Source organism: Pongo pygmaeus, chromosome 11 (genome assembly GCF_028885625.2).
Source record: "Pongo pygmaeus isolate AG05252 chromosome 11, NHGRI_mPonPyg2-v2.0_pri, whole genome shotgun sequence".
Classification (NCBI taxonomy): Eukaryota; Metazoa; Chordata; class Mammalia; order Primates; family Hominidae; genus Pongo; species Pongo pygmaeus.
In genome coordinates, this window is record NC_072384.2 from 122,479,487 (window position 1) to 122,551,575 (window position 72,089).

Consider the following 72,089-nt stretch of genomic DNA (forward strand, 5'->3'; position numbering starts at 1 on the left):
AAGAAATAAGATAAAGGGCACGAAATAATTCTTGTTAAAAGGTTATCAGTTGTTTTAAGAGAAATGCAAAAGTGCAAACTTTACCCAAAAAATCATCATTAGTAAATCACTGATGAATAAGTTTTATTATCCTCTCTTTGCAGTTTTGCTTGGTCAGCCTGTTATACACCAACCAGTTTGAGCTGCATCAGACTTTATGGGTTTCCCTCTCCTTTTAATTAACTTTAAAATCTTATTAGCCCAATTATTAGCAATATGTTACAAGGCACCAAGACTGCAGCTGTGAATGTGTCTTTATTAAAAAGGCACTACCATGAGTTAAGAAACTTTCAGCATTATTATAAACTCTATAAAGGCTAGAAAGATAATTCAGTTTGCAAATTGGTCCCAATTCAAACTTGGCAAGGGAACGCAAATTAGGTTTGAATTAATTTGCTTCCTCCTCCCATTCTTCCCTCAAAACATGTAATTCCTATTAGCAATTAGCATCAGTAGACTTTACACTGGCACTTGGAAAGGTGTACCAACTCATAAAATAAGAACTAAAAGTGTGATGTTATTTTAACTTTAGAATTGATATGTGAAGAAGGAAGAGAAATGTGCTTTTAGATATATCGTTCTTCCTAAGGGACACATAAATTACCCTAAATTTTACCCAGCTTGAAGAGCTAGTATATTGTAAACCGCTCTCTCCTTTACAAACCAGGGCCATTCTAAAAGGAACAAGAATGAATGTGTCATAGACTCAGCCCCACAAAACCTTCTAAATATAGAATCTGCTTGCCTTTATTCACAGCTGTTCCATTCTAATAGTTTTACCAAGGGCGCAAACAGTAGGTTCCTTTATTGAAAGTGGAACTATATCTTCGGGTGCAGAGTATTTTGAAGACCTTTTCAAGGCAAAATAAAAGAAAATGCGAAACCAAACAGCTATGGGGATCTATCCATTCTAATCCAGGTTCACAGACAATCTGATCCAAAATATAAAACCCCAGGACCACAGCTTTGCCTGCTACCCTTTGACACTTATATATTGTACTCCACTGCTTCTCAAACCTTAGAATGCTTTGAATCACTTTGAAACACTTGGAAAATACAGATTCCGATTCCCTGTCCTTATCCCTGAAGATTCTGACTCATTATATCTCAAGTGGAACACAGGAATTCTCTTGGCACTGGAATTTTTGGTAATTCCGAGCAAGGAGCCTTTGCCTCACACTTTAAGAAACCTGATTCTACTTTTTATGTGACTTGGGCCTGCTTTAAAACAAATAGGCATAAACAAATAATTTTCTCTCTTCTTTGATTGCCTGGAAATGGGCAATTTGGTAATTATCAAAATTTCACAACAAATATGAATAATATCAAATAAAGTAAATTTTCTAGGCCTAGCAACTTTATTTAAAAATATTGCTCCATATGGCTGAGTCCACCAGAATGGCTGAGAAACACATTGTATACCCAGAAAGCAATAGGACAAAATGAGTCTTTGGTACAGAGACATCTAGAAATATACAGTGCCTACTAGCAGAAATATCTATATACATAATATGCAGTATATGTATATGCAGTATATATGTATATATCTATACATATATGCATATATGTAGTATATACATATATACATATTTGCAGTAATAATCTGTTAACCTTTATTACTAATCAAGAACAACAAAACACCTTACTTTTAGATACATTTGTATATTTCAGGACTCCTATATGCCTCCTATAAGTGATCCCATACCTTCACTACCGCATTTCTCACTATCTACATTTGGGCAGGACAATGCTTTGTTATTGGTCACTATGCTGTATATTGCAAGCTATTTAATAGGATCCTTGGCCTCTAATCTACTAGATGTGAGTAGCAGCTCTCTAGCCTCCTAGTTGTGACAATCAAAATTCCTCCACATTGACAAATGTCCCCCTGTGGGGAAAATCAACCCCGGTTGAGAATTGCTATTTTACTTCTATTTCATCCTAATCATACAATACCTAGCAAGTGCTTATATGTACATTAGTATAACAGGTTGACCTAATGCTGCTATTCAAACACGCCTAACATTTACTATATGTTGGTACTATAATTTTTTAAGATGAAAAAAGCACCTCACATATTTGATCTTAGTCACCCTTACTAACATTTTTATAGATAAAAAAGAATCAAGCTTGGAAAGATTAAAAGACTTGCCCAAGGTAGTCAGGGATGGAGTGGAGTTTCACACCCAGTGAAACTCCCAAACCCATGTGTTTGACCACTGCTGTCAATCACCTCCCATGGCAGTGTATAAAGTTAAAACAATGATCTTCGTGACTCCTAGGAATTTTCACTCTAAAACAAGAAACACTAGCACAGGCATTTATGAAGAAAATAAGCAACAAGTACAGAGATTTGTTCAACAAATCAAAAGGAGATGAAATTCTATAAATAAATGATACATAATAAACCTCATTAATTCTATTTAGAATTTGCTGTAATTCAAGAAGGAGCTGGACCATTGTTGACTTTTCTACTATTTATACACACACACACACACACACACACTCACAAATCTGTGAAGTGACAGTACACATAGGGTTTCCAAAGGAGTGCCTAAGCACTCCAGAAAACATGCAGACACCCACTTCTACACAGTCCAGTTACCATCCATGTAAAGACCAACACTACTTGGATACCCAGCACAAATGGTTCATCTAGCTATTGAAGGAGATCCTCTACTGGGCCACACTTCGCCTATGTACAGGGAGAGTGTCCACCTGGAAATAATAAAATGGCTTTTTTTTTTTTTTGAGACAGAGTCTTGCTCTGTTGCCCAGACTGAAGTGCAGTGGTGTGATCTTGGCTCACTGCAATCTCCGGCTCCCAGGCTCAAGTGATTCTCCTGCCTCAGCCTCCTGAGTAGCCAGGATTACAGGCGTGCACTACCACGCCTGGCTAATTTTTGTATTTTTAGTAGAGATGGGGTTTCACCATGTTGGCCAGACTGGTGTCAAACTCCTGACCTCAAGTGATCTGCCCGCCCTGGCCTCCCAAAGTGCTGGGATTACAGGAGTTAGCCACTGCATGGGTCAAAATGGCATATTTTTAAGAATAGTATTAAGTTCTACTTTGCTGCTATTTGAGATCTCCCAACCCTCTGAATTCAGACTGCTAATCACTCTCAAAGACTGGCACCAGTGCCTCTCAACACAGCTGTCTCGTGAAGGCATCACAAAATGATGACTATTTATACTTCCTTCCCTACTATATCAGAATGAACACAATTTTTAATTGCAAATAAAATTATTAAAATTGAATGTTTTTATTAAATTAGCACATTTATTTTATTAAATAATAAATACATCAGCATATCTTTAACATTTTGAAAATTTAAGCATTTGTTGTGTTTCAGGCACTGTGCTAAATGAGGGGGATACAAAGATGAGTTAAACATAGTTTTTTCCCCAAACAAGTTTGTAAACAGGTGAGGGAAGTAGATAGAGAACTAGGTGAGGTCGGTATGTGTACAGGTCAATGTGTGCTGGATCAAGCCAGAGACCAGAAGGAATGGTTCAAAGACAGACTTCCTGGAGAGGGTGAATCTTGGAAGGTGACCCCAAAAAAGACTAGCAGGAAATATTTCAAAATGGTAAAAAGTGATGATCTATGATGCTGGAATTCTGGGAAATTTTTATTTTTCTTTATGCTTTTCTGTATTTCTCAAAACTTCTCAATGAAAGTATATTTTATATAGCTGAAAATATATTAAAGAATAAAACATAATATATTAAACAATACAGTTTTTTAAAGCAAGTGAGAAGTAAGTGAAGGCAGAAAATACTGACTATTGTTATTTCTAGGAACTCTGCTTTGAAGGGAAGAAATAAAATAAAAAGCAGGTAGAAGGAGATGCAGAGTCAAGAAAGGGACTTTCTCTCTCTCTCTTTCCTTCTTAAGCTGAAAGTGACTTGAGTATACTATAAGCTGTAGGAAAGATGGAAGTTGAAAATACAAGAGGAAGGACTAACAGACGGAACAAGACCTCACTCTAGTTCTGAAATATTTAGGAATCCACCCGCTCAAAAGAGCAATTTGGAAAGATTAACATTAGATCAGAGAAACGGCATCTCTACAGAAAGGAGTGGGAGTGGGTACATCTACACACAGTGTGAGACATTGATTCAGACCTTTATCTGTTCCTCTGAGGTTACTAAACATGGTAGGGCTATAGTGGGGATGCTTCCCATCATGAATGAAGTTATTAAATTCTGCAGAATCTAATTCAAAAAAGATCCCCATTCTCTGCCTGAGATTCCCACATGCCTTGGTGTGAGGCACGCAATTTGACAGCTTTACCATGAGAGATATAAGACAATGACCACAATATGTCAAAACACAATGGCTCTTGCAATGAGACTTCTCTCTCCCAGGAGGGTGAGGACACTTCTTTACCCAGTGCCAGGAGAGAGGGCCCCCACACTCATCTTTTCTAAAATCTGTTTGTACCTGCAAGAAAAGGACTTGACCTTTTGTTTCTTGAGAAGTTTACTCAATACCAGGCTTACATCTCCTGCACTGGCTCTATGGAAGAAAACGGAAGATCACAGGCCAAGATGGCGCTAGGGTACAGTCTGTTACAGAGGGATCCAGGGCCATCTTCTCACTTCAGAGACATCTTTAGCTTCCATAATTGGACCAAATGGGGTAAATTTGATAAGGACCACCACAACCTGGAATCAAAGAATTTAGGGCAGCTCAGGGCTGTGGTGGGAGGCCAACTTGAGTGTCAAAAGAAAGATATGACTGAGTTCAACAAGCAACCCAGGGAAAATTCTTGGAGCTGCATCCCTCTTCTGTGAAGTCTTTGGTCCTGCACTCATCCACAATGAGCCTATAGACCATGAGGTATATCAGTGGTGATCCCCATCCCTTTCGCTCTCTTGTCTCCAGCACCAGAAAAGCCAAAGGAGTTGTGAAATGAGGACTGAAGGGCCACTTACCAACTCTGGCTCCTTAGCCGCCAGCTCTGGCTCCTTAGCTGCCATCTGTAACCACATATACAGCCTGTGTTGGAAAAACAGAGCACAGGGTTGGAAATTTACCAGAACCAAGTGTTAATATCTGAGAGTAGACTGTTTTAATAATTGAAACGATTAAAAGTATGGAATTATATTAATTTGACCTTAGAAGTACTTTCTACCCAGTGGGAAAGGTGGATTAAACAAAGACTATTGCAGGCAATTATTAAGGGGGACAAACATTTCATGCTTTACCTTATGATTTGAGACTTTTCAAAATAATTATTATATACATATATTAATGGATTCATATATACAGGTATGAATGAACACAGATTAATTATATACATATATGAATTAGATTATCATTGTAATGACCACCAGCAAGGTGACTTGTGAAAAAACCTTTGCATAGATTTAATAGATTAATTCCATCACCTTGTCTTACAGTGTTCTTGGACAGAAAGATAAAATGATAAAGAAAATTGAACTGTATAATTTAATCTTTATCTGCAAGTACTATACTGTTTTTGCATTGTAAAAATCAAGATAGACATTTCCCAAAACCTAACAATAGAAGGAGACATTTTCCTTCTTTTTTCATAGGATAGCTAAAAGGCATTTGGACATTCACCCACAGGTCTGACTGCACTCTGAAGGTGAATTCACTTTGTTCTTGCACAGCCAGGCCCTGATCGTTCCTGCCTCCCACGGCTACCAGCAGTCCTAGCTGGGGTCTTTTGGTTCCCAATTGTTCCCCTGTTGGAACCAGTCACCCCACTTTGGGGCTTTTTTTCTTTTATCTATCCCCTACCCTTCTTCCACAGTCATCCTACAAGCACAAAGGCCTATTCAAATCACTTTCTTCTTAGAAATACTCAGTGACTTTCTATTGTCCATAAGACCTTTTGGTCTAATGTGGGCTTAACCTCAGATTCCAACTGCTGCTCTGCCCTGTCTCTCACCTCACCAAGCGCTCACCCATTGCCCTGGTGTCCAGGTGGCAGCCATGATGAATTCTGGCTTTTCCCTAAACACACTTGTTTTCTGTACTGGTGCCCGTTGGCCCAGGTTCTCTCACCCCATTCCCCGGTTAGCAAAACCCACCCTCCAGAATGCTGCCAACATGTCCTCTCCCCTAAGGAACCTTCCCATTCTCCACAACCCAAGTCAGTCACTACCCACTCTGCCATCTCCTGTTGTTTAGGGCATACTTGGATGTGCTGAGGAGGTAGTGTAGTGCGATGGGTGGGGTGTAGTCTCTGTCTTGGACTGCCAGCTACTCGTTCAGTAATGAATGTGTAATTACAAATCATGATACGGACTATGGAAGAAAGGAACACAGGGCCAAGAAACCGAAATGAGATGGCACTGAGACCTGACACACGGCAGGAGAAGTGGAGGGAGGAACAGGACCCCCGGGGCAGGGAGTGCCATGCACAGCAGCTTCATGGCAGGGTGTGTGTTTTCTGAGAACAGAAAGAGGCCCATGTGGCTGGAGTGGATGAGCAGGGAGGAAAATGGTGTGAGATGTGGCTGGAAAGGTAGGTAGGACACCAGCGTGCAGAGCCTGTGGGCCCCCAGAAGACTTTAGTCTTTGTGTTAAGAACAATCAAGAGGCATTGAAGAGCTTTCTCACTGGGGATGACATACTATTTACATTTTGAAAAAATTCTAGCGTCAGTGTGGAAAAGTGATTGGAAGGAGGCCAGAGAGGATGTGGGGGTCTATTAGGAGGCTATTACATGCAGGAAAAAGATAATGCAAGCTAGAATAGGGAGTGGCGGAGCAGATGGGGAGAATTTGGATGGCTTCAAATTGAAATTCTTACCAGAACTTCTACAAACCAAACAGAATAAGCACTCACATTAAATACTCAGGTGGCATTTAAAAAGGTGTCATCTTAGAGTTATGATTACTTTATGGAGCTTATCGTAAAATAAAGTAGTTAAAATGGAATCAATTATATTTTGCTATTTAGAAGAAAGAAAAGGGTAAAAAATATAAACATATACTACAGTAGAAACAGTAAAACTATGTTAAGCTGTCTAGTTAAAAGAGCATCTGTTACCTTAGAAAGCTCCAAGGAGGCTCTGAATCACAGAAATCAAGATTACAAAATTTAAACAGCAGATCATTGTCTTATTTTGTAATGGCTTTTGGGGATATACTTTATGTATTATACAACTTACACAATTAAATATGAAATTTGATAGTTCTTAGTTATTCACAGAGTTGTGTAATCATTGCCATATCTAATTCTACAACATTTTCATTACTCCAAAAGGAAACCCCATCCCCATTATTAATTACTGCCTTTTTCTCCCCAACTGCTCTAGGCCTGGGCAACCACTAATCTACTTCATATTTCTATGAATATGCCTACTCTGGACATTTTATTTAAGTAGAATCATACAGCCAGGTGTGGTGGCTCACACCTGTAATCCCAACACTTCGGGGGGCCGAGGTGGGTGCGTCACTTGAGGTCAGGAGTTTGAGACCAGCCTGGCCAGCATGGAGAAACCCCATCTCTACTAAAAATACAAAAATTAACTGGGCATGGTGGCACATATCTGTAATCCCAGCTACTTAGGAGGCTGAAGCACAAGAATCACTTGAACCAGGGAGATGGAGGTTGCAGTGAGTCGAGATCCTACCACTGCACTCCAGCCTGGGTGACACAGGGAAACTCTGTCTCAATAAATAAATAATACATAAATAAATATAATCATATGATTTTTGACCATCTGTTACTGGCATCTTTCACTTAGCATAATGTTTTCAAGGTTGATCCATGTTGTTACATATATCAGAACTTCATTGCTTTCTATTACGAAACACCCCATTGTATGGATATACCACATCTACTTATCCATTCAGCAGCTGATAGACATTTAGGTTGTTTTCAGGTTTTGGCCATTATGAATAATGCTACTATAAATAGTTATGTAGAACTTAACGTGGACATCTGTTTTCATTTCTATTGGTTATATACTCCCAGGAGTGGAATTGCTGGGTCACGTGCTAACTACATGTTTAATCATTTGTCTTACTTTGTAATTTGAGGAACTGCCAGACTATTTCCCAAAGCAGCTTCTCCATTTCACATTTCCATCAGCAGTGTATGAGGTTTCCAATCTCTCCACATTCTCATCAACACCTGTTATTACCTGGGGTCTTTTTGTTTTTTTGTTTTAATTCTAGCCAGCCTAGTGGGTGTGAACTGGTGTCTCATTTTGGTTTTTGATTTGCATTTCCCTGGTGGCTAATGGTGATGAGTATCTTTCCATGCACTAACAAGCCATTTGTACATTTCCTTCAGAGGAAGATGTCTGTCCAGATCCACTGCCCATTTTAAAATGTGATTATTGGCCTTTTATTTTTGTTATAAGTGTTCTTTTTACATTCTAGATGAAAGTATGTTATCAGAAAAATGATTTACAAATTTTTTCTTCCATTCTGTGTGTTGTCTTTTCACGTTTTTGATGGTGTACTTCAAAGTACAAAAGACTTTTTTTCATTTTGATTATATCTGATTATCTATTTTTTATTTTATGGCTGTGTTTTATTATCTTTTAGAAAAGAATAACCTCTTATGAAACTATGGAGTCATATCACTGAGTTGTATCTAAGATTCTTTTACATTTTTTTCCTACCAACAAAAAGAGAATTCAACCACCATTTTCCCCGAGGATGTGTAGTCATTTTCTTTAATATATGTATTGCTTCTTCAAAGTTAAAAGACTATAACTAATGTCAGCCAACTCTATCTTTAGCAAAAGCAATTAAGTAGCATTATTCAAGCTTATCAGTCCTATGCCATTTTATTAGCTAAAGCAATTAGAAGAACTTATCATTTTTTAAAATCACATAATTATTGACTGTCACAGACCCTGTTACTGAGAAAGGTGATGGCTTGTAACACTGTGATGAGGTAAAATGAAAATAAAGGGTGAAAAGAAAGCCTAAAAGATAAAGGTTAAAGAAGGAAAGAAACATAAATTACAATTAGAGTGAAACGTTGTGGAACCTTAATGCATTTTTTAAGACCCTTTAAGTCAAATTAATAAAAATGAAAGAGACTCAATATTTGCATTGGTAGGACTTTTATTTAAAAAGTTAAATTATTTCATTGCGCTAAACTTCCACCTATTCTTTGATATCTAAAAGCTTTTAGGAGGTAAAGAAAAATGTTTTTAAAATTTTATTTATAAAATAATAAGTAGCAAAGGATGCAGGCATACATCTAGAAGGGCATGCAGCACATCTGTTTTGGTTTTGGGACAGAGTCTTACTCTGTCACTCAGGCTGGAATTCAGTGGCGCAATCTCAGCTCACCGCAACCTCAGCCTCCTTGGCCTCCTGGTTTCAAGCAATTCTCCTGCCTCAGCCTCCTGAGTAGCTGGGATCACAGGCATGTGCCACCATGCCCAGCTAATTTTTTTAATTCTTAGTAGAGACGGGGTTTTCACTATGTTGCCCAGGCTGGTCTCTAACTCCTGGACTCAAGCAATCCACTCGCCTTGGCCTCCCAAAGTGCTGGGATTATAGGCTTGAGACACTGCGCCCGGCCAGCAAATCTTAATTTAGATCATCTTAATATTCCTTCTTTAAAAGCTAGATTCCCCAGTTGTTCCTCTTTGGCCTTCCAATGCCCAGCATGTGATGACACTTAGAAGATGAAAAAAAAAAAAAAACTGTGGACTTAAATTAAGATACTGAATTAGCTTTGTGTAAAGTCTTCTCATTAAAACTCTTAAGTAGAATGGGCCTGCAAAAGTGCACTACGAATATTTGTTTTCAGTTTTACATTCAATCGCATAGCTCATTTTTTACATGAGCTTTCTTCCCTCAAGTGTTCACTAAACATCATATAATACAGAGTTCTTTTTAACATCCATTTCTTTTTAGTGAGAAATAAACTGAGGAGATTCACCAGCATTACTCACCTCTCTGGAATGACTTGAATAATGTTAATGGAATGATGCTCCTGAACCAGCCAATCACCTTTCAGCTCACAACCTGTCATCTTGCCTCTTTCTGCTCTCGGTGATTACGTTCCCTCACATTTGTCTTCCAGCCGTAGACAGGAATCATAAACACACGGAGATGGGCATAGCAGCCTAGGTAGCCACACATCCATCCTAGACAGCCTCTCCTCTTTCTTCCCTCCCTTCCATTCTCTGTACCTGCTGAAATTTAGATCAGTGTATCCTCTACTCTCACGTACATTGCTGCCCAATGATCAAAGCCAGGAGTTTTAGGCAGTCTTGCTCTGTCCTTCCAGCTATGCCCCTCTGCCCAGCTGGAGAGTCCATAGAGTGAAGAGATTTTGCCAACCCAGAGCCTGGAACTACTACCTGTAGACCATGCTCCGGGTGTCCAGGAATCTAGAGTTTACTGCTCAAACATAGTCCTAAGTCTAGTTCCAGGATCTGTGCAGGGATTCTTCTCTGCATCCATGCTTCTGTTGGCAAAACTTCAGGCCTGAGGAATATCCAAAAGGCAACGATTTGCAGGAAGGATAGACACAGAGCTCAAACATATAGGCTAAAATGTGCAAACGTGTGCTTATTTAAGCTCCGTGAGGTGTGAGATGGAGCAGGGGGTGGAGAGTGTGGGCTACAAGCATGGATGGCAGGCTAGGCCAACACTGCCCCGGCCACTGCATTCTAGCACATAACTTTGGAACTCTGAGGAGTCCCAAAATCCAAAATTCAGCTTTTCTAGATTATTACAAAAGATTATCATTCAAGATAGGAGAATAAACCATACTTTATTTAATATGTTAGCTTGATTTATAAATATTTAGATGTATGATACATAGGTATCCATTTGTACTTTTACCATGGACCCCAATAATGTGAACTGTAAGCCTGCTAGGTTTTGGAGTCCAAGCTTAATTGATTTATTAAAAATATTTATTACATTTCTACCTTGTGGTAGGCATTGTTTTAGGCTTTCAGGGATAGCAGTGAACTGGACAGATAAGGTCCTGCTGCCAAGGAGCTTACATTCAAGTGAGAGAAAATAAGTTGAGTAGAGTCTAGGTAAACCAACGCATTCATCCATCCATTCATTCATTTACACAACAATTATCAATTGCCAAACACTGCCCCCTGGCATTTGGGGTGGTTTACAAAACAGATATGAATCCCTGGCTTCATGAAGATAATTTCAGATATTAACAAAGGTAAAGAAAGAAATTTAAAAGGGGTGAAATGTTAGAGAATAATAAATGAGGGGCACTGGCCCCATAATTGAGGTTCTTAGGAAGACATCTCTAATGGGATTTATAGGATAGAAGGATTTGAGAGTGCAAACAGCCAAGAAAAGAGTGTTCACATGGAAGGAAGAGTGAAAGTAAATATCAGGAGGGAAAAACCTGGGGTGTTCAAGGAATGGGAAAAAAACATGTGGCTGGAGCATTATAAACAAGATGGTGAGTGTTGCTGTGTAGACAGAGAGGGAGGCAACTGAGGTTTTATCCACTATGCCTTACATCTGAGTCCCTAATTCCTGTGTTTTGTGAAGGTCTCAGGCAGTCAACAAAGAAAGATAACAGCAGGAAAGCAGTGAAAGTCACTGAAGTGTCCAGGGCTCTGTCTTATCCTGGTTCAGTTCAGCAGGCTGTGCCATGGGCTCTTCCAATAAACACAGCCATTGAAATGAGATGTCTTGAGAAAGTGCCCTCTCAGCGTTGGGGTCCCTGTGGCAAAGTGAATGGCTTGTCACAGTACACACAGCTGGTCTCCAAGGGTCTGCTGTTACTAGCAAATGAGCAAAAGCCCTTAATCCACATCTCCATCCAACAAGTTGCTGGATGACGCCGGGGTCGTGATGCACCGTCTGTAACTACTGACTGCCATGCTTCCTGCTGACAAGATTTGCTCTCAGCAGCAACTCACCTATAGATTTGCTAGTGTGCCAGACACAGACTGGAGGCTTTCTGTGCATTTCTTCACACTAGTAAATTCTCACAAGTCAATGACTGAGGTATCATTATCTCCATTTAAAAGGAAAAACCACCTATGAGTGAGAACATGCAGTGTTTGGTTTTTTGTCCTTGCGATAGTTTACTGAGATGTTGATTTCCAGTTTCATCCATGTCCCTACAAAGGACATGAACTCATCATTTTTTATGGCTGCATAGTATTCCACGGTGTATATGTGCCACATTTTCTTAATCCAGTCTATCAGTTTACTCACTCATAGGTGGGAATTGAACAATGAGAACACATGGACACAGGAAGGGGAACATCACACTCTGGGGCCTGTTGTGGGGTGGGAGGAGGGGGAAGGGATAGCATTAGGAGATATACCTAATGCTAAATGACGAGTTAATGGGTGCAGCACACCAACATGGCACACGTATACATATGTAACAAACCTGCACGTTGTGCACATGTACCCTAAAACTTAAAGTATAATAAAAAAAAGAAAAAAAAGTTATTTTTAACTTACAAGTAGAATTCATGATGTTTACACACTGCTCTTTGTTTTATAAACTCTTTTTTCTCAACAAGAGAAGGCGTTTTTATTTTTAATTATTATGGATACATAATAGATGTACATAAGAGAAGGTTTTTAAATAAAATCAGCTTAATAGTTTTGTTTTTAATTAATACATTTTATTTGTAGAGCAGTTTTGTTTTTTGTTTTTTGTTTTTTTTGAGATGGAGTCTTGCTCTGTCCCCCAGGCTGGAGTGCAGTGGCGCGATCTCGGCTCACTGCAAGCTCTGCCTTCCGGGTTCACGCCATTCTCCTGCCTCAGCTTCCCGAGTAGCTGGGACTACAGGCGCCCGCCAACACGGCTGGCTAATTTTTGTATTTTTAGTAGAGATGGGGTTTCACGATGTTAGCCAGGATGGTCTAGATTCACAGTAAAACTGAGAAGAAAGTACAGGAAGTTCCCACATACCCTATTCCTGTCCGCATACACATACAACCTCCCCCACTATTGACGTTCCACACCAGAGTGGTACATTTGTCACCACTGATGAGCCTACATTAACACATCATCATCCAAAGCCTGTAGTTTATATTAGGGTTTACTCTTGGTGTTCTGTCTGTAGACTTGGACAAATGTATAGTGATGTATCCACTATAGTCATGTCATACAAAACAGTTTGACTGCCCTAAAATTAATGTTTTGGGGGCACTAAACCTCTGTGCTCTGCCTATTCATTTCTTCCTCTAACTCAAACCTAGCAAACACTGATCTTTTTACTATCTGCACAGGTTTGCCTTCTTTAGAATGTCATATGGTTGGAATCATACAGTACAGAGCCTTTTTAGATTGGCTTCTGTCATCTAGTAATATGCATTTAAGTCTCCTTCATGTCTTTTCATTACTTGATAGCTCATTTCTTTTTAGCACTAAATCATATTCCATTATCTGGATGTACCACAGTTTCTATATTCACCTATGGAAGGACATCTTGGTTGCTTCTAAGTTTAGCAATTATGAATTAAGCTGCTATAAATACCATAAACATGCATGTACAGGTTTTTGTGTAGACATAAGTTTTCAATTCATTTGAGTAAATACCAGAGAGCATGATTGCTAGACAGTATAATAAGATTATGTTTAGTTTTGTAAGAAACTGCCAAAGTGTCTTCCAAAGTGCTGCACCATTCCGGGTTCCCATCAGCAATATGAGAATTCCTATTGCTCTACTTACTTGACAGCATTTGGTATTTGTATTAGTCAGGGTTCTCTAGAGGGACAGAGCTAATGGAATAGATAGATAGATAGATAGATAGATAGATAGATAGTTAGATAGATAGATTTAATATATATAGATAGATTTATGTATCTATATATATTAAACTCATATATATATATATGAATTTATTAAGTATTAACTCACACAATCACAAGGTCCAACAATAGGCCATCTGCAGATTGAGGAGCAAGGAGAGCAAGTCCAACTTCCAAAACTAAAGAAACTGGAGTCCAGTGTTCGAGGGCAGGAAGCATCCAGCATGGGAGAAAGATGTAGGCTGGGAGGCTAGACCAGTTTCTCATTTCACATTTTTCTGCCTACTTATATCCTGGCCTCTCTGACAGCTGATTAGATTGTGCCCACTCAGATTAAGGATTAGTCTGCCTTTCGCATTGCCCATTGACACAAATGTTAATCTCCCTTGGCAACACCCTCACAGACACACCCAGGATCAATACTTTGTATCCTTCAATCCAATCAAGTTGACACTCGGTATTAACCATCACAGTATTGTCAATGTTTTGGATTTTGACCATTCTAATAGATATGTGGTTATATCATATTATTGTCTTAATTTGCAATTCCCTAATGACATATGATATTGAAAATGTTTTCATATGCTCACTTTGCCATTTGTATATTTTCTTTAGCGAGGTGCCTGCTCAGGTCTTTTGCACATTTTCTAAATAAGTTGTTCGTTTTCTTATTGTTGAGTTTTAAATGTTCTTTGCATATTTTGGATAACAGGTTTTTTTTTTTATCAGATGTGTCTTTCGCAAATATTTTCTCCCACTCTATGGTTTGTCTTCTCATTCTCTTGATGCTTAGTAGTATTTAGTATTCCCAAACATGTTGAGCTATGCAGAGTCCTAATGAAAAAGGAAAAATTTATTTGATTTCCAGATTTAAGTGTCAGGTGAATTAATCTCTAGTGTTTTATTTTTATCAAAATTGATTATGGAGCTTTTGATAAAATCATGTTCCTTTTAGAAATGAAATGTAGTCTCAGAAAATACATTTTGTTATCTTCTCCAGTTTGCTTTTTAATAGAACTTTAGCTTCCCATAGCAAGTGAAATTTCATTACACACAAAGTGTTTGCCTTTTTGAGGAAGAAGGGGTATGCAAACTAAATATGTTTTCAAAAAAATAAAAAGAGATCAGCAAACTATTGTGTAAGGCAAACCTGCTAGGCTGACTTTATCAGAAAGTAATTAAGAATAGTATATAAATACTTCTATTTGGATATAGATATATTTCTCACATGAAAAACAGTCTCACTCTTCATATAACTTTATATAATTAAAATTTATACAAACTTATTTCTGATATTATTATGTACAAGCTAAGGAAGGCTTTAACAGATTCCTCTGTATCTCCATGTTTATCTGGGATGTCATAAATTCTGACTTTAGGCATGCATGAATAGTCAGGTTGATTTTTAACACAGCAGAGGAAACGATCCTGATGGTTGAATTAGGTTTACTATTTAAAAAGAATTTTTATGGCTCCAAAATACTTTATCTACATTAAACACTGAATAGCATGAATTAATGGGTAACCTCATCTAATCTTATGCAAGGATCCTTAGATAGCTATTGTGCTACAAAGCAAAGAAAAAAAAAGTATTCAGTAGAGGTCATTGTTTAGATAGATTTCCTTTCTAATGTTATCTTAAGTTTATTTTTTCCAAAAGGTGTGTGCCTGCTGTCCCTAGAGGTCATATCCACCAATGTTGACATGAGGTCTCACGAAAGGTCTAGCTTGAGTTTTCATTGTTGATTGTGTGTGATTTACTCACCAGTATTTGGGCTCTGAACAGCAGGCATCCTGGAACTGTCTAGTGATAATTTAGCCATTGTACAAAAGTAGTTTGAGGTAGGATATAAAGACACTTAGGATTCTTATATGATCTCAAGATATTCTGAGCTTAAATCAAAGAGCGCCCCCCCCCCCTTAAATTACTCAAATGGATAGGCACCAATACACAGGTGTGGGGTTTGGGTAATTGAAGCTGTCAGGTTTACCTGGAAGCACTCCTGAATGAATAACCTAGAAGTGAGACAACCTGAAGCTGAATAAATCAAGTGGGTTTTCTAACAGAAAGATCTGTATACTTCAATTATTCATGAAGCCTTGAATGTGGAAGCTTGACCTGTGAAATCTTTCAGGTCAAATGACTGCTTCTATGCCAGACTCCAATAAGCACCCAAAATTACTTCTTTTTCCTGCCCTATATGTTAGCTAAGGATGATTTTCCTGAACTTTTTTTTTCACCTCCTCTCCTCAAATGCAGAAAGAAAGAATCAAGTAGTTAGAAGCAACCACCCCTGAGACTAAGCCTTGGGAATCCTGAAGTGAAAATGGGGCCTCTAAAAATAATCAACCTTGGTCTGCATGGGGGAAAAAGACTTTGTCAGGACCCTGCTGAGACAAGGAGAGACAATATCTCCAGCATAGACAAGGATTATATTACACAGGACTTTTAAGGTTTTTGCAACACCAGGTCTAGATTTTAATCCAAAACTGAGAGCTAGTTAAAAACAGGGAAGTGGCTGGGCACAGTGGCTCACGTTAGTAATCCCAGAACTTTCAGAGGCTGAGGCGGAAGGGTTGATAGAGCTTAAGAGTTTGAGAGCAGTCTGGGCTACATGGAAAAACCCCTTCTCCACAAAAAATAGACAAAATTAGCTGGGTGTGGTGGCAAACACCTGTAGTTCCAGCTCCTCAGGAGGCTGTGAGGTGGGAAGATCACTTGAGCCCAGGAGGTTGAGGCTGCAGTGAGCTGTCATCGCACCAAGGCACTCCAGCTTGGGCAACAGAGTTGGACCTTGTCTTGAAAAAGACCGAACCAAAAAAAAAAAAAAGGAAGTGTAAAGTATGCGAGAAAGCCTCAAGCATAAAGGAGGTAAAAGGAAATTAGTGCTCATTGGGAACAGGCTATTCTAATAATAATATCATAATAACTAACATTTACAGGGTACTTAAAATGTGTCAGGCATTGTTCTATGAGTTTCTATAGACATCATGTCACATAAAACACATAAGGTCATTTAATCCTAACCACAAGCCTATGAGGTAGGTACTGTTATCATTCAGAAGGCAGCTTCTCTTCTTACCCTGTGCCTTTATTGATGCTGAACTGTTCATCACCACACCCTAAAATAAGCTGTAGCTGCAAATTCATAGTACAGTCATGTATATTTTTTAGAAAGAATTTCACAGGGACATAGAAGAATATATCACATATGACAGAAAGCTTCATCCTTTTCTATAATCAACATTTTGCTTCTCATCATACCACTCCCTTTACACACAGAGCTTCTAGAAGTTATTCTCTTATCTAGGTCCTCAGCTTTGTGTCCATTCAGCAAGACAAAATCAGCCAGCTGCCACACCTAATCCTCCTTAGAAGCAGTTTAGGGGCCACATACTGTCTCTCATCCATATCCCCAGGCCATTACCTCTAACTGCTTACCTAAGTATTCACCTAACCAATAAGTCTTTTTTATTGTGGCAGGTGGGGGAACGAAATCTGTTGTCAAGGAAATAAAGTGTCCTCCACATTGTTACATCATGTTTCTTGTACTTTGTATGAACCAAGTTATTAATTTTTTTACAATGACACTATTAGGTACCTATTATATTATCACTTCCCATTTTAAAGATGAGAGGCCTGAGTTTCAGGATTTAAATTTCCCCAGAATTATAACTAGGGTAACTAGGGTAACCAACCATCTCAGATTGCCTGAGACTGTCCCCATTTTAAATATGGCAAGTTTCGGGTCCTGGGAAAAACCTCTTTCCTAAACCAGTAAAATAAACCATATCCCAGGCTAGTAAAATAGTAATGGTTGATTCTCAACCCAGGTTTTCTAACAGATTAAGTGGCCACTCAGTGAACACTTGCTGAATAAGGGGAGTGGGTATGGGGGAGGAGAGAGAAAGAAAGATTGGTGGAAAGAAAAAGGAAGGAAGGAAGGAAAGAAGGAAGGAAGGGAGGGAGGGAAATGAAACATGAGGGAAATGGAAAGGAAATGAAACATGAGGGAAATGGAAGCTGCATGGAGATTTAATATCTCATGAATCATATTATCTATAATTTACTTTATACACAGTAGGGTGTATATATATTTGGTTAATATTTGAGGGTACCTCTGTAATCATGAATAACCCATGATAGTTGCCTAGCATTTGAAGCACAAACACTTGAACTATCTTCATCTAGATCAGCACTATAGAATTTGCTTATTTGCATAAGGAATATTAGAAATGATATTTCATAGATGAAATGAATAATATTTAAGTACAGTGGATAGAATATAGTAATCTAGTAAGCCCAGCAGCCTGACCCATGTGGTATCCTTAGCCTCCAATTCAGTCCTGAGTCCCACAACTTAACGGATGATTCTGTCACCTTATTCCCACTAGAGATTTAGCTGAATCCTGCTATTGCAATAGCATTGAAACTGCCTCCAAAGAACCTTTCATGCAGAGAACTTACTACCAGGTGGTGATATAATGAAAGGCAGGGACTAAAGAACAGAGAATGGGACCTCACTGACTTTACAGAAGCAAGCTGGATGGTTATTTTGTGGCCGCTTGCTGATAATTGCTCACATGAGTGGAAAATTTCAGCATGAGATACGTTTTTGTTATAATATGTCACCTGGGAGCAAGACAGTAGGGAAGGAAACCTATAGCCTTTACCTACCTCAAACTATAGAACGCTTCTAATATCTACCAAAATAAACCATCTCCTTGTGACTGGCCAGGTTAGTGTAGGTCTCTTCCCACTAATCATCTATTCAGATTCATTCATATCAAAATTTTAAAAAATAAATGTCTCATCCAATGAATAATATAGAAAAGCTACATGCTTTAGCCAGAAAAAAACTTTAAACAATTGGCTTCTACTTCCACAAAAGCTATAATATACAAGCTCTTGAAGAAAGAATAGAATGAGCTATTAGGGTAGCTATCCAGCATCTAATTAAAATGAAAGAGCCTGAAAATGGCTTTCTTATTATTAGTGGTACTATTAAAGATGACAGATTGTCCTAGATGCATTGCTCCAACAGAGGACATCCTCTCGCTTCTGGGAAAAGGAGAGTTAATCAGAACAAAATATGGCTGTTAAAAATCCTTCCAAAGCCCACACTTGCAGATTTGTGTTTCATTCATTGATTCTTTTACCATCTCTCCTGCTTTTGCCAACCCACTAAAACCTTTGTCAGGCCAGAAATTCAACTTCTATAAAATGGTAGTTCTTTCTTCACTATAAAACATTTAATCGAGTTAATATTTCAAGGTTTTCATTATGATCATAAGGAAGCATTAATGGTGAGAAGAAAAAAAACAGTCAGCGAAAATTCTATTGCTTTTCCTTTAGTGAATGTGGTCATTACATCCCTTCTTAAGAAGATCTCATTTCCTGAAGGACCTGAACAATGATGAGGTGAGAGGGACAATTAAAACAGATAAAGACATAACCTTAACCAAATATAAGGAGAGTCAATCCAGAGTAGACTCACCAACATCTCTTCCTTGAGGATTTTCCCTACCGCATTTAACATATTTTACCTAAAAGAAATAGATAAAACATATAACCACCTCATGGTGCATCATCTGCATTCTTTTGAAAGTTAAACTTCAAATTTCCATTGCTCGTTTAATTTTTTCCTATTTAATTTTTTACATTAGTGTGACTCCTTCTGGTTGTAATTGAGTTTGCAAATGCTCTGAGGCATGGCAAATCTATTCTTTTAACAGAACTAGCCACTTTGCAAATATTCCTCAAGTGATGCTTAGGTCTGAATCACTCCTTTTCAAAGCAGGGAATTTTTAATACAGCAACAAAAATGCTTCTGAGTTTTTATGCCTAAGACAATGGAAAAGACAGTGTTTTCTTTTTTTTCTGCCCTAAATTTTAAGACCTGTAGAGACTCAACCCTAAACAGCTCACTGATCTATTGTTTTGAAGGATTTGATCTCAGCTTAGCTTAACCATAAATTCTGCATACAAATAATAACTTGGTATAAAACCCAGCTTAAATGGACAAATGGTCCACATTTGAAATTTGGGGAATTAACCTATCTGGTTTGTATAAGATTCTAAAGTTTCCAAGCTGAGAGTTTTAGACAGGAAAGGAGAATGGTGGGGTTTAAAGGAAATAGAGTATCCAAAGGAGAGAGAACAGAGGCTGGGAGGGTGGGGAGCAGAAGGAAGGGGAGGAAGAAAATAGTTGGCTATAGGTTGACTGTTCAGATCACACAGGGAGTGTTGTATTCAGTTCTGAACACTACACATCAAGAAGGGTCTGACCAGCATCACCTGAAAAGCAATGAAAGGGAGAGTGCATATTAAACATTGAGGGAACGGAGAGGAAAACAATCATGGACTCCAAAGCCACTATTGCAGGAAAAATAAACACTCAAGGAAAAATGAAGACCATTGCAGGGAAAAGACAGGAAGGCATATTTCAGCATAACCTGAGGAAGAGCTTTCTAACTTTTGGAGTTGTCTAAAAATAAGAAGATTCCATCAAGGAATTATACTTCCCATTACCAAAGCTGTTCAGACAGAGACTAGACAACCTCTTGCCTGAGATGCTGTTAAGGGAATTTTTATGCTAAGCTTGGGCGTGGAGCTAGGTGTTTCTGGATTTTCTTCAGTCCTACCTCTAAAATTTTAAAATGCTTAAGGTGGTCTGTTATGATATTCTGGACCTCAGAGATTAATAGCTCATATCTGAAAATTAAAGAATATCCAGAAAGAGTCAGCATAATAAAAACTCAATTTACAGTGGCTTCAATAAACTGAGTCTTATTGTTTTCTTTCCTAACAGGAAGTCTAGAGATAGGCTGACATTGTCAATGGAATGGCTGGGATCCTGGCAGCAACCAACTTCTGGATACAAAATGAATCCCTCAGGCCCTCAAGAGCAGGCTTTGTGTCCAGAAAAGACCATCTCTGAGGTGTGTTTTGGTTAACAAACAAATTAATATTCAATGCATTAAATTTACATATTGTTTCTTAAGCTTTCAGCTCAGTTTACTATTCTTATTTATAAATTTCACAAAATTTAAAGGTTGTAAATACTTTCAGTTCAATTTGCAAACTTAATTATATACCTTCAAACATGTTTAACTACATTACAAATGCACTATATTTGATTTTCTTTTTTGAAGACTTCAGTTTTACAACACACCTTCTTAAGTACCTAAAATTTTGAAAAAGCCTGGTAAATTACATTTATAAATACAGTAAATCTTAAGTTACCTTAATTGTCAGGATAATTGTTAGATAGATAGATAGATAGATAGATAGATAGATAGCTTCAAGATATATCTGTATATATCTATACATATATATATCTTCAAGACCCTGGTTTCCTTTGGATATATATCAAGAAGGGAGATTGGGCATCTTTATTATGGAAATAGGAAAACAATGCTAATTCAAATGGAACTACAAAAGACCCAGAATAGCCAAAGTGATCTTGAGAAAGAACAAAGCTAGAATCATAAAATTTCCTGATTTTAAAATATGTTGAAAAGCTACAGTAATTAAAGCAGTATGGTACTGGCATAAAGACAAGAATATAGACCAATAGAACAGAATAAAATCCAGAAATAAGCCTACTCGTATAGGTCAACTGATTTTTAACTAACAGTACACAATATGAAAAGGATGGTTTATTCAACAAACAGTGCTGAGAAAACTGGATACCTTCAGGCAAAAAAAAGAAAAAAGAAATTGGACCCTTACCTTATACCATTCACAAAATCAACTTAAAATAAGTTGAAGACTCACACATAAGAACTGAAACTGTAAATTTCCTGTAATAGATACCTTTAACGTTCTCTTTCCTGGTCCCCACTTGAAACCATAAATCAACACCTTTGGGAGAGCAGCTTTTTTTTTTAATTTTTAAATTCCTCATTAGATTCTAATGTGCAGCCAAATTTAAGAAACACCTTTCCTTAATTCCATATAATCCCGCTCATTTGGTGTGGTTCAGCTGAGGCTGATCCCATCTTCACCCTTGACCTGGCTGAGTATTGGCACCTGATTTTTATCTGGAAAATTAGAATCATCTCTCCCCTGAGCCACAATAATTAGTTCAAGGTTATGGAGTGACCCAAACCAGGTCAATTGCATTTCTTCTTGAGCATTTTGATAGAACAAACTGGAAAGATATATTTTCATCTGCAGAGAAAATACATTGTAAGGATAATTTAGTCTTTTCTCTCCCAGTGGCAACTTGCTCCCATGTGGAGACAGCATATCTGATAATTAAGTCAAATATAACTGAGAAATAGAGGTAATCCTATTTAATAAACCCCCAGATCTTATCCTGAGACTTCCCAGTTAGGTAACCCTAGAAATTACTTGTTTTGGTTGTGCTAGGTTGAGTTAGGTTTCTGTTGCCTGCAACTGAGAGAGTTCTTCTATGGGGCATGTGATATCATTTCTTTCCTCCTCCTTCAGGGTGGGAACAGATTTTCTCTTAAGATAATTCCCTGCTTATCCTGTATTTTACTCTCTCCCTCTCTACTGGCTTACTTCTTGTTATGCTTAAACATACATCTTTCCAAACACAGAGACAGAAAGCTCCCGAAAGACCTGGTGTTCTCTCCTACCTATCCTTTGTCTCACTCATTTTCTTCAAAGTCAAGCCCCTCAAAATAGTGATTTACAAACAATGTATCCCTCTCTTCAACTTCATAAATTTCACCCTTCCCTTCAAAAGGTGAATACAGACCACCTACAAGGACAACGGACTTCCCCCAACCCGAGTTCACTCTCCGTGATCTTCTGCTCGTATTTGACGTTGTTCAGTCTTTAAATCCTCCCTTAGCTTCTATCATGCTATTCTGTTCTGGTTATCCTCAGCCCCTCTGTTAGCTTTTTTTCAGCCTTTTCTTTCTTTGACTTCTCTTTATATTATCGCAACCTACAAATACTGGAGCCCGCCTTCATTTTTCTCTCAATCCTCCTTCCCTGGGAGTTCTCATTCATCTCCTCGGCTTTACTCACTTCTCTTTATATGTTATTAATTCCAAATCTCTATTTCTAGCCTTTCATGTGTCTTTCTTAGACTCTTGCCCTCCAACCACCTCCCATCACTCAACTAACTCCTACTCATCCCTCAGGATTCACTTCAGGCATCACCTCTTCCAGGAAACCTTTCCTAATTTCCCTGTTTGGTACTTCTCTGTGTTGCAGTAAATTATAATCACCTCGATCAAAGCAGTTATCACACTGTATAGAAACTATCTGTTTATACAGCTCTTTCTCAAGACTGTAAAAGCTTTGAGGCAGTAACTATGCTACATTTGTCGTTGTCACTGGCATATAAAAGTTATTCAATAAAGGTTTGCTAAAGTAATAAACAAATGGTGGCTGCTGATCATTGCAGACTCCCTGTACACTGGACTATTTGGTGAGGTAACACAGCAGTACACCATTCTAGAATTTCTTTCTCATAAATGTATAGGCTGGGAGGGCATTTGAGAGCCTCATTTTTAATAAATGTCTCTTCCTGTGATAATGCATACCTCGATTACATTTACTGTTCAACTCAAATTATAAATATTTTATATGTATTATTGATATATATGTCTTTATATTTTTCTGTATAATAATAACACATTTGTGTCCAATTTTTTTTTGAGAGAGGGTCTTGCTCATTACCCAGTATGGAGTGCAGTGGCATGCTCATGGCTCACTGCAGCCTTGGCCTCCCAGGCTCAAGTGATCCTCTCACCTCAGCCTCCTGAGTAGCTGGGACTATAGATGTGCACCACCACACCCAGCTAATTTGTATAGAGATGTGGCCTCATCATGTTGCCCAGGCTGGTATTTTTTCTTAAGTTAATGTGCATTTTCCCAGATACTTCTCATGAAACTCCTGTGAGGTGAGTCAGAAGAGAAAGATAAGGAGAAAAGAAGAAGTGAGGAAGTGGGGAGTTGTATTTATTAGCTTGTTATATTATGTAGTGAAAGGTATACAGGTGTGGACCTAGGATGTTGAGACCCCCAAGAGCTATCAACAGTAGGGAGAGAATGCCTGCTGGAGCAAGAAGAGGAGGAAATGGTGGAACAGGCAACAGGAGCATGAGTGAGAGTTGAAGCCACTGCTCAACAGAAGCTGTGGTCATGAAAAGATGTAGCTATTATCTGAACTGCAATAAGGCAAGAGGAATACCTTCTCCAGCCTTCCCACTTCCTTCCCTTCAGACACCCATGGGCCGGAACAGGGAAGGGAGAACAGAAAATGGGAAGCCAAATGGGTGATACCAAGTCAACCCTTTGACTCTGACTGCGTCTGTCGTGGAGTAGAGATTGGAAGAAGCAGTCCCATGAAGGAGTTGACTATGGCTTCTCTTTCTTTACCAATTTACTTCAATAAAGTAAAAACCTTCTTCAATAATTGACTCTTAACTAAGTCTTCCTTAACACAACATCCTGACATACCCAGTGACCTCTTTCTAGTAGACCCACTCAGTTCTGCTCTGCCAGTTGAGTTGGCAACTTCCCAAAAATCATATTTCCTTCCAAACCTGCTTATGCCAGTTGTACTTGCTATTGTTTTACACTACCTATTCACCTAGTCATTAGGTCAACTATAAAGTATAAGTGCAAAAGAAAATAAGTCCTTAAACTTCCTCTCCTCTTAATAGGTATTCACTCTGTAGGTGATCCCAACCAGTCTCATGACTTTAATCACTTTTACATATTTACAATTCTTGTTTTTTGCTTTTTTTTTGAGATGGAGTTTTGCTCTTGTTGCCCAAGCTGGAGTGCAATGGTGCGATCTCAGCTCATTGCAACCCCTGCCTCCCAGATTCAACCAATTCTCCTGCCTCAGCCTCCCGAGTAGCTGGGATTACAGATGCGTGCCACCATGCCCAGCTAATTTTTTGTATTTTTAGTAGAAACGGAGTTTCACCATGTTAGCCAGGCTGGTCAAGAACTCCTGACCTCAGGTTATCCGCCCACCTCGGCCTCCCAAAGAGCTGGGATTACAGGTGTGAGCCACCGCATCTGGCCCATATTTACAATTCTTAAAGATATATCTCCAGTCTAGATCACTCCTTGACATCCTCTCTTGAATGTCTAATATGTATCATTATTTTAATGGGCTCTCAAGTGAGCTCCTGACTTGTGCCACTTCCACCACCATCCTATACAAACTCCACCTGTGGTCTCACCCATCTTAGGCAATGGTAACTCCATCCTGCTACTTGCTCAGGCAAAAAGCCCTGGATTTGTCTTTGATTTCTTCCTCTCTTTCACACTTCACACCCAATCTGTCAGAAAATCTATTGTCTTTACCTTCAAACCATTTTCAAAATTTAACCCCTTCTAATCACCTCACCATTATTACTTTGGTCTGAGCCACCATCATCTCTTACCTGAATTACTGCCATAGTTTCCTACCTGGTCCTCCCTACGCTGACCCATGCAGTATGTTCTCAGCCTTGCTGTGTGATCATCATGAGGGATCATGTCATTCTTCTGCTTAAATGCATTGGCTCCCCATTTCTTTCAGAGGAAAATCCAAAGTTCTTATAGTGCCACAAACCCCTAGCTGTTTCTTGGTTCTACAGTCCCTCCCTGAATTCATTTCCTATATCCCTCACCCCACAATGGCCTTCTGGCTGTTCCTTGAACATTCCAGACATAGACCCAAGCCAGCGCCTTGGATCTAGCTGCTCCTTACACCTCAAATGCGTCTCCTCCAGACCCCTTCAAGGTCTACTCCATCCCCTTTTGGTCTTTGCTCAAGTCTCATCATCTCATTAAGAACGACAACACCACATAAAATTGCAGACCTTCCCCAACACTCTTCAGACCTTCTCCAACACTTCTCACTTATTCTGTCTTTCCCAAAGGATTTAGTCCTTTCGAACACACATCATAATGGGAATATGTATTGTGCTTATTGTTCAATATCCACTCCTAATAGAAGGTAAGCTCTCCCTAGGCACATAATTGTAGCTGTTTTCTTCATCCAAGACACTAACAACAGTGACAGGCACATGGTAGAGGCTAAAATATTTGTTGAAATAATTGAAGAAAAGTGTTTTAAGAAACGCAACATTTTGAAAGTACTGTTTTTGGTCGTGTAGATTTGATTTGATTTGTGTTTCTAAATTATGATTACATTATTATTATCATGACTATTAGTATTAGTATTATTTTACCTATTTGGCTCTTACAAAAATCCAAAAAGAAAAAAAAAATGAAAAAGAAAGTGTTGTGAAATTTCTAGAAGGCAGAAGTTTTACTGGCTCAGAATATAACTGCGCTTAGAACTACTGAATGAAATTTAAAAATTGAGTTTGCTCATCAGAACATAAAAATAAAATAGGAGCCATCTTTTTAATGTAGGTGAGTCCTTATAACTCTTTTTTAATACTCTATAAAATTATCATCCTTTCAGTTCCAGGTCTAGGAGATTTTTCCCTTTTAAAATTCTTCCGTAAAAAAAGTCACAAATCTAATAGGACAGGAACTCTTAAAACCACAGATATGATTAAGGCTCAGTTCCCTAATAAATGTGCAACGAAACACTTGTCAGCCCTTGAAATAATGAGCTGTGATCTATGATAAATGTGCCAATAACACATTTTCCAGGGCAGCATATTTCAGATGGGTAGGAAATAGTTGAATCACAGCAGGATCTTATTTTTACACAAATTACTTCTAAACTCCAAACACATCTAAAATTAATTTCTTTCATCACATTAACACTGGGCTGTTAATCACTGGAATGTGTGCTGGTATTTGACAGACATAAAAACTGATTTACATTTGGAAGAGGAGGAGGACATGCATAAAAGAAGCATGTTCCTCATGTGAAATAAAGTTTTGCATATCCTGTTTCATAAAATATATTGCTTGTTTACTAGTCACAGGTGATTATGACGGTGAATGCAGTAATGGCTTATGAACTTCAAATTAAAAGATCTGGCCTTTCTTCAACAGTGTACATGAATTAAGAACAATGTATAATGCAATATGCGTTAACAGAAAGGGAAATTACAAAATGCTTAAGCCTCTCTGGTTAATTTCTGGGAATTAATTTATTCACTCATTCAGTTATGGATACACACAAAAGTATATTGAATTTCTATGATTCCCTACTCAAGTGCAGTTCTAATTCTAAGGTAGAAAATAATTCAAGGTATACAATACATTAATTACTATGACAATAGAATGTATAGGATGCTATGGGGACCTAGGTGAAGGACAGACTGCCTCATCTGCAAGACAGGAACTAATGATAGTTCCTATCCCAGAGAATTAATGTGAAGATTAAACAAGTGAGTGTGTATGGAAGATCTTAAAGTGACCTGGCCCATGGTGAACACTCAGTGCATGTTGGCCTTTATTACAAGGCCACATGTATTCAAGCCACATGTGATTAAATATTTATGTCAGGCATGGTACTAGGCAAGGAGAATACTTACCCATCTCATGGCGCTTATAGTCTAGTGGGGAAGACTGTATAATATAACAAGTATTCCAGGAGAGGACCCAAAAGTTCCTATGGAAAGGGAGAGCCAGGCCCCTAACAAGTCTGGGAATTAAAGAAAGTCCTACACAGAGTGTATTACAAGCAGAACCAGTGAGTGCCCCCTTAGGATTCTCCTGGCCACTAGTTTTATAAAAAGGATTAAGCCATAGCATAACCCAGCTATGGATAAAGAAGGAAAGGACTATATCCCAAGGGAGTCTTAAGGCTAGACCAGCATGCACTAACTGGGAAAGTACATGGGGGGCTGAATACTGAGAATGTTTGATTAAGGGAGGCAAAACATAAAACTGGATACGGAAGAGTTTGTTGACTCAGTTGAGGGCACCATCCCAAGAGATAGGATTTAACACTCCAGCAATGACCCTAGGCAAGGGTGCTAACTAAATCATTGCTAACGTGGCTCCTAGAGGCATCAAAAAAGCAATAGCTCATGCTGAAAAGACAGAATTGAGGTGGGAGAATGGTGGAGCAAGGGATTAAAAGTCTCTGGAAAGTGGAACTTGCTGGAATGGATATACTGCATACAGCCAGAAGACATCCAGATTAGATTCCACCAGAGGGTCCAGGTGACATGACACACACCAAGGCTACTGGAATGTGCCGGTGAGCAGGCACCGGCATCACTGAGAAGGTGAGTGGTGGCTGTCCCCTGCAGGCCTGGGCTGACAGTGGGAGAAACTGCTACAGAATCTGGTTCACCAATAGCAATCAGATGATAGGCTAGGATGCCTGAACAACAGAGGTCAGGCAGTAAGACTTAACCATTGGAAGCCTGGGGTCTCAATGAGTTAGAGTGGCAGCTTGGGGGGGCCACATACACAAGTTATGGAGATGGTTCAGAGAATGTAGCAGCTCTGGGGACAAAATAGATGGACAATTGACATGGATATTACTCAGTTCATACTAGTGGAAGATATCAAGAATGGATGGCCAGGAGGCTGAGGGGAAGTCACCCCTTGCCCAGATTCCAGACCTGAGCCAGTTTTCAGACCTGGAGCCCACTGGCTGCTGAGGTGACCAGCTCTCTAGGAGAAAGGATCCTGCACCATCATGCCCATCACACTGTGGCAATTTCCTGATTCTTCCACAAAGGAACCTACAGCCATTTGCATGAGTAACTGAACACTGGAGAAAATGCACCACCAGACATCTCAATGATTGGACACAGGATCTGATTGACATTAATACCGTAGTACCTGGAGCATCATCAGGCCTCTCTTCATATTAGAATGTGGGCATATAGAGTCTATGTAATTCATGTAATCCTGAACACATTTGGCATACAGTGGGTCATACTGGGTCACCAGACCCACTCAGTGCCATTTGTTCAGTCTCAAAATATATAATTGAGATCAATATACTTCGCAGTTGATGCCTTATTCTGCAAGGTAAGAATTATCAGAGCGGAGAAGGCAACATGGAAGTCTCTGAAACTGACCCTTTCTGGCCAAGATAATAAATCAAAAGCAATATTGCATCTCCTGGGGGAGATCCACATGAGTGATCTCCTTAAGAATCTAAAGGATGCAAAGGCCATAGATAGTCCCTATCATACCTTCATTAAATTCACCAGTCTGGCCCCTGGAAACTGGAGGATGAATCCTGCAGTATGCCTGGGACGCAAGTTCAACCCGGATTGCAGTCACCATGCTCACTGTGGTATCTTAGCCTCAGACACATGGTGTGTGGCCAGTGATGTGGTGAAGGTGTTCATTTCTATCATTATCAGAAAAGAGAATAAAAAACAGTTTGCATTAACATGGAATAAAGAACAGGAAACATTTGAAGCTTTGCCCCAGGGCTACATTAATTCTCCTACCCTTTAACATAGACAGGTTAGAGAGATCTGAACCATCTGAACATCCTAGAAAACAGCACATTGATCTGTTACATGAATAGTATTATGTTGGTGGGGCTGGATGAGCTAGAGGTGGCTTGCATGCTGTGGGCCACACATGTGCTACAGAGGGTGGGAAGTAAAACTCACAAAGAATCATAACCTGCCACATCTGTAAAATGTTTAGAAATCCAGTGGTCAGGACATCCATTCCAAAGTAGAAGCAGTTCATTGCATTGTGCCCTGTTATAACAAAGAAGGCACAGAAAGGAAAGGCCTCTTTGGGTTCTGGGGGCGGCATATTCCACACCTGGAATTACTGCTTTAAATATATACTGGGAAATATGAAGAGCTTGGATGCTTGACTGGGACCTGGAGCAGGAAAGGGCTCTGAAGCAGCCTAAGGCAGTGCAAGCAGCCTGCCTCTGGGGAAAACAACCCAACAAATGCAATGGTTCTGGAAATAGTAGTAGAGAGAAAAGATGCTTTGTGCAGTCTGGAACATCCCAGTGGGAGAATCCCAATATAGGCCCTTTGGGGACTAGAGCATGCCATGTCTTCTGCAGCGGAGAATTATATACCTTTTGAAAGACAATCTTGTCACGTTGTTTGGCCCTGGTAGAGCTGAGATGACAAATGACCATTCGACTAGAATTGCTAGTCCCCTCAGCCTCATCAAGTCATAACAGAGGCCCATCAGGAATTCGTTATCAGATGAAAATGTTGCATCAAACATTAAGCATAGCAGAACCAGAAGGGACAGCCTATTCTGTGAGCGTAGCCCAGACCCTCATGGCCCCCACCTATATCCCACCAGCACCCTTCCTCGGCTTACAGCTCTTGCCATATGGAGACTCCTGCATGCAAGCTGGAAGTGAAAGTCAGAGTGTGATTTCCAATGGTAGCTCTGTTTTGTGATTACTAGATGAAAATGCAGTTTTTCTTGGGGTGGCCTTCAAAGACAAGGGTGGGCCAGGCACAGTGGCTCACACCTGTAATCTCAGTAATTTGAGAGGCTGAGGCAGGCGGATCACCCAAGGTCAGAAGTTTAAGACCAGCCTGGCCAACATGGTGAAACCCCATCTCTACTAAAAACACAAAAAAATTAGCCAGACATGGTGGCATGCACCTGTAATTCCAGCTGCTTGGGAGGCTGAGGCGTGAGAATTGCTTGAACCTAAGAAGTGGAGGTGACAGTGAGCCAAGATCATGCCACTGCACTCCAGCCTGTGCAACAGAGTGAGACTCAGTCTCAAAAAAAAAAAAAAAAAAAAAAGGTGGGAGAAAATCCTCCTTGTAGGCAGTGGGTTAGGTATGACAGTTGATCATCCACTTTGTGAGGAAAGAGAAAGGGCCTGACTCATAGGCGGTGGTGAATGGCCTGGCGTGCTGGAGGGAGACCTGGAAGGACCAAGACTAAAAGTTCAGAGCCAAAAAGGGAAATGTGGGCCTGGACCTATGGGAATGGGCAGGGAGTACAAAGACCTTGGTATTACATTACAGTGCCCACCAAAACCAATTAGGAAAGATGAGTCTTATAATCCTTAATTTTACCATACCTTATTTAGCTGTAAGTTTATACAGTTTAATTTTTAATAATGAATTCTTAACAACTGGCATCCATATAAAAATAAATAAATAAAATATATAGGAATGCCTCTAACCAAGGAGGTGAAAGATCTTTATAAGGAAAACTACAAAACATTGCCGAAAAAAATTATAGATGACACAAACAAATGGAAAAACACTCCATGCTCATAGATTAGAAGAATTAATATTGTTAAAATGGCCATACTACCCAAAGTAATCTACAGACTCAATGTTATACCTATCAAAGTACCAACATCATTCTTCACAGAATTACAGAAAACTATTCTAAAATTTATATGGAAGCACAAAAGAGCCTGAAGATCCAAAGCAACCAAGCCAAAAAAATAGAGCCTGAGGCATCACATTACCCAACTTCAAACTATGCTATAAGGCTACAGTAGCCAAAACATCATGGTACTGGTACAAGAACAGGCACATAGATCAATGGTGTAGAATAGAGAAGTCAAAAACAAAGCCACACACCTACAACCATCTGATCTGAGACAAAGTTGACAAAAATAAACAATGGGAAAAGGACTCCTTACTAAAATAATTGTGCTGGAATAACTGGCTAGCCATATGTGGAAGAGTGAACTGGACCTCTACTTTTCATCACATATAAATTAAGTCAAGATGAATTAAAGATTTAAGTATAAGACCTCAAGCTATAAAAATCCTAGAAGAAAATTTAGGAAATACCCTTCTCAACACTGGCCTTGGCAAATAATTTATGGCTAAGTCCTCAAAAGCAATGGCAACAAAAACAAAAAATTGACAAATGGGGCCTAATTAAACAAAAGAGTTTCTGCACAACAGAAGATACTATCAGCAGAGTAAACAAGCAACCTACCGAATAGAAGAAAATATTCACAAACTATGCATCCAACAAAGACCTAATATTCAGAACCTATAGGGAACTTAAACAAATCAACAAGCAAAAGCAAATAACCCCATTAAAACATGGGCAAAGGATATGAATAGACACTTCTCAAAAGAAGACATGCAAGTGTCCAAGAAACATGAAAAAATGCTCATCATCACTAATCATCAGAGAAATGCAAATCAAAACCACAGTGAGACACTATCTCACACCAGACAGAATGGCTTATCATTAAAAAGTCAAATGATGGCCAGGTGCAGTGGCTCACGCCTGTAATCCCACAGCACTTTGGGAGGCCAAGGCGGGTGGATCACCTGAGGTCAGGAGTTCGAGACTAGCCCAGCCAACATGGGGAAACCTTGTCTCTACTAAAAATACAACAAATTAATGGGTGTGGTGGCAGACGCCTATAATCCCAGCTACTTGGGAGGCTGAGGCAGGAGAATCGCTTGAACCTGGGAGACAGAGGTTACAGTGAGCCGAGATCGTGCCATTGAACTCCAGCCTAGGCAACAAGAGCAAGACTTTGTCTCAAAAAAAAAAAAAAAGTCAAAAGATAACAGATGCTGGCACGTCTATGAAGACAAGATAATGCATTCATACTGTTGGTGAAAATGTAAATTAGTTCAGACACTCTGGAAAGCAGTGTGGAGATTTCTCAAAGAACTTAATATGACTAGTGTTCCATTATTGGAACACTAAGCATGTGGGAGTTATTTATATCCTACTGCTCAAGGTCATCTCCAAGGTCTGATTGCAAAAATTCAAAAAATTGCAACCTCAGGCCTAAATGGGTTGAAACAGAACTATGACCCAGCAATCTCATTCCTGGGTATATATTCAAAGGAAAATAAATCATTCTACCAAAAGGACACATGAACTCACGTTCACAACAGTATTCACAATAGCAAAGACAGGGAATCAACTGAGATGCCCATGAACAGTGGATTAGATAAAGAAAATGTGGTACATAAACACCATAGGATACTATCCAGCCATGAAAAAGAATGAAATTATGTCTTTTGCAGCAATGTGGATGCAGCTGGGGTCCATTATCCCAAGCGAATTAACACAGGAACAGAAAAATAAATACTGCCATGTTCTTACCTATAAATGGGAGCTAAACATTGAGCACACATCAGCATAAAGACGGAACAATAGGTACTGGAGACCACCAGAGGGGAAAGAAGGGAGTGGGGACAAGGGCTGAAAAACTCTTATTAGTTACTGTGCTTGCTGCCTGGGTGATGGGTTCATCCAAACCTCAAACCTCAGCATCACACAATATTTCCATGTAACAAACCTGCACATGTACCTCCTGAATCTAAAAGAAAAGTTGAAATAATTAAAAAAAAAAAACCCTCTCATTATGAAAGGCTATTTAATGACAGAGAAAAGCTCACTGCAAAATAGAAAAAAAAAATACATTTTGGAAAGAAAACTATATATAGTACACAAAAAAATAGAGAAAAATGCACAATAAAATATTAACTGTAGTTGCCTCTGAGTGGTGGAGATGTGAATAATTTTGTTTTCTTTAACACTTTTCTACATTTTCCAAATGTCTCTGAGAATTATATATTATTTCACAAAGTAATAATAACTGGCATGAAAATTCTTTGAAAATTTAACGATTAGCTCTTGCATGCTGATACGAGCTGGCTCCAGTACACCAGTAGGCCTGAAAATAACTCAGTTAAGTTTTTTGCAAATAGGCAGAGATAAGAATCAAGATATGTGTTACATCACATAATAGGAAAATAAAGATCGTGAATTATTGGAACCTATAACTGAGTGGCTTGTGGAAGTTACACTTGCTACATTTCTTTATTGAGGTGTCCCAAAATAGAATAAAAATTGCTGGCTTAAAGTTCAAAGCTTGGTAAGATATGCCCTTGTCAATTTAAAACAATATAAACAACCAGTAATTCCATGAGGAAAAAAAAAAAAATCTTGTGCATTAGTGTAGTGTTTGCTGGTGTGATGAAATGCCTATCATTTTGAAATTATTAGATGGTATTCATTTCTCTGTCCATTCTCTACTCGCCAGGAGCAGAGTCTACAATTTACAGCACCAGCTGCTTAGTTTATAATCTTGATTGAGGTCATTTAATTTGAGTTAAATCAAGCAAAATAAATAAAGGCAAGATTCTACTGAGCATGTACATTACAACTATGACTATAAAAATACCACCTGGTAAGAATAAATGGAACTAATTCTGAAAATTTTACTTATCTTCAATGGCTTTCAAAGTGTCAGAGGAATATATAGTATTATAAACATAAACAGTTCCTTTGAAGATCTATAGAGTACATATCTAGTAGTCAAGCTAAATTGCTAAAGAAATGGGGGGTTCCATCCAAACTTTGTGAGGAAGATAATAAAGTAATAGCAGCTTATTTTGAAAGCACATTTTTGACCTACTTTATAAATTCTTATACTATGTTTCCCCTGGGCCACACTAGAGGGCGAACTTTCCCTTCTCTAGAAATCTTCCTAACCTGTGTCCTTTCAAAGGGATGCATTTTTCTAAGGAACGTTGTTAATCTCCAGGAAATCTTAAAAACAATCAAGTAGGCTCAATTAAAACAATCAGAATCAGAGGACTCCAGGAGAGAGCTTACTTACAAAGCAGAGGCCAGTTTAAAGCAAAACGAAAGGAAAACAGAAAACAAAAACCCGTGTCCTCTATCAATTACTAATATGTTTTATACCTTGCACTTTATAAAGTGTGTTGTGAATATTGCCCCTCCGCATTCTCAGAGACCCTGTGTAGTATTTTAGTCCATTCTCAAGCTGAGAAGCTGAGAAAATTGAAGCTCAGTGGTTTCAAAGACTCGCTCAAGGTCAAACCGGTTTAAGGCAAGCAACCGAATCTAGTTATGATTTGAACTAATTTCTTCTTTCTTAAAGTTTGGCTCATTGCAGACCCAAAGTCTGTGGCATATACAATGAGCCAGACTTGAAGAACTGTAGCCTTTCATGAAAGAACTCAGGACATCCCAGGGCAACAGCCCAGCTCAACATTCTCAGATGAACAAACTAGACTCTGGCTATCCCCACTTTGTAAGAGCTAATGAGCAGAAACTTTCCATGACATCTGTACTCTCCTAAGGCTATGATTAAATCATTGACTTAAAATATTACAAGTATGACACATTTGATTATTTTGCCCCTGGGAAAAATATTATAGATATGCACTAATTTATTTACTTACATTAAGTACAGATTTATAAAGAAGCTCTTTAAGTTACAATCCAAATTAAGAGAAAATATAAATTAGAATGTGATTACTTAAGTCACAGAAGGTCCCTTGCTTTCAAAAAGGATTCACTCCAGGGTTCCTTTGAACTGAGAGCTACCCAGCTGTATGTTAAATGACTCCATTTACAGTACAAGGGCTCAATTTACATAGAAATGCCCAGAAACAGAGCTGTCACACAAAATGAAAGGCATCTGCACTGTACTTTGTGTTAGCAGGAAGATTTAAATATGTGGAAAATACCAGGCAGAACATCTATCTATGGTTGAGCTTGAATCCACCTCCAGCCCTCTGTTAGCCCACAAATCAGGAGGCGGAAATGATACTCCAGGTTCATCTGTTTCCTTCTCTTGCTCCCAGTTGCCAAGGTATTGATCCTGCTATTAAAGTTGTCAGAAATTTCCACAGCTTCCCACAGAAGCCCCCATTCTCCTCCTCATCAGCACATTCCACATGTGACCCAAAGTGTAGCAGGTGCCTGAAGCTGATTAAAGAAAAGAGAGTCTCCCCCTTCAAGGACTTTAAATTCCCTGATGAAAAGGGAATGCACATGTGCCTTCTCAAGCCACCAATACCAGCTGAAAAACGACAGGTGAGATTGAATCATTTAGTAACGTGTTCCTCTGTTTCTCTTCTGCAAATACTCAGGGGCATATTAGGCATTGTGTTTTGTTTCCCCTCTTTGTAGAGGGTTTGTGGACAGGTATGTGGGAGAGGAAGCGAGGGAAAAAAAGAACAGACAAGCGGCTCAGTGCAGTGGCTTACTCCTGCAATCCTAGCACTTTTGAAGGCTGAGGGGGGAGGACCACTTGAGCCCAGGAGTTTGAGAACAGCCTGGGCAATATAATGAGACCCTGTCTCTAGAAAACATCAACAAATTAGCCAGGTATGGTGGCATACCTGTGGTCCCACCTACTCAGGAGGCTGAAGTGGGAGGATTGCTTGAGCCCAGGAGTTTGAGGCTGCAGTGAGCCATGATTGTATCACTGCACTCTATCCTGGGTGACAGAGTGATACCCTGTCTTAAAAAAAAAAAAGAAAAACAGAGGTTTCTGAGGACAGGTTAGAAATTTATTTACTTCCTACTTATTTGATCATGTATTTGTGTATGTATTTATCACCTCATTCTAAAAAGAAATTTGCAGCAGCAAATGATATTAGAATTGTCAGGCCTCTGAGCCCAAGCCAAGTCATCGCATCCCCTGTGACTTGCATGTATACACCCAGATGGCCTAAAGTAACTGAAGAATCACAAAAGAAGTGAATATGCCCTGCCCCGCCTTAACTGATGACATTCCACCACAAAAGAAGTGAAAATGGCCAGTCCTTGCCTTAAGTGATGACATTATCTTGTGAAAGTCCTTTTCGTGGCTCATCCTGGCTCAAAAAGCTCCCCCACTCCTGCCTGCCAGAGAACAAACCCCCTTTGACTGTAATTTTCCTTTACCTACCCAAATCCTATAAAACGGCCCCACCCTTATCTCCCTTCACTGACTCTCTTTTCGGACTCAGCCCACCTGCACCCAGGTGAAATGAACAGCCGTGTTGCTCACACAAAGCCTGTTTGGTGGTCTCTTCACATGGATGCGCATGAAATTTGGTGCCGTGACTCGGATCGAGGGACCTCCCTTGGGAGATCAATCCCCTGTCCTCCTGTTCTTTGCTCTGTGAGAAAGATCCACCTACGACCTCAGGTCCTCAGACTGACCAGCTCCAGAAACATCTCACCAATTTCAAATCCGGTAAGCGGCCTCTTTTTACTCTCTTCTCCAACCTCCCTCACTATCCCTCAACCTCTTTCTCCTTTCAATCTTGGCGCCACACTTCAATCTCTCCCTTCTATTAATTTCAATTCCTTTCATTTTCTGGTAGAGACAAATGAGACACGTTTAATCCATGGACCCAAAACTCTGGCGCCAGTCACGGACTGGGAAGGCAGCCTTCCCTTGGTGTTTAATCATTGCAGGGACACCTCTCTGATTGTTCACCCACGTTTCAAAGGTGTCAGACCACGCAGGGATGCCTGCCTTGGTCCTTCACCCTTAGCAGCAAGTCCCACTTTTCTGGGGAAGAGGCAAGTACCCCAACCCCTTCTCTCCTTGTCTCTACCCCTTCTCTGCTTTTCTGGGGGAGGGGCAAGTACCCCTCAACCCCTTCTCCTTCTCCTTCACCCTTAGCGGCAAGTTCTGCTTTTCTAGGGGGCAAGAACCCCCAATCCCTTATTTCCATGCCCCAACCTCTTATCTCTGTGCCCCAATCCCTTATTTCCACACCCCAACCTCTTATCTCTGTGCCCCAATCCCTTATTTCTGTGCCCTGACCCCCCTTCCCACTTTTCTGGAGGGTAAGAACCCCCAAACTCCTTCCCTCCGTGTCTCTACACTCTCTTTTCTCTGGGTTTGCCTCCTTCACTATGGGCAACCTTCCACCCTCCATTCCTCCTTCTTCTCCTTTAGCCTTGTCCTCAAGAACTTAAAACCTCTTCATCTCACACCTGACCTAAAACCTAAATGCCTTATTTTCTTCTGCAATACCGCTTGGCCCCAATACAAACTTGACAATGGCTCTAAATGGCCAGAAAACGGCACTTTCGATTTCTCCATCCTATAAGACCTAAATAATTTTTGTCGAAAAATGGGCAAATGGTCTAAGGTGCCTTACGTCCAGGCATTTTTCACACTTCATTCCCCCCCAGCCTCTGTTCCCAATGCGATTCCTCCCAGATCCTCCTTCTTTCCCTCCCGCCTGTCCCCTCAGTCCCAACCCCAAGCGTTGCTGAGTCTTTCCAGTCTTCCTTTTCTACAGACTCATCTGACCTTTCCCCTCCTCCCCAGGCTGCTCCTCACCAGGCTGAGCTAGGTCCCAATTCTTCCTCAGCCTCCGCTCCTCCACCCTAAAATCTTTTTATCACCTCCCCTCCTCACACCTGGTCCAGCTTACTGTTTCGTTCTGTGATTAGCCCTCCCCTCCCCACCCGCCCAGCAATTTACTCTTAAAAAGGTGGCTGGAGCCAAAGGCATAGTCAAGGTTAATGCTCCTTTTTCTTTATCCCAAATCAGAAGCATTTAGGCTCTTTTTCACCAAATATAAAAACACAGCCCAGTTCATGGCTCATTCGGCAGCAACCCTGAGATGCTTTACAGCCCTAGACCCTAAAAGGTCAAGAGGCCATCTTATTCTCAATATACATTTTATTACCCAATCTGCTCCCGATGTTAAATAAAACTCCAAAAATTGGAATCTGGCCCTCAAACCCCACAACAGGACTTAATTAACCTCACCTTCAAGGTGTGCAATAACAGAAAAAAGTTGCAATTCCTTGTCTCCACTGTGAGACAAACCCCAGCCACATCTCCAGCACACAAGAACTTCCAAACGCCTGAACCGTAGCAGCCAGGTGTTCCTCCAGAACCTCCTCCCCCAGGAGCTTGCCACACGTGCTGGAGATCTGGCCACTGGGCCAAGGAATGCCCGCGGCCCGTGATTCCTCCTAAGCTGCGTCCCATCTGTGTGGGACCCCACCGAGAATCAGACTGTTCAACTCACCTGGCAGCCATTCCCAGAGCCCCTGGAACTCTGGCCCAAGGCTCTCTGACTGACTCCTTCTTGGCTTAGTGGCTGAAGACTGACACTACCTGATCACCTCAAAAGCCCCATAGACCATCACGGACGCCAAGCTTCAGGTAACTCTCACAGTGGAGGGTAAGTCCGTCCCCTTCTTAATCAATACGGAGGCTACTCACTCCACATTACCTTCTTTTCAAGGGCCTGTTTCCCTTGCCTCCATAACTGTTGTGGGTATTGACAGCCAGGCTTCTAAACCTCTTAAAACTCCCCAATTCTGGTGCCAACTTAGACAATACTCTTTTATGCACTCTTTTTTAGTTATCCCCACCCGCCCAGTTCCCTTATTAGGCCGAGATATTTTAACCAAATTATCTGCTTCCCTGACTATTCCTGCACTATAGCCACATCTCATTGCCGCCCTTCTCCCCAACCCAAAGCCTCCTTCACGTTTTCCTCTCATATCCCCCCACCTTAACCCACAAGTATAGGACATCTCTACTCCTTCCCTGGCAAACGATCACATGCCCATTACCATCCCATTAAAACCTAATCACCCTTACCCCGCTCAATGCCAATATCCCATCCCACAGCAAGCTTTGAAAGGATTAAAGCCTGTTATCAGTTGCCTGCTACAGCATGGCCTTTTAAAGCCTATAAACTCTCCTTACAATTCCCCCATTTTACCTGTCCTAAAACCAGACAAGCCTTACAAGTTAGTTCAGGATCTGCGCCTTATCAACCAAATTGTTTTGCCTATCCACCCCATGGTGCCAAGCCCATATACTCTCCTATCCTCAATACCTGCCTCTACAATCCATTATTCTGTTCTAGATCTCAAACATGCTTTCTTTACTATTCCTTTGCACCCTTAATCCCAGCCTCTCTTCGCCTTCACTTGGACTGACCCTGACACCCATCAGGCTCAGCAAATTACCTAGGCTGTACTGCCGCAAAGCTTCACAGACAGCCCCCATTACTTCAGTCAAGCCCAAATTTCTTCCTCATCTGTTATCTATCTCGGCATAATTCTCATAAAAACACGCGTGCTCTCCCTGCCAATCATGTCCTACTGATCTCTCAAACCCCAGCACCTTCTACAAAACAATAACTCCTTTCCTTCCTAGGCATGGTTAGCATGGTCAGAATTCTTACACAAGAACCAGGACCACACCCTGTAGCCTTTCTGTCCAAACAAGTCGACCTTACTGTTTTAGCCTAGCCCTCATGTCTGCATGCGGCAGCTGCCACTGTTTTAATACTTTTAGAGGCCCTCAAAATCACAAACTATGCTCAACTCACTCTCTACATTTCTCATAACTTCCAAAATCTATTTTCTTCCTCATACCTGATGCATATACTTTCTGCTCCCTGGCTCCTTCAGCTGTACTCACTCTTTGTTAAGTCCCGCAATTACCATCGTTCCTGGCCCGGACTTCAATCCAGCCTCCCACATTATTCCTGATACCACACCTGACCCTCATGACTGCATCTCTCTGATCCACCTGATGTTCATCCCATTTCCCACATTTCCTTCTTCCCTGTTTCTCACCCTGATCACGCTTGATTTATTGATAGCAGTTCCACCAGGCCTAATCGCCACACACCAGCAAAGGCAGGCTATGCTATAGTACAAGCCACTAGCCCGCCTCTTAGAACCTCTCATTTCCTTTCCATCTTGGAAATCTATCCTCAAGGAAATAACTTCTCAGTGTTTCATCTGCTATTCTACTACTCCTCAGGGATTATTCAGGCCCTCTCCCTTCCCTACACATCAAGCTCGAGGATTTGCCCCCACCCAGGACTGGCAAATTAGCTTTACTCAACATTCCCTGAGTCACAAAAACTAAAATACCTCTTAGTCTAGGTAGACACTTTCACTAGATAGGTAGAGGCCTTTCCTACAGGGTCTGAGAAGGCCACTGCAGTCATTTCTTCCCTTCTGTCAGACATAATTCCTCAGTTTAGCCTTCCCACCTCTATACAGTCTGATAACAGACCAGCCTTTATTAGTCAAATCAGCCAAGCATTTTTTCAGGCTCTTAGTATTCAGTGACAGACTAATGGTCTATTAAAAACACACCTCACCAAGCTCAGCCACCAACTTAAAAAGGACTGGACAATACTTTTACCACTTTCCCTTCTCAGAATTCAGACCTGTCCTCAGAATGCCACAAGGTACAGCCCATTTCAGCTCCTGTATAGACGCCCCTTTTTATTAGGCCCCAGTCTCATTCCAGACACCAGACAAACTTAGACTGTGCCCCAAAAAACTTGTCATCCCTACTATCTTCTCTCTAGTCACACTCCTATTCACCATTCTCAACTACTCATACATGACCTGCTCTTGTTTACACTGCCAGTTTAGACTGTTTCTCCAAGCCATCACAGCTAATATCTCCTGGTGCTATCCCCAAACTGCCACTCTAAACTCTTGAAGTAAATAAATAATCTTTGCTGGCAGGACTATGCTGAATCTCCTTAGGCACTCTCTAATCAGATGTCCTGGGTCCTCCCAATTCTTAGACCTTTTATACCTGTTTTTCTCCTTCTCTTATTCCATTTAGTTTTTCAATTCATACAAAACGGTATCCAGGCCATCACCAATAATTCTACACGACAAATATTTCTTCTAACAACCCCACAATATCACCCCTTACCACAAAATCTTCCTTCAGCTTAATCTCTCCCACTCTAGGTTCCCAAACTGCCCCTAATCCCGCTCGAAGCAGCCCTGAGAAACATCACCCGTTCTCTCTCCATACCACCTCCCAAAAATTTTCACCGCCCCCAACACTTCAACACTATTTTGTTTTATTTTTCTTATTAATATAAGAAGGCAGGAATGTCAGGCCTCTGAGCCCAAGCCAAGTCATCGCATCCCCTGTGACTTGCATGTATACACCCAGATGGCCTGAAGTAACTGAAGAATCACAAAAGAAGTGAATATGCCCTGCCCCGCCTTAACTGATGACATTCCACCACAAAAGAAGTGAAAATGGCCGGTCCTTGCCTTAAGTGATGACATTATCTTGTGAAAGTCCTTTTCGTGGCTCATCCTGGCTCAAAAAGCTCCCCCACTGAGTACCTCGTGACCCCCACTCCTGCCTGCCAGAGAACAAACCCCCTTTGACTGTAATTTTCCTTTACCTACCCAAATCCTATAAAACGGCCCCACCCTTATCTCCCTTCGCTGACTCTCTTTTCGGACTCAGCCCACCTGCACCCAGGTGAAATGAACAGCCATGTTGCTCACACAAAGCCTGTTTGGTGGTCTCTTCACACGGACGCACATGAAAAGCGTCATGTCAGTATAAAAATAGAAAACCAGAGGGAAGGAGAGAAAAGGAAATTAAGATAAGGGAAATAATGGTATTTCAATAACATGCAATAATGTCTTATACATTTTGGTAGAGTTCTGCCAAAATATTTCTACAGCACCTTGATCTTTGAAAATCCAGGCAGGTTTTAAAAATCCAGAATGCGTTCAGTTCTCAGAAATCCATTCAAAAAGGGGAAACAAGGTATGTCGCACAATTTACATCAGATTACAAAGCAGATCAGCTAGCTCTTTAAGAGAGGCCTTTTTGTCTGAGCTAGCCTCTGATAAATTTTTTCCCTCTATTCTCAACTTGTGGGCAACACCACCCCTAACAATAAATTCAACAGCAGATTTGGGGGCCAGTGGCTTATAAATTCTCTCAAAATAGACAAATGGCTCAATAACAAAGCCCAGCCTAAGACAGGAGGTGTGTTAGGGATAAAAGCAATATAGGCTGGGTGTGGTGGCTCATGCCTGTAATCCCAGCAGTTTGGGAGGCTGCGGCGGGTAGATCACAAGGTCAGGAATTCGAGACCAGCCTGACCAACATGGTGAAACCCTGTCTCTACTAAAAATACAAAAATTAGCCGGGCGTGGTGGTGCATGCCTGTAATCCCAGCTACTCAGGAGGCTGAGGCAGGAAAATCACTTGAACCCGGGAGGCGGAGGTTGCAGTGAGCCAAGATCGCACCACTGCACTCCAGCCTGGGCGACAGAGCGAGACTCTATCTCAAAAAAATAAAATAAAATAAAATAAAAAAATAAAAAAGTGCAAAGTAGAGGCTAAACAATGTCATGCACGTAGAGGGGGTGCAAACGGAGGAAGAGAGAGGAAATAAGTGAGGTAGGCTGCGGGGCAGAATTACATCATCCAGATGCTTGAGGAGGAGAGAGGAAGCTTAAGCCTAGAGAGACCTGCGGCCTTGCCACCATCCTCTTCCTCAGGCCTGTCCTAACACTCCTGTGTCCTGGCCTTGTTGCAGACAAAAAAATACCATAATAAAAGGTCAAGAGGCAGGGCATGGTGGCTCACACCAATAATCCCGACACTTGGGAGGCCAAGGCAGGAGAAGCGCTTGACCCCAGGAGTTCAAGACCAGTCTGGGCAACATAAGGGTATTTCCTCGCTACAAAAGTAAAAAAAAAAAAAAAAAAAAAGCCAGGTGTGGTGGTGCATGCCTGTGGTCCCAGCTACTTGGGAGGCTAAGGTGGGCGGATTGCTTGGGCCCAGGAGGTTGGGGCTGCAGTGAGCCATGATCACGCCACTGCACTCCAGCCTAGGCAACACAGCAAGATCCCGTCTCTAACCAACTAACTAACTAACTAACTAAATAAATAAATAAATAAATAAAAAGTCAAGAAGAGGACAATACCTGGAATTTACGTGAAAACCCAGGAGGAAGGGTATAAGTGAATATCCAGTAGTTAAACAACCTTGGTGTCTAAGAGGAACTGTGCTGATATATGGGGCTTCTTTACATTTTTCTGACATAAACTGTTCCAGTGCCTTGCACAGAACACACAGTGTTCACACCCGGGAGACCAGCTAGGAGGCCTCAGCTGCTATGGGCACCACCTGGCTGCTCCCTGGGGATCAGTACTGAGACCCCATTTTAATGTGGTACTGTAGGAAGTCTTGCTAATGGAACCACTCCCCCTGACTGAAACTGTCTTTGCAAAGATTATGACAGTGAGATAAGTCTGGCCCGGGCTCACTCCATCTCGCTTCTAGCCTCACAGGCTGGCTGCCCTTGCTTATCCCTGGGCATAGGCCAAGCTACTCAGGGGAGGAATTTATAGTTTAACTTTCAAGCAAGGATGGTAATAGTCTCGCCCTAAAACTAACTCCTCCTTGTTCAGCGGCTGAAATCACCTTTGTGAGACTAATGAAGAGCCACAAGTTTAGGATTCTGGTAGGGGCCTGAATCCTGCTACATTGTGGGCATAATTTCTATAATCCCCTACTGCAGAGGAGTCACATGGCCAGAGGTCACAAGATTTGTGACTTTCTCAACTGCTCATATAAATAACATCACTATTACAGAACATAAGATTGGTCTTTCAGATGTTTTTCAGACTGACCCCACCCAGACTTGTGACTCATGACTCAACTGGTCCTGTGCACCACCCCCCACCACACAAAGGTGGACTTAGTGTATAAGGACCATTTCCCACACTCCTATGATTCTCAACCAATCAGCAGCAACCATTACCTGCTCCCCTGCCCACCAAACTATCCTTGAAAAACCCTAACCTCTGAGCCTTCAGGAGACTGACTTGAGTAATAACTCTGTCTTCCACATGGGCAGCCTCATGTTAATTCAACTCTTGCTTTACTGCAGGATCACAGTCTCAGTGAACTGGTTTTGTCTGTGCAGCACACAGGAATAACCCATCACCTGATTACACAACCACCGAACAAGAAGACTTGGGTTCAAGGCCACCTTTGGTCTGCCATTTTCTCTAAGAAAGAACACAGTCAAAGTACAGAACACTGTGGAACACAGAAGAAAGCGAAAACTAGTGGAGACATTTGGAAGGCAGTATTTAAACTGAACCTTCAAAAAATAAAACATATGTTATTTTTTACTAAGCATGCAACAGTGCTCCTCAAGGGAAGAGGGCTTTACCTATCCTCTTAATCTCTGTGCCCACTTCTAGACTGGCCTAATACAGTATAGATGCTCAGTGCTATGATTTAACAAATGTTCACTGAATGCTCATCAAGCTCTACCTGATTTAAATGGTGAACCAGATGATGTCCTGTGGCAGATTCTGGAGAGACTGCAGGTAGAGTTAGTATCGTAGGTGACATCTGCACTTGCCCAGGCCCCCGGCTTAGAAGGCCCTGCACTTAGTTTAGTAACCTGCTGCCGCCATCTTGAAATTTTTGTTAATTTGTGAACAAGAGGCCTGCATTTTCATTTTGCACTGACCACACAAATTATGCAGCCATCCCTGGCTGTAGCTGTTATGTCTTGCCAGCAGACACTATCACATCCTGTGAAGGTACTGACAGGGTGTTTCAGAGTTTTTGACAAGTAGCCATTTTCCAAATAGAAGAGGGCATCCTATGAATTGCCTGTACAATAAAAGACAGCCTGAAATAAAAATGTGTTTCTTAGATTAGACAGTCTTCTTGCAACAGTCCTACAACCCTGGTCAGAATCTTTTAATGATGAAGAGCCTAAATGCTTTACAATTTTCCCACCATGAATTTTTTCCCATGTTGTACTCTTCTCTTCTACCCAAGTCTTAGGAGAGTTCCCCAAAATTTCACCTTCCTTATTGTTTTAAAAGGTTAGATAATCTTTCCACAGCCTTTACTGATTGCATACTCCTTGAGAAAAGAGTTGCATTTTCTATCCTTTTGCATCCCATACTGCTAAGGGTCATATTATACACACAGAGATCAATCAATAATACTAAGATCTTATAATTGCATCCATTTGCATGTTAAAAACACATTTATATAAATTGTCTCATCTGATGATTACAATAACCCCATGGGTTTTCAGGGAAGGTATTTATTCTCTTTCTCCAGATTAGGAAACCAAAAATTAGAGCAATGTTTAGTAACCACCTCTACTTACACTTGTGACTTCTAGATCGAGATTTCTTATTCTGAAATTGAAAAAGACAATCATTTACTCTCTATATATTTATGTATTCATTTATTTGTTCATGTATTTATTGAACCTTTGACCTATATATCCACCCCTTTCTGGAATCTCCACTTGAATGCCTAAATGGCAGGCCCCACTCAACACCTACCAAACCAAACATATCATGTTCCGCCCTCTCCCTGCCCCACCTTACTTAAACCTGCTCCTCTGAGAGTCTGTTGGCTAATATCATCACCTTCCTCCTAATTGCCCGAACCAGATGCCTAGCTATCATCCTCCACCCAACTCTTGCTCCAATTTACCAGTTCCGGTGGAGGTTCAAATCCTGCCGATTATTTCCTGTCTATCGCTTAGGAAGCCAGAGCCTAGCACAGTATCTGGCACATGATAGTGTCTTCGTATATTTTGATGGAACTAAATTAAGTCCTCTTGCACAGCACTGGTAGCCAAAGTGACTTCCCAGGCCATTGCTCTGGCTTCTTTCCTGGCTGGAGAAGAATCAGTGCTCCTGGATCTCATCTGTCACCCACCTCTGTCATAGGTGGCGGCCAAGTGAGAAAGCCTGAGAAAGGAAACCTGTCTCCCCCAGCACTTGCAGCTTCCGGAGGAGAAAGAAATCATCTCACACAAATATTTCTGTCTTGCACTCAGGCCCTTTCACTTTTGTCTTCCAAATCTTTAGTTGTTGTTTCTTTATTTCTTGTTGTTGCTGTTGTTTTATGTTGACATTTGTCTTCACACCAGCATCACTACCCTCAAAGCCATGGAGAAATCTGGCTATCCTACAGTCCCAAGATGCCCCCATGTCTAGGAATTTGCAGACAAGGCAAACCAGACTTTTTTTTTTTTTTTGAGATGGAGTCTCGCTCTGTCGCCCCAGGCTGGAGTGCAGTGTTGCGATCTCGGTTCACTGCAAGCTCCGCCTCCCGGGTTCATGCCATTCTCCTGCCTCAGCCTCCCGAGTAGTTGGGACTCCAGGCGCCCGCCACCGCGCCCGGCTAATTTTTTGTATTTTTAGTAGAGACGGGGTTTCACAGTGGTCTCGATCTCCTGACCTCGTGATCCGCCCGCCTCAGACCAGACATATTTAAATGGGGGAAAATCCCAAGTGACGGCCACAGAATGAATAAAAGTAAAAATTAAAATAAAATAGTAAAAGAAAGCAAGAATATTCTATCCTGGGGCCTCAAACTTTTTGGAGGTCCCAGGATAGAATATTATTGCTTTCCTTTACTATTTTTCATTGTTTCTTTTCCAGCCTGTTTCTATTTTTCTATTTAAAATCTCTTTCACACACACACACACACACATACACACACACAAGTCACTTACAGCACCTGCTGAAGCAACTTAACTAAAAATCAACAAAAGGAACTTGCCTATAACCTATAGGTAGTAACTTACCTACATTTACCTACTTTCTTTTTCTTTTTTCTTTTTTTTTTTAAATTATACTTTAAGTTCTGGGTTACATGTGCAGAACGTGCAGGTTGGTTACGTAGGTATATATGTGCCATGGTGGTTTGCTGCACCCATCAACCCATCCTACATTAGGTATTTCTCCTAATGCTATTCCTCCCCTAGCACCCCCACCCCCTGACAGGCCCTGGTGTGTGATGTTCCCCTCCCTGTGTCCATGTGTTCTCATTGTTCAACTCCCACTTATGAGTGAGAACATATGGTGTTTGGTTTTCTGTTCCTGTGTTAGTTTACTGAGAATGATGGTTTCCAGCTTCATCCATGTCCCTGCAAATGATATGAACTCATTTTTTTTTGTGGCTGCAGAGTATTCCATGATGTATATGTGCCACACTTTCTTTATCCAGTCTATCATTGATGGGCATTTGGATTGGTTCCAAGTCTTTGCTATTGTGAACAGTGCCACAATAAACATATATGTGCATGTGTCTTTATAGTTGAATGATTTATAATCCTTTGGGTATATACCCAGTAATGGGATTGCTGGGTCAAATGTAACTTACCTACTTTCTTCCAGGGCAGAAGACATGTGAGAACTTTATTCTTTAGTTCTGGGCCACTCTCTGGCCCCTGTGTGTCACCTAGCCCCTCCTCCCCCTGGATGTTTAGAAGGCAATCTAACACTGAACAGAAGCAGGACAGGGATGGTGGCAGATCCCTCTAATGCAAAGACAAGAACCTACAAAATATCCCCATAGTGAAGAAAAGATTGCCCTAAGCTCTTGGCACTGAGAATGAGACATTAAATTACAGGGAAGTATAGGGTCCCCACTTGAAGCTGGGGAAAGGGCTTGAAGCTTTCAAGCATTAGCAGATACAAAGAAAAAATACATGTGGAAGGGCCTTGGCCAAAGTGAGATGGTGGAAGAGAAACACAAGACAAATTCTAGTGCCCCAGCCCAACACTCAGAAGATACCCAGGGTCTCCAAAAAATGAGCAGTCAACCTCAGAGCTCAGAGTTAAAATGAACACAAAGTGCATGGCATTTGCTTTCTTAGAAGGCTAAAATGCATTGCATTAGGCTCCTGTGACTTCTCTCTAGGAAACATTGGGAAAACACACACACTGTAATTTACACGCAGCAAAGTTCACAGTGAAACCCAAGAAAGGCAACAACTAAAATATTTAAGCCACAATTTAGGTTGGAGGTTATGGAGGAGCATGCATGACATTACAGAAAGAGATCATAGTACAAGGAGGCAGCATTTTGACAACCCTGAGCCCAGGGCCTGGTACATCACAAGCCCTCAATCCATGCCAGCTCTCTATCTCTCCTTCACTGTAGGGAGCCTGACTTTCTCAGCCAGCAACCAGTCTATATCAAGTGAAGCAACTGCCTGTTCTGGCAAAGAGGGTTTATGGCACCTTTTTGTCTTTGCAGGCAGAGTGGAGAGAGGCCATTTGTGGGCTGTTCTGAGAATGCAACAACTGGAATAATTTTTCGGAATGCATTGGAGACCCACAACTTTTGGTATTTCAGTGTTGCAATGACCTACACAGAAGCCCATGGGAAAAGAACAGTGCTGAAATCTGTACCTTATAGTGTAAACTTTGAGTAATATCAAGAGGCTAAATTATCTGCATGAGTCATGCTGCAGTACAAATCAGAGAGTGACACCAAAGCAAATTAAAAGACAAGCAGAAGAAAATGATCTGAATAGACACCGAACAGAGACACACTCACCTTTTAGCTCCTCCAGGCTTAAAGATTCATAGTACTTTGTGGAGAGTTAACACCAGTATCGTCCCTGTTTTGCAGTATGCATTGTATCATGTGTCATATACAAATAGCAAATAAATATATGATATATATTTATATTTTGTATAGTTTAATATATACTTAAAATATACATTTGAAGGACATCTGAATATAGCATATATAAATTATGCTGGCCCAAATTGTGAATGGAAATTCATTCCATGGAGTGGTTTCTGTTTGGCCTAACTAATCCCTCTCTACAGAACACCTTGAGGTATTATTAAGGAGTAGTACCTGAGGCCCACTTGAGGACTGAACTCAAGATGTGGATACTCAGAGAAAATAAACAAGGAACACACAGTACAGAATTCTCCTTACCCAGGCCCTGCCTGTCACACCCACACATAATGCTGGGTGTGACAAAGCATTACGAAACCAAAGGCTTCAGGAAAGCAACACCTGCACAGAGTCACCTGGCAGCAAGAAGTAATGACACCTGCTCTTTCTTCCAGTGTATTTTGTCTTAGATTTTTGAGCTGTACAGCAAGGATGAGCCCCAATGAGGGTAGTCTTCATTCTCTTTTTCTTTTTTTTTTCTTGTTTATTTTATTTTATTTTATTTATTTTATTTTATTTTATTTTTATTTTTGAGACAGAGTCTCACTCTGTTGCCCAGCCTGGTATGCAATGGCATGCTCTCGGCTCATTGCAACCTCTGCCTCCCGATTTCAAGCAGTTCTCCTGCCTCAGCCTCCCAAGTAGCTGGGATTACAGGCACCTGCAATCATGCTTAGCTAATTTTTATATTTTTGTAGAGACGGGGTTTCACCATGTTGGCCAGGCTGGTCTCGAACTCCTGACCTCAGGTGATCCACCCACCTTGGCCTCCCAAAGTGCTGGGATTACTGGCGTGAGCCACTGCGCCTGGCCCATTCTTTTTCTAAGAGCTAATGATTACTGGTGTGTAACCAAAATGCACAGGACATTATGAGATGGAAGAGTTAAGTGACTTGTGAGATGAAGTATGTAAGTGTAGTAAACCAGGAGCACAGTTCACAGTACCTACCTCACGGTGCCATGGAATCATTTACAGTTTGATAAAATAAAGGCTATCTTTTTCCAGAATGGGTCTGGAACGAAGCTCCATTGCAGCAGCTGACAGACTTACTGTCTTACTAACTCACAGGTTTTCTCACTACATTAATTAGCAGCCCAATAAGCTATGCATTTGGATCCCCTTCAGAAACCATGGTTAGAAGCCATCTCCACAAAGCCCTAAGGTCAAGGCCCCATGACCACCCTCCAGGCTTGCTGCCCATTGTAGTACTTATGTCCGAGTTGCCTCTCACCCCCACAACCCCAGAATCCCATCATTCCTAATTCTGCTGGAGATCCTGGGCCAGTGGTACCACCTCTCACTGTCAGCCCTGCTCTGCAGAGGAAAACAGCTTTCTGAGCTTCTCAACATGTCAGTGCTGCCCCTCACCCTTTGTGAAGGAAATGTCCTCTGTGCCCTCCTGGGTTCTTGAGCTCACATGATAAAACCATCCCAACATTCTCTCTTCCCTAAGCTCTCTAATCCCATCCTCAATACCATTCCATAACAGTTCTGGCAGCTCCAGCTAACTCATTGAAGGCCGTCATTTCAATCAAACTTTATGGAGCTATCCCAGCAGTGTTCTAGAACTACCACCAGCTCCTCTGGCTAGAATGTTGAACTCCAAGTCAAAAGAAAGTGTTCTCACATTAAAAAGTATTTTCCTTTACCACTTGATATTTCACTTTACCATCCCATTCCATCATTCAGCCACCCTGCCAGATGGCCTGATATTCTGAAGAATCACCTCTACACATGTTCCCCTAATTCCTACCAATACATATTAACAACTTATTCCGTGTGCACTGGACACAGATGCTCTGCAGCCCAACTGGACTGTGTTCAGACACGACCCAGATTGGCCTGGAGGGAATGAGAGTAACAGGGCCATATCATTAAGAAGGCCAAGTGTAAGCTTGTGGCAAGAAAATAAAGACTGGCTTGAAGAAATATATATTGGAATGTGAACAAGAGTAAAGGATGGTGGGTGTGAAGAGAGAAAGAGGGAAGAAAATAGAATGATATATTAGCTTGGCTGCCATTAGAGGTGACTGGTGCTCAGTCCCTCTGAGACCTTCTGAGGAGACTTAAAAGTTGCATCTCAGAACTGTTTGAGAGGGAAGAAGAGTAGGAAGCATTCATCCACAGGCTCCTGCTCCCCGCTGGTTAAGGGTGGCCCTGGCCACAGTAAATTTCCTGCACCCGCAGGCTGTATCTGTGCACATGCAGAGCAAGTTCCCAGGGAAGACTCATCAGGGCAGAAGACAGAGGCACACAAGATGGACCGGAGGCAAGACACCGTCTGATTGCATGTGGGAGATGATGGTCAAAGCTGGAGTGGGCATTGATGGGACAGAGAGGATTTTGAAGTGGTGCACAGGGGTATCCAGTATCATTGCCATGACCTCCTCTTGCATCTTTCAATGGTCCACTCTTATCCTCAGTTTATTCCTCCTCTCTTGAGAGTCTGACACTCGCTTACTTTGAAACCCTTCTTCACTTGGTTTCCAAGTACTGCTCTTTTCTGATGTTTCACCCACCTTCCAGATCTTCCTTCTTACCCTCCTTGGCTGGATCTTCCTCTTCTCAACCTCTTCATGTTTAGTGCTGTAGGTCTCTATCCTGAGAACTTTTGGTTTTTATCAAGACTCATTTCCCAGTGTTATGGGATCAAATACTATCCATAAATTACAGAATCTCAATTTTATGTCTCTATCTCACACTCCCCCAAACTTCAGATTCAACCATCTGTCTATGCAACACCTCAAACTTGACACACCTACAGCAAAACTATTGAGTTCCTTTTCACCACCACCACCACACACAGACACACACAAATCTATTTTTTCTTCAGTCTCCTCCAGCTGTAAGTTACACCACAGTTCATAAAGTTTCACAGGTCAAAACCTCAAGATTGTCTTGGAAGTCTCTCTTTGCTACTCACTCCCCATAATTTTCCAAAATGTGTCTTGAATCTGACCTCTGCATATCACCTCCACTACCATCCGGTCCAAGCAGCCATCACCTCTCAGGGAGCACAGCAAAAGCATTCTCACAGCTGGCTCCCAGATGTCAATCCTCTATACAGTAGCCATGGAATCTGGGGAGATATGAATTGGTTCAGATCATTATCCTGCTCTAAATTCCCCAGCAGCTTCCATCACACTTAGAATAAAACCCAAACCCCTTTCAATGGCCAGCAAAGTTATTCATGACCTGCAATGGCCAGTCTTTCCTCAGCGTCCTGTCATCTCTCTAATGCTCACTCCACTCACCCTGGCCTCCTTGCTGTTTCTGCCTCAGGACATTGGCACTTGCTCTTTCTTCAGTCTGCAGTGATTTTTCTTTCATCTACCTTTTGCTTTTGAGCCGCTGCTTTCTCTTTCTTCATAGCACTTAACATTACCTATGTATATATGTAATGCTTAATATAGGTAACGTGTAACTTATTTATTTTTCGTAAGATCCATGGGGGGAGAAGGAACACTTTCTATACCACTGTATTCCCAGCACATAAAACAGTAATTGTCACATAGGAAGCACTCAGTTACAAGGAGACCAAAGAATCTATAAATAATTGAAACAAGATGAGAATAGAAACAATATCATCAGAAGGAGGAGCAGCAAAATTTTTAAACAATGTAAAAGATAAATATTTATTCTCAGAGCCAATAAAAAGGTGAAAGGAAACTGGTACAAGTTAGAAATAAAACACTAGAGGAAAAACCGCAAAGAAAAGAAGAGTTCATTTTGAAATATAGATGTTTAAGAATTGAAAAGCTTTTAACATCAGAAAGGAGTAGTAAAATATTCTACATTTCAGCGCAATGTCTAGGAGTGTTTCCAAGGTGTTTATGACTAAGCACTCTACCTCTTTGAATAATACATTGCAGTTGTGGCACGTTACGGTTGAAAAATGTTTCCATGTGCATTATTTCATTTGACCCTGCAAATGACCTTATTGGATTAATCAGACAAGCCTCCCATCCTCATTACATGCTTATGAAAACAGAGGTTTCTGCAAGTTGAGAACCTAGGCCAAGAGGTCTGGCAGCAGCTGTTAAGAGGCAAAGATGAGATTTGCCAACAAGTTTTTTGACTCCAAAGTCTAGGCACTTACACCATGCTTTGCAATCTCAAAGAGCTATGATGATTTTTTAAAAGTAAACACACTTAAATTTGGTGTCAGAGAAGAATAATTCTTGCTCAATGAAAAGTCTGTCTTTATATAGTACTTTTTAAGATTATCATTTCTGTCAGTATCTACATTTGCCACAAGAGGGCTGACTATGGCTTAATTTTGCCCTTGTCAAAAGAAGCTCTTTTTACAGCTGACACTTTAAAGTTCTCATTTCAATTTGGAAAGTTGCCACTGTCGACACTCTATATCCCTGGCTAAGTCAGTAATTAATTCAGACAAGCTTATTTTTCAGTCATTCTATTAAACTGTCTTACCATGATTTGGTCTTTTTCTTACTAATATTTTTTATCTTCTGGTTCCATATTTCAAGCTGAGTAGCTACAAATATATATTTGCATGACATTCACAAAATACATTTTTCCTTAATTAGATATAAATATATTAAATTATTCATTTTCTATCTTTTTGCAATTCTTTGTACAAAGAGAGAATATACTGAATTTCTGAGGAAAAGACCAAGGAGCTATAAAAAAGATGCACAGCTGGCCGGGTGTGGTGGCTCACTCCTGTAATCTCAGCACTTTGGGAAGCCGAGGCAGGTGGATCATCTGAGGTCAGAGGTTCAAGACCAGCCTGGCCAACATGGTGAAACCCTGTCTCTACTAAAAACACAAAAATTAGCTGCGTGTGATGGCACACCCCTGTAATCCCAGCTACTCATGAGGCTGCAGCACAAGAATCACTTGAACCCAGGAGGCAGAGGTTGCAGTGAGCCAAGTTCATGCCATTGCACTCCAGACTGGGTGACAGAGCAAGACTCAGTCTCAAAAAAAAAAAAAAAATAGGACCAGGCATGGTGGCTCATGCCTGTAATCCCAGCACTTTGGGAGGCCGAGGTGGGCAGATCACTTGAGGTCAGGAGTTTGAGATCAACCTGGCCAACATGGTGAAACCCTGTCTCTACTAAAAATACAAAAATTAGCCAGGCGTGGTGGTGTGCACCTGTAATCCTAGCTACTGGGGATTCTAAGACACAAGAATCACTTGAACCTGGGAGGCGGAGGTTGCAGTGAGCAGAGATCACCTCACTGTACTCAGCCTGTGCGACAGAATGAGACTCTGTCTCATAAAAAAAAAAAAAAAAAAAAAAAAAAAAAGATGCACAGCCATTCTGAGTATAAGCTATACTCTTACCTCACTCTTTCACTTGAATTTATAATAGAAAGTATTTTTCTTCACTTTAAGGAGAAGACTTGATGAAAGCAATCTTGAATATAGCAAATAACTATGCAGAGAAAGGTTTTGCATGTTTTCATTCAGGTGGTAACTTTTTAAAAATAACATTCCCCTGGTTAGTTTGAAAGATGGACATCCAAACTAAACTCTTACTATGTGTAAACTGCCAATTGATGTGGGCCTGATGGGTCTAGATTCTGATAAGCATCTTAAATGACATACTGAGGAACACTGCTGTTTCATAATGATCATGGTTTTCGGATTTCCAGATTTAGTCAAGGGCTGAATCACAAGCAACACAAGCTTCCCTTTCTACTGCCAGCCAGGGCCACCCATCAATGGACTTTGACCTTGTTTTCAATGACTACCTGTTACCCACCTGATATTGCTGGCTCTCCTTTGTGACCTTTCTGATAGCTGCAAACAACAAGTAAATTAGATGGAGTGATCCCTGCTTCTCACTGTAGCCAAGATAAGTCATGCCTTCGATTTAGGGCAGATTAAGTAGAGGTTAGCAAACCTTTAGGAACAGATAACTATGATTATGGAAAATTGAGGAATTGTCACCAAATAGCTGAATAGAATTTTAAAAGTCAAATGAGTGAGAGAAGAGTCATAGCCTAACTCTGATGGAAGAATAACATAAAAGGACAAAAACAGAAAATCATATATGTATATGTATGTGTGTATATATACGTGTGTAGATATTTCTGTGTGTATCCACACACACATCACTAAATTATAGAATTATATAATTTTTCCACAGGTTTCAAAATATTTTCTCCTTTGTATAATATTCTCTCAGATACAAGAACTGCTGAGTATGTGCATCTCTACCCAGAATATTACACAATGGCAATCAATAATTATCAAACACAATTTTTACTCATGTTTACTATGGTCGCCTTTTCGAGCACTACGGTTTTGAAGTACTGAAGTTATTCAAAAGTAAAATCTAACCATTTTAAAGATATGGCATTTTCAAAGGAAAATAAGTTTAACATGATTCAATAACATCGACAATAATGACCGTGCTTCATCAATTTTAGAAAAAGCTTTTTTTCACATTGTAACACAGCAGAAATTTGCAATTATCTTACCAAAAATGGCATCTTGCAATTAAAATTTGCAACTTTTTTGCTGTTTCTCAGCACTCTCAACGCTGCAAAAGAAATAATGATGTGTCTCAGAATTTATGCCTTCTTAAACGTGATGAAATACAGTATTAGAAAAGGCACCAAAAATGTTAGTGATGAGATGAGCTCTTGAAACAGCACCCCGCACCCAGGAGAAAGTAGACGTCTGGTCGATGATATTTGTGTGCAGTTGAATAGGATCTAATTGAAAGTTTAAATTGATCTCTTATTCTGTGACTTACTACCAAGTGACAGTAGTAACTTGGTACTACCACTCGGGTGATCCACTCAGTTGTACCAAGTTAAACAGAAACATGGTTGACTATGGCTGCTGATGGTGAAACAAGGTTTTCCAACGGCTTAGGTTGTACTGTGGCCAATCAAAATAGGCTTAGTGTGGGTTGACACAGACATGAAGGACTAAAGGAGAAAATATTACCAAGTTACATCTTCTAAGACTGAGTTTCACCTATTTCAACTACCTTTGACCATGTCATGGACTCTTAGGAGAATGAGGAACATTGTTCTGTAAGTTTTCCAACCTCAACACTATTGACATTTTGGACTAGATAATCATTTATTGGGAGTGCAGAGATTTCCCTGTTCATTGTAGGATGTTTAGTAGCATCCACGACCTCTACCCACTAGATGCCAGTAGCACCATGTCCCACCCCCACTCCAACCCCACCCCCACCAGCTTTGAAACCAAAAATGTCTCCAGCCATTGCCAAATATCTCTGGAGGGCAAAATCATCTTTGTTGAGAACCACTGCTCTAAGTCTTTTCCCATTCTACAATACTTCCAAAAATTTGAATGAGAAATACAGATGAATATGTGCAAAAAGTACACATAATTCATAAAACCTTCCTTTAAAATAATAGAAGTGAGGCTGGTCATGGTGGCTCACACCTGTAATCCCAGCACTTTGGGAGGCTGAGGCAGGTGGATCATGAGGTCAGGAGATCGAGACCATCCTGGCTAACACGGTGAAACCCCATCTCTACTAAAAATACAAAAAATTAGCCAGGTGTGGTGGCACACGCCTGTAGTCCCAGCTACTTGGGAGGCTGAGGCAGGAGAATCACTTGAACCTGTGAGGCGGAGGTTGCAGTGAGTCGAGATTGTACCACTGCACTCCAGCCTGGACGACAGAGCGAGACTCCAACTCAAAAAAAAAAAAAAAAGATAGAAATGATCTGAAGCTTTAAAGATAACTTCAAGTGTTTAAGTTACCAAAATTCCAGTAGACACAATACTAAAAAAAAATTATAAATAGCATTTACTATCAAACTTTTATCTAGACTATGGTTAAAACTATGAAAAACAAATTGCTATCTATGTGGTCAAAAGGAAAACTGAAAAAGTGAGGGGTTGATTTATTTGGCTGATGGAATTTGTTTTCCATTATTGTTATTTATGCCATGAGTAAAAATTTCTGGTTTTGGTTGTCTGATAAAAACTAACAAAGAACAATGTGAAAAGGGGCAAACATGATAAAATGCCACTGGATCATATCTAGCATTTTCTAAGTGATTGCTAATACCACGCACAGGGCTATATGCTTTGTATGTATTGACCCACTTAATATTTACAACAATCCTTAGAGAGAAGCACATTTCCATGAAGAAAATTTGCTTTGCTTAATATTACACAGCTTACAAGTAACGAAGCCCAGAACCAAGTTCTGGACCATCTGACTTCACATCAATCATTCCGGACCACCTCACTTTACGGAAACTATGCAACCGTGGCTGCCGAACCTCTCCTATTTGAATTCTACATCCCAGCTGGACTGGTCTACTCAGAGTTGCTCTCCATGTACCTTGCCTTTCTGTTTCCATTTTTACGCCTTTGCTCCTGACGTTTTCTCCAGTAGAAAATTTACTCCCCTCTGTTCTTTTCTAAACCTTATCCCTCCTTTGATGTGTAGCTTTAGGTCCATTTCTTCCATGAGAGTCCCTAAGATTATTCCAGCCATAGTGATTTCCCCTCCCTCTGAATGCTTTCTACTATATGCCGAATTAGTCACTTGTTACAAAAGATTTCCATTTAGAACTCCTGATAACAATAGCTAGTCTGTCTATGGCCCCTTAGTAAAGAGATTTACACACATCATCTCATTTTTTCCTTACCACAAACCTGTTTTGTTGTTGTTGTTATTTCAAACAGATAAGGAGCCTAAAGGTCAGATTTTACTGGATTATTCAAGGAGACACCTGATAAATGGCAGACTTGAACTTGAATTTAAGTCTCCTAATTCCAAACCCCATGCTCTTCCTAACAAAAACAAACAAACAAACTAACAAAAAAAGTCTTGTGGCCCAGGAGTGTACAAGTATGTACAAGTCTGCCTCAACAACAATATTAGAGTTTTTGTGTTTTAAGTTCTTCCACTTTCCTCACTCTTACCCCATTACTTGGTAAGGACTTAAAATAGTTTACCTATTGGATGATCTTTGTCTCCTAACCCTCAGAACTTTGAATAATAATAATAGTATTAACTAATGTTTACTAATCTCTGTGCACAAGGCACTGTTATCAGCACCTTGAGAGGATTGCAAATGAAGAAACCGAGTATTAGAGAGATTCGGAGATTAGAAAAGTTGTTCTGTGAACTGAAACACCAATCTAGCTATAGTTGAACTTCTAAACTTGGTTGACAATATAAACTCTCAATAAACATTACCAAATTTGTAACTAATGAGTGGTTCCTTGTCAGATACTACTACCTGTATTCTTTCTCATTTAGTCCTAAATACAACTTTTTTACTCTCATATTACTATTACATGTATGTAATTACTATTTTATTCCCATTTTAGGAAGAAGAAAATGAGTTTGGAGAGATTAATGAACAAGTAGAAGGTTGAAGTAGATTTTCACCCAGCAGCTAACTCCTCACTTTTAACTGCCCTTCTCCATGGAAAACTAATAAGCATCTCTTAAGGCTAGTTTTTCCACAAGTCAAATATATATATTCGTATTCAAGTTTTCAAAAACGCTTTTCTTTCTCTAATATCAAATTTCATGTTGTCATGATGATGATCGTACTTTAGAAGCAGAGGAGATGGACGAGGACACATGTCAGATTATTTGTTTCTCTTGGATGAAGCCTCCTGAGCACCAGCCCATCAGAGAAAATGCTCAGTTTGGCGTTTCCCTAACAGGGATTGGGGTGGATCCAGGGAGGCCTGCTGTATGATGGAATGAAGTTTCTTTCCCTGAACCAGTTTGCCCACCCTGGCTGCACGTGTGACATGAAAAATGCAGGCGCCTCCATCAGGAAAGTGTTCTTGGCAGTACTCAGCGGTCTCAGAGTTATTTGGCACACTCTCAGGTAGCTGATTTCCAAACAATGAGTGATCTGGTTTTCAGTAAGGTAATTACCAAGCAAACCCACATGGTCTGGAGACCTACGCAGCGTATTACAACACATTGAACAAACGGCACACCTGAGCAGACTTATTGTCAGAAAAACAAAAAACTGTTCACTGTAATCACAAGAATATGTCAAAATTATTTTTTATTTGTGTACAGGCTTAAACCTCCTACTCTAAAACCACATTTTAAGTATTTGCTCACTCATTTTCAGAGCACTGTGGATCTTGCAAGTAGTTTTCATTGCTTTTGCTGTTGTTGTTTCTGGTGAAAAGATATGTATCTATAGATATATAGATATATTTATAATTAGCCAGCAGGACTCAGTTTAGATGATCACAGTTTTGTTGGGAATATCCAAAGCATCGTAATCAGGAGCCAGTCGAACATATGACTCTTCTCTCCATCAAACCTAATCAGGGTGTTGACCTGGGCACATCAATGTCATAGAGCTTCTTTACAGCCTGTGTGATCTGGCACTAGTTGGCTTTAACATCCACATTGAACACAAGTGTGTTGTTGTCTTCTATCTTCTTCGTGGCAGACTCAGTGGTCAGCGAAAACGTGATGACAGCACAGTGGTCAGGCTTGTTTCTTCTGGGGCCACTCCTCCAAGGATATTTGGGCTGCCTCCAGAGTCGCAGGGTCTTGGGCCACCAGAAGATAGGTGACATGTGGATCTTCTTTTTTTGTGGCTGTGGACACTTTTCAACACTGCCTTCTTGGCCTTCAAAACCTTCGCTTTGGCTTTGGCTTTAGGAGGGGCAGGAGCTTTCTTCTTTGCCTTCAGCACCATCTTGTGAAACGGGTGTTTTTGTTTTTGTTTTTATACCTCTATGTGTAGTTCAGGAACATTCCCACAACAGTGTGATCCAGGTTTACAACTTCCCATCCGGAGATCACCCCATGCCCAGGGAGACTCAAGGCTGGAAATCTTTTGCCTTGTTATCAAGCACTCCTGTTTGGAGAAATTGGACTGAAATGTCATACCAATCTCTTTATCACAGAGCATTCTTTCAGCTTTTTTACATGGAAATAATAAGAAAGAAAAAATATAGTTATTTCAGAGACCGATGGAGAATGGCTGTTCTTTTTTCATCAGTGATCACAAACCCCTTGACACTGGAGAATTCGTTGACCAGTCAGTGATTATATTTGGGAAATTTTCAGAGCACTTTGCTGAAGTCGATCAACTTAGAAATGGTACCTAATTCTAGAACCATTGTGCCAACATGGAGAAATTTATTATTCATATATGTGAGTTTCCCAGAAGTAAATTTTAAAGTGATTCTACAGTATAAAATCATATCGAAATTCAACGTGATTTTTTTTTAAAAAAAAGCAATTCTCTCTCTCAATGTTTTTCAACTCACCTAGTCATTTCATGCCTCAGTTTCCTCCCATTCATTAATTAACTATATATTCTTTGAGTCTTCTATGTACCAGACATTGTAGTCTAGACTCTGTGGATAGAACACCACAAAAAATGGATGGAAAATATTTTTTCAAGTGGAAAAAAGTATACAACAAACAAATGCATAAGTAAATATATGGTATATCAGATAGTGATAAATGCTATGAAAAATAAAACCGGAAAGAAAATAGAGAATACCTGGATCGACGGGGCATGGAAGGTGCTCTTACACATGGTATGTGTATTTCCACTAAAAGTCCTGTTGAAATTTGATCCCCAATGTAGTGGTGTTGGGAGGTGGGACGCATTGGGAGGTGTTTGGTTCATGGGGGGTGGATCTTTCATGAATGGCTTCGTGCCCTTCTAGCAGTAGTGAATGAGTTCTTGCTCTGGCAAGACTGGATTAGGTCTTGCAGAAATGGAATATTTCAGTTCTTTCTGGAATAGATTCATTGGCATGAGACTGGGTTATTATAAAGCAAGATTGCTCCTCCTCTTTGGTCTCTCTGCACACATGAAGAAAAGGGCAGCCCTTTCTTCATTATGTTTTGATCCCACACATGGCCTTGACCAGAAGCCAAGCAGATGCTGGCACCATGCCTCTTGTACTTCCTAGCATGCAGAACCCTGAGGTAAATAAACCTCTTTTTAAAAATGAATTACCCAGCCTCAGGTATTCTGTTATAGCAACACAAAATGGACTAAAACAGAAGGGGCTGCAATGTTAAAGAGGGCTATCAGAGATTTTTCCTAAGAAGAAGACATTCGGGCAAAGTAATAATAGAGTGAGGGAATGAGCAGTGTGGATGTCTGAGGGAATGCATTCCAGGCAGAGAGGAAAGGAAATGCAAAGCTCCTGTGGTACAACGATGTCTGGTACATTCCAGGAACAGCCAGGTGGCCAGCAGAGCTAGAACAGAGTGAGCAAAGGGGAGGAATAGGAGGCCAGATCATATTAGGCCTTTTGGGTTATTCTAAGAACATTAGCTTCAAGCATTAGACTTAACACATTTGTTTTCAGCAGAGTGACATGATCTCACTTGTATTGTAAAAGGATTATGCTCATTTCAGTGTGGAAATTAGACTATAGGAGAGCATAAACCCAAGAGTTAACTCATCAAAGAGCATGAAGTAGGAGACTATTGCAATAATCCAGGCAAAAACCAACTACAGCTTGCATTAAAATAAGACTGATAGATGTTGCTGGATTCCAGAAGTATTTCTGAAATAGAGTAAACAGAATTTCATTGCAATTAATGTGACATACGAAAGAATCCAGAAATAACTTCACAATTTTGTCTTAAAGAACTAGAGGATGGAGTTGGCCTTTGCTAAGTAAGGAGGACAGTGGGAGTGGGAGGTTTGCTAAGCAAAGGCATTGGGGAGACAATATAGCATCCAGGAGCTCAGATCAGGACAAGCTGAGCGTGAGCTAGATACCAAAGTGGGGATGTTGAGTAAGGACTTGGTTATATAAGTCTGGAGTACAGGGCATATGTCTACCCAGGAACTAGAACCCTGGGGGTCAGCATGGAGATGGTATTTTAACCCTTGAGACTGGATGAGATCATCAAGGGGTGAGCCTCCAAAATTCAATGCCAAAACAATGATGAGGAACCAGAGAGAGACTGAGGAAGAACTGCCAGTGACCTGGGAACATGAGAGAGAGTGGACAACTCTGTTAAACACTGCTGAGAGGTTCTGTGAGATGAGGACATGCAGTTAACCACTAGAGTCACGACATTGAGGCCACTGATGACAATGATAAGAGTCTTTTCTTCTAAAGACAATCAGGGGAAAAGAATTGAAACTAAGGGTACAGAGAATCTTTTGGAAGCTTCACTCTGAAGGGCAGCAAGGGAGACTTTCTTTAAATCAACTTTCTTGAAGTATAAGCCACATACAATAAAATTCACCAGTTCTAGCTGTAGTGTTCAATGAGTTTTGACAAATGTATATACCTGTTTAAGCACCACCACAATCAAGATACAGAACATTTGTTTTGTTCGTTTTATTGAGACAGGGTTTCGCTCTGTCACCCAGACTGGAGTGCAGTGGTGCAATCATGGCTTACTGCAGCTACGACCTCCCAGGCTCAAGCCATCCCCCTACCTCAGCCTCCTAAGTAGCTGGGACCACGGATGTGCACCACCGTGACTGGCTAATTTTGTTTTGTTGTTTTTTTGTTTTTCTAGAGACAGTGTTTCACCATGTTGTCCAGGCTGATCTCAAACTCCTGGGCTCAAGTGATCTTCCCACCTCGGCCTGCCAAAGTGTTGGGATTACAGGCATGAGCCACCATGCCTGACCTAGAACATTTTCATCACATCAAAAATATCTTTTATGCTCTTTCCAGTTAATCAGCTTCTCACCCCCAGCCCCAGATCCAGGCAGCTACTGATCTGCTTTCTGTCACTGTAGATTAGATGTGATTTTTAGAGCGTCACATAAATGGAATCATACAGAATATAATCTTTTGTGTCTGGTTTGTTTCACTCAGTATAATGTTTCTGAGCATTATCCACACTGAAGTATTTATTAATCAGTACTTCCTTTGTATTGCTGAGTACTATTCCATTGGATGGAGACACCATAGCTTGTTAATCCAGGTACCTGCTGATGAACATTTGAATTGTTTTCCAATTTAAGCTTTTATGAATAAAGCTGCTATAAACATTTGTGGTTAAGTCCTATCCTTTGTGAATATTTGCTTTTATCAACAGAGAATTTTTGTTTAAGATCAAGGAATTTGGGAGTTACAATGACAATTGTGGTGATGATGAGATTCTGAATTTGTCACAGTATCTTGGTCCTGCACTGATATGCCTCCTCGAAAAATCCATAAGTATCATTCAGCTATAGTCATTTAATATTCCACTCTAGTGAAATATCATGAGGACACTGTTCTTGCTTTCAAGTGGCATATAGTCTAATGAAGAAAACAAAAGTGGAAATAAACTGAATTGAGGGCATGCTCCTTAATAGGTTGAAGAGTAAACTCAAGGGATTCTTTGCCTAGAGAGATCAAAACTGGTTGCAAATATAAGTTGGCTCAATAAAATGTTTATGTATAATGATTATATGAGGTATATCATGCTAAAGAATAAAAATATCAGTGCTAAAGAAAAGTTGGGCATGTTTATGGTATATTTCTAACCCTGAAGTGTATCATCATTCTGATTATCAACTGCAACCACCATGCTCCTGGGTGCATTATTTGCAAAGCCGGCCTCCCCATGACTTTAATAACCAACTACCAGCTTATGATTGTAGAAGCTTAGCATGTGTTGCTTCTAGTTCAGCCTGATTTGCCTTTCGTATGATCTGTGATAACTTATCTAATTTTCTATGCCACCATTTCTCCATTTGCAAAATGTAATTAACAATATCTGAGTGAGATTAATGAAGTATCATGGGATGTATTATACTTCATAAAGGCAAAATAAAGAGTGTTTACTGACAGTAAAATATTAGCATGAGAATGTGAGTTTCCCTGTGTTCCCCAAACTTTGACTATCTATTTATTTATCTATGTATGTCTCTCTCTCTCTGTCTCTCTTCGTGTGTGTGTGTGTATGAAACCCTATTTCTTCTAACCTGCTAGGAATAGATAGGCCAGATATACTGAGGGAGAGAAAAGCAGTCCTTGACCTCTGGGAGCTGGCCTGGCACTTACAGTTGGGCACAGGTGTGGTTAGGAGCTGGCCTAGCACACATTGGTGGGCCATGGTGTCTCCTGCCTCCTGTTGGTCATGAACAATCTCACAGACACAGACATCGGACATGGTCACTCTGAGACCATCATAAAGTGAGACAAAAGAAGACCTCTTCATCTTCATAATTTTATCTACAAAAAGACAAAAATATAGTCATTGTGCAATCCATCAAATAGCAAACATCCTGATCTCTCCTGCTGAATATGATTGACTGCCACTTCTTCACAGTTTTATCCTCAATCTAGATTATCTTCCCCATAGATAAGACTTATTCAGACACCTAATCACAGAACTGTCCTCTCTCTCTGACTCTAGCAGCCACTCTAGAACAAAGTCCTGCTTCTTTAGATCCTCCTCAAAATCATCTATCCAAAGTCCAGATCCTACAATAAGTCATTTTTAACCCCTTCTTATTGATATCAATAAGAAGTATATGTTTTTCCTCATTGCAGTGAGGAATCATCCATAGTATATGTTTTTCCTCATTGCAGTGAGGAATCAACCCAACTTGTCCAACTACGGCTGTATCCCTCGTGGTCTTTGACTAAAGGGCATTGACAATATATTAGTGCTAGAATTTTCAGTAAGAAAAAGGGAGGCAGGGCTTAAGATGCTATATCTCTCAGAAGTGTTTACACTTTACAAATTACTCGTGGAGCTTACAAAACCTTCATGAGTCAAGGAACTGGTTCCCCACTGGCATCATGTAAAGCCCCAAGAAGGGGTGGGGTGGAGGTGGGGATGTTGGGACTGAGCTTACCTACAGAGCTCCTCTACTGATCCCTCTCTTACAATCCCTGCCTTCCCAGTCCCGGTCAATTATAGACACTACCCTGCCCAGGCTCTGAGTCAGCCAGCCCTGGCCAGGGCAGGGATTAACACCAGTGTGTGGAGTCTGGAATTCATCTTCCAGTTGTAGGTCTGGTGTCTGATGAGCCCTGAGTACCAGGCTGCAGCCCTGTTCTCTAACCAGACTTCAGCCTTAATTTCCTACTTAGTACTCCCAGCCCACTGCTGGGTCTGGAGCTTTGCCTAAAACCATCATATCCCATTTGGCAGGGATTCGACACCTTGCCATGTCTTTGCCCTCATCCGTCCCCTGGGAGGTGGTAGCTTGTTCCCTATATTCCCAGCTGCTGTCAGTGGTACCAATCTACATATATCCTCCAGAGCCATGATGTGGCTGACCTTTCTGGCACTGCACATTGCTCCATTCATTGGGTCTGGAATGGGCCCTTTGGCTGAAAAAAAGCCCCCTAACCTGTTTCCATCTGGTACTAGGTTTCTTCAACACTTCCTCTTGGCCAGTGCCAAAATCCCTGGCAGTTTAGCCCACCCAAGTTATAACAGCCCCACTCACTAGACACAATTTATTTATGTGCAACTGGACACCTTCCTTGGCCATCACCCAATACACAAAGTTGCTACAAGAACTAGCCTGCTGAGTCTTCAAGGCTTCCAGACATCATCTCAGATTTAGGAAAGCAACAGGAAATAGGAGGGGGCTGCCTCCCGCCACATCGAAGATCACAGAGCAAGAACCACAGCTATTACTCTATGTGCCTAAATCACTTCCCAAAAGCAAATACATGCAACTTCAAAAAAATCCCATCTCATAAAAATACATAAGAACTTAATCAATACTTAAACATTGGGTAGTTACTAGATGTTTAACAAGCTCATAAGAAGTACTCAATAAATGTTTCTTCAACTAATAAATAGGTTTGACAACTGGGAACGCTGAGATGTAGTTTCTATTGCTATTACTCACAGTCACACAGCTAGATACCTTAGGGGTGGAACCAGAACGAAACTCTCTTGGCTCCAATCCAGTAATCTTTGTACTAGAGTAAAAATCTTTATTAAGTAAATATTGATCAACTTATAACAGCACAAACTTCTAAATCAATTTTTTTACTGGGCTTTTATCTCTAAAATTACTGAAGTTTTACCAGTTTGGGGAAGTTAATACTGGCTACTTCAGCACTTGGTCAAGAAATAGGCCATATGTATAACTAAATTCTGCGGTAATATTGGGACAGGAACCCGTCCAATACCAAGAATGTATAAACATTTTTATCACATAAAAGAATATTTAAATATTAATATCACAAAACCTGAACCTTTTTCATGTCCTTGAACCACACAGTAGAAAAGGAGTATGCAAAAAAAAAAAAAAAAAAAAAAGAGCCAAGTGGTGGAAGAGAGAAACGGACACAGAAAGGAGATTGAAAGCCAAAGAAACACCTTTGCAATTCTCCAGAAATTAACTCTGTCCCTCCCACCTCATCACTAAAGAAAAGGAAGCTCTAAAGGAAGCCTATGTTCACTCCACTGCTCTTCTTGAAATAGCATTAGGAGAGATACCTAATGTAAATGATGAGTTAATGGGTGCAGCACACCAACATGGCACATGTATACATATGTAACAAACCTGCACGTTGTGCCCATGTACCCTAGAACTTAAAGTATAATGAAAAAAGTATTAAAAAAAAAAAGAAATCTCCAAGAGCTGCTAAAAAAAAAATACAATTCCCATTAATGTGCAAACACCAGCTGTGTTGGGCCTAACACTCTTTTACACTTTAATTAAAAGGAACCCCTCTAATCAGATGATTTGATTGCCTTGCTACTTAAAGTGTGGTCCAGGAAGGACCAGCCTCAGCAGCACCTGGAAGTTTATGAGAAATGCAGTATGTCCCGCACACCCCACACCTACTGAAGCGGAATCTGCGGTTTATCAAGACCCCCAGGTGATTCACATGCACAGTAACGATCAATCAAGTCACACTGCTCTCAGCTGTTGTAAAGAGGCAGCCTTGACTGGTACAGACAAAAAATCATTTGGTTCCCAAAGGTCTTTAAAGAAGGTGTGGGCAGGGAGCCCTTCAGAGCATTGGAGAAGGAGCCAAAGACCAATCTGCCTTCTTAGCTTTTTCCTAAGGATCCAGGGGCCTGCAAAACTCTGCCTCCACCAAAATCACCTGAGTATGCAATGGATTGCTAAGGCCTGTGAGGTTCATCTGACTGTGTTGAAATATAGATGATGTACACACAGAACATGTACAAGAATTAATGTAACTCCAACCCCTGTAATTGACTGACCAATTGCAGTGTTGGGTAAGGGAGATTATGCAGCTCTCCAAGGTACCCAACTTACAGCCAAGGGGCACCCAGGCATAAGGAGAACCTGCTTCTTGTGTTCCTGTGAGTGTATGTCAGAAGCTCTGATGAGTATGCTTACAACCTCCACACCATGTAAAAATGCAGAATTGTGCAATTAACTAGAGGATGAGGATTGAAAGATGCTCCTACTCTGAACAATTGAATAAACTATTGGTGTTCCTTAATCCACTGAAACAAAAATTGCCTGAGCAGTATCTTTTTCAACATAATTACCTATGTTTAAGATTCAAATAAAAACATTTACTCCAAACTTTACAATATGCCCTTCCCTTTCTGCCTCCTCCTCCTCTTCCTTTTCTCTCCTCTTCCTCTTTCTCCTTCTCCTTCAACCTATCTGCTTGTAAGCCTGACTGTCACAATTTTTTGATAGCTTTAATTGTATGTTTTCCCTAAGACGGAGTCTAAACCTCAAGGGTTAACTGCAGTAACATCTTTCACCTGTGAAGGGGCAATGAAGCGCAGAACAGAAGCAGGCTTTGGGCAACCAACCTCCCGCTGGGCAATTTAACCAGAGTCACAATCAGAGACCAAGAGATCTGTTGTTGGGTCTGGTGCAGAGGGAAGAGTGCTCTAATTAAGTTGGGAGCGGCTCAGAAGGAGCAGAAATAGGCAATGATTCCAGAAGGGGGGAGTTCCAGGAAGCAGCCAGGAGGGAGGGGTGGGAACTCTGATTGCATCCTGGAGCGAGCAACGCTTATAAAACCCCAAACCCTGCCTCCAAGGCTTTGCCCCAAGGAGCTTCTTAAAACAGAGCCAGAATTCACTTCATTTAAAAGAATAGCTCAGCATGTAGCCACTAACTCCCTCTAGCAGAGGAAGCCCCTTGTTTCTGCCTGAAGAATGCAATGAAGGTTGAGCTTCTATCTTGCCAATTACCCCACAATTAGAATAGCTGATGGCATACTGAAGGGTGTGCGTGTGTAAGTGTGCATGCATGTGTGTTTTGGGAGAAGAAAATCACTCTTCACCCAAACAGAAAGCTTGAAAGGATGATGCCCATAATTTGTTCATTATCACCAACCCACTCCTTTGTAGGGCAACATGCTTTGAGTTTGGAAGTAAATCTAGATCCAGCCCTATGCATAGGTATCTTTGTAAGGAGGACATGAAGCCAGGTATTTTAGATTGAATTCTGGTTTCCCAAGTAATGTTTAGAAATGAAGAACTCCCTTCCCATTTAACTTCCTTCAACAACAGTCTGTGCCTGCAATGCCAAACTCTCAGTTTTAAATATTTAGTCCTGCTGAACCTGCATTTATTTGTTTTTATTTTTATTTTCATTTTGAGACAGGGGTCTCACTGTGTTGCCCAGGCTCGTCTCAAATGCCTGACCTCAAACGATCCTTCCACCTCAGCCTCCAAGAAGCTGAGACTACAGGCATGAGCCACCACAGCCAGCTAGACCCACATTTTTTTAAAAAAATTATTTATTTTGTTCATCCTTAAGACAATACTTTTTTTTTTAATTTGGTGTGTGTGTGTTATTATACTTTAAATTCTGGAATACATGTACAGAACGTGCAGGTTTGTTACATAGGTATACATGTGCCATGGTGGTTTGCTGCACCTATCAACCCATCATCTAGCTTTTAAGCCCCACATGCATTAGGTATTTATCCTAATGCTCTGCCTCCTCTTGCACCCCAAACTCTGACAGGCCCTGGTGTGTGATGTTCCCCTCCCTGTGTCCATGACTTCTCATTGTTACACTCCCACTTATGAGTCAGAACATGTGGTGTTTGGTTTTCTGTTCCTGTGTTAGTTTGCTGAGAACACGTATGTTTATTGCAGCACTATTTACAACAGCAAAGACTTGGAACCAACCCAAACGCCCATCAATGATAGACTGGATAAAGAAAATGTGGCACATACACACCATGGAATACTATGCAGCCATAAAAAAAGGATGGGTTCATGTCCTTGCAGGTACATGGATGAAGCTAGACCTACATTTATCAGATAATTGTGAAGGCAGCCGAAGAATCTTGTCCCCATAAACATGCTTTCTCTCCTAGAGATCTCCAGTACCTCATGAGCTATAGAATATACATGATTTCTAATTATATATAAAGCCAGAAAAATATTGAAATGTGATAATATGCTTTTGGAAGGGCACTTAAAATCTTACGAACTCCTAATAGACAAAGGAAAAATGACCCATACTTAAATTTGACTTCTTTCCTAGTGTTTTTTCTAGTCTTTTCCATGTTTTCTTTTATTTTTTTTTTCAGGATTTTTGAATAAGACATTCAGTCTTTGTAATAAAAATATCAACAGTATCTCAATCCAAATTTGTAACAGTTTATAGTCTTAGGGATGTGTGCTTTATTAGACTCATAAACAGTACTAATCATGATTGCTACAATTTCGTGAATGCTGGTTCTATGCTGGAAACTGTACTAGGTGCATTGTATGGTCTATTGCTAATCCTTAATCACCACCCTGTTTGGCAGATGCTATCATCCCCACATTAGAGAGTAAGATAAAATTAAACAAGGACTAGAGCTATTTCCCTAAGGGGGAGATGAGGTATTAACCATGCCTTTTCGGTTAATTCCACAAGTAAATAATACTAGATACTCAGAGTCATCATCTCTACAGATTTATTACCTTCCTTCTGTGGACCAACCTCTTTTCTAGATGTTCATAAACATTGGCTTATTTAATCCTTGCAAAAGCCTCAAGAGATGCTTCTAATTCTCACCAGGGTGTGGGTGAGAAAACTGAAATTCAGCGATATGCTCAGAAGTGGCAAAGTTAAGAACCTAACACAAATTTTTTTATGCCAATTTCAATGCCTTTCCACTAAAATCCGATTGCATCCCAGACAAACAAAAATAAGAAAGTCATACTCACTTTTGTAATGTGGCAGGAGCAGCCTGTTTACTGCTGTACCTTCACTGTCAAAAGCATGCCTGAGCTTTTCCCAGCAGGCAGCTGAAAGTGTAGTGGAATTATCAAAGGGGTGCCATTAGCAAGAACTCTGTTCAAATCTGCTGCTGTGATGCAATAGCCAAATTAACTTAAGGGAGTGGGTTGTTTATCCCTTAACACTTGTTTCTCTGTCAGCCAAATGGACATTATTAGCTGTCTCCTCATCATCTTTGGAAATTAAACTCCATGAGGGCAGGGACTTTGTTTATCTTGTTCACTCCTTTTTTCTCAAATGTTTAAAACATAGTATACACTTAAAATATTTTTGTAGGGAAAAAGAACATGATTCACAGGTTTTGTAAAAATCAGATGAGTTCATATGTATGACTGTTCCGTTTATTCTTTCTCCCTCCCATTTGAGAGATTAACCCTCAAATTAGGTTAGCTTAGTCTTATAAACTAGATCTGTCTACACATCTAGATATGGATCCTTCTTGACTTCTAAAAAGCCTTATCTTTTAAGTACAGTTGGAGAATGCCTAAAGCTTTGGGATTTTTAAGATTCAGTGAGTGAAAAACAATTACCAAAATACTTTAATTTGCTTTCTAGTCACTTCATCCATGACTTTGAATCGAGCACTTAAAACTGAGGTTCTGAGAGTGGGGATGCTATTACACTCTTAAGGTTATTACAAATATTAGCCTAAAAGTATAAAGAATATTTTTTCTAAATGAAAAATACTTGTCAAAGCATGCTTGTTAATCAAAACTGCTGTCAGTCTAGATTACAAATTCAGATCATTTATCTTAATGACTTGGCAAGAAGTTTTTAAACTTAACAATTGCATTGACAATAATGATGAGAGCTAATACTCACTGAGAACTTCTAAGGGCTGAGTGCTCACTCCAGCACTTTACATGTGTCCATTCATTGAAACCTCACATCTCTCCTGTGAGATGGGTGTCATAGATGGATAAACTGAGGCACAGACAGGCTAAGTAAAAGATACAACCAGAAAGTAGGGTTGGAAGCCAAGCAACTGGATCCAGAGACTGAGCTCTTAACTACTAAATTGTGTGTGTTTCAACTTCATGATTGAGCCATCTCTTTAGATCAGGGTTCTTTACCTTTTTGCACAAGAACTCTTTTATCAGTCTAACAAAACCTATAGGCTCCTTGTCAGAGTAATGCTCATAAATGTTTTAAATAAAATACATAGGATTACGAAGAGAATAAATTACTGTGAAAATAGTTATTTAAATGTTTTTAAAACTAAATGTACAACAAGATAACATATTTGCTTCTTTATTACCTGTTAAATAACAAGAACTGGTGTAAGGGTCTGATCATTGCTATTATTTAGTAGATGAATAACATGTGTAATGACATGAAAATGTCTCATTTCTTTTGGTGTCGAAGTCTCAGGTATTGCTAACACTACTGTGGTTTGCAGCTGACATTCTTGATTGAAGGAAATGCTAAATTTCAGATTTAGAGTAGTGAAAATAAAGATGTAAATTTTTCCCATCCAAGTTTCTGGACCACTGGATTCTGTCCTGCTCTTCTTGAGCAGACCCTCAGTTCAGTAGTCTAACTTTAGAACGTGTTTATTGTTTACAGGTAACAGAGAACTCTCACTGGCATACTTTGAAATAGATATAGGTTTTCCTTTTGAAATATCATGGTAGTTTTAACTTGGACTTTTTTGAAACATGACAAATTAAAACATGTCAAAGGGCTTATTTTCTATATAGAGTGCAACTCTTTTCTGTTTAGGCTTAATTATCAAAACTAATTTAAACTGTTGCCACATCACTTGAAGTTCATTAATTAGTGAATAAATGGAGATATAAACTCAAGCCAGCCTAATCTAAGAACTGTAATTTAGCCTGCTTGTACATTTCTGTGATACTACAGTACAGTTCTCGATTTGCTAAAATAATCTGTCTTTATTCTATACAACCACTAGATGGCACTAATTGTTTGCTAGTCCTCTTTCTGCCCAAAATTCTACTCCCCCCCCAACCCCCCATTTCCCACCCCCAAATTGAGAAAGGTTTATCTGGCAACTTTATCCACAAAAACTAAGAATTGACATATCTTTCTGAAATAAATTAAAACTTTTTTTCATTCTGTTTTTATCTTTTAAAGACCATTACATCATTTTGTTCTTTCTTCGATTCTCCAGGGGGTTTTTCAAGTCCATTAGAACTTCAGCAATTCAAAACGTTTCGCACCAATTAGAACTAGCTTCTTCAAAACATGGTGTGCTTTTCCAGCAAATGCATGATCCATGGGAAGCCTTGCTTCCTATCTGGGATGCCGGCAACAGAAGCATTTTTAGAGTTGCAAAATGATTGTATTAAATGTC